The sequence below is a fragment of the Nylanderia fulva genome, unplaced genomic scaffold (genome assembly GCF_048542155.1).
Source record: "Nylanderia fulva isolate GAGA-0341 unplaced genomic scaffold, ASM4854215v1 Scaffold592, whole genome shotgun sequence".
NCBI classification, from domain to species: Eukaryota; Metazoa; Arthropoda; class Insecta; order Hymenoptera; family Formicidae; genus Nylanderia; species Nylanderia fulva.
Window position 1 is genome coordinate 7,501 of NW_028190690.1, and position 54,902 is coordinate 62,402.

The following is a 54,902-nucleotide window of genomic DNA, read 5'->3' on the forward strand; positions in this document are numbered from 1 at the left end:
GCGTTATTATTGACGCATATTTCAAACGTTTATTTACCATTCCTAATGTTTCGTCTAACGATCTGTACGGGTTAAAACAATTACGCTCCAATTCATCGGAATCGATAAATGCTCTGCGTGCCTTGAAATGTTCTGTAGATGAATGGGATATGATTTTAGTCTACATTCTTGTACAAAAACTAGACAAATTGACGAGAAAAGATTGGGAAGTCAGTTTAGGTTCAGAGAGGAGATATCCTACGATGGAAAAACTATACGCGTTTCTAGATACACAAATTCGTTCGCTTGAGGCTGTATCCAAGGACGGAGATAACTCGAAGTCCGCCAACGGAAACTCATCCGAAAAGAGTTCCGGTGCTCGCTCGATTCCAAATGCGGCACGAAAAAATAATATAGTGCGTTCTCACCATACAAACACCGCGAGTACGTGCGCTCTTTGTTCCGAAACACATCGTTTAATGCATTGCGAGAAATTTCAAGCGTTAAGCATTTCGCATCGACTAGAGTTTGTTCAAAAAAATAATATATGCAAAAATTGTTTGACCAAAGGTCATTACGTTTCGAATTGTCCTTTACTTGCTTGAAATGTAAAAGACAACATCATACTTTGTTACACGAGAATTCAAGGTCAAGTTTAACGACAACAACAGACTCTGGACAATGCGATAACGCGTCCAACGTACATTCACACGTGAACGCGGGAGTTAAACCCGTGCTCCTGGCTACCGCACGTGTTTGTATAGGATCAGAAAACGGTCGACATGTTTACACGCGAGCACTAATCGATCAAGGTTCCGATGCCACATTCGTTTCGTCACGAGTCGCTCAAATGTTGAGAGCTCGCTTAATTTCAACACGCGTAAAGGTATCTGGCATCGATGACACTACGTCTAATTGCGTTCAACATGCCGTCTCTATTTCTATCAGCGCGACTAATAAAAATGATACGATTCTTCATACCAAAGCATTGGTCGTTCCAAAAATTACAGCGTACATTCCACCTCATTTCCAATTACAAGAGATTCCGTTTCTTTCCAAATTGAATCTAGCCGATCCAAATCCAAGCTCAAATGATGCAATCGAAGTACTTCTCGGGGCCGAATTATACGGTTCAATTATGATGGGTGGCTTAATGAAAGCTTCTAACGATGCTACACTTGCGCAAGAAACGATATTCGGGTGGATCATTTCGGGTCCTATTTCAAACCAAAAAAATAGCCAAAGAATTCACGTTCACCAAGCAACTTCTGGCAATCTCGATTTCGAACTCCGACGTTTTTGGGAGCTGGAAGAAATTCCAACGACACACGCTCTCTCAGAGGAAAATCTTCGTTGCAACTTACATTTTCAAGAGACACATATGCGCGATTCTTCAGGGCGCTATGTTGTCCGCTTACCCTTCAAGTCTGGTCCTCCGATAAAAATCGGCGAGTCAAGGTCAGTAGCTACGCGTTCACTCGCGCAACTAGAGCGACGTTTAGCCAATTCTCGGGAAATTTCAGGGCAATACGTCGACTTTCTTAACGAGTACGAAGAGCTCGGGCATATGCAAAAAATCGAAAACGTGCAACGCTTCTTTCAACCGACGTTTCTACCTCATCATCCAGTTATTCGCGAGGACAATACTACAACCAAACTTCGTGTAGTGTTTAATGCCTCGGCAAATACCTCGAATAACACTTCTTTGAATGACCATCTTATGATTGGTCCCAAGTTGCAAGCCGATCTTCCGGCGAATATTCTTCAATGGCGTTTGTACAAATACGTTTTTTCCGCTGATATTCAGCAAATGTTTCGACAAATACAGATTCATTCAGACGATCGCCAATATCAATTAATATTGTGGCGTACGATTCCGAACGAGCCAGTCCATACTTATTCATTAAATACCGTTACTTATAGTACTGCCTGCGCGCCTTATCTCGCCCAACGCGTGCTCAAACAACTTTCAATCGACGAGAGTTCGCGTTTTCCACTAGCTCAAGCAATTTTGCAAAATGAAATATACGTTGACGATGTCCTATCCGGAGGCGATGATAAACCATCCACGATTAAAAAACGCGACCAACTAATCGGCTGTTTACTAAGCGCAGGCATTCATCTCAGAAAATGGGCCAGCAACGATTTTAAAATTCTACAAGATATAAATCCTGCGAATCACGGTCTAGCAAGTTCCAAGCCTTTCCAAGAAGGTGAACAATTAAAAATACTCGGTATTCATTGGACACCTTGCGATGATAATTTTTCCTTTGAAATAAAATTCCGTCCACCATCTACCGACATTTCGAAACGACAAATCCTTTCGACGATAGCGAAAATATTCGATCCCCTCGGATGGGTGTCTCCGATCACGATATCTCTCAAAATTCTACTGCAAAAACTGTGGAAATTTTCCTACGGATGGGATGATATTCTTCCTGCGGAAATAACAACCGAATGGAATGCTTTTTGCGAAAAGATGTTACACTTGACGACTCTGCAAGTTCCTCGTTGGTTAGGCTTCGAGCGTAACATTCAGTGCTTGCATTTACACGGCTTTTGCGACGCTTCATCTAAAGCCTATGCAGCGGTAGTCTATTCAAAAATTGTCACGAATTCTGGCGATAGTCATGTTCGACTTCTTCTATCAAAAACCAAGGTTGCTCCGATTAAAACGATTTCGATTCCACGACTCGAGCTCTGTGCGGCTCAGCTGCTAGCACGCTGTATTTCGTTTACTATTGACGCGATGAAATTGCAAAACATTCCTGTGTTTTGCTGGAGTGACTCGACAATCGTATTAGCATGGTTGCAAAAGGCTCCATCAGATTTAAAAGTATTTGTAGCTAACAGAGTGTCTTCTATTCAAACGAAGCTTCCTACGGCGACATGGCTGCATGTGCCAACAGAAGATAATCCCGCAGATTGCGCATCGCGCGGCATAAATCCAGGTCAGCTAACGCCTTCCAGTTCCTGGTGGAACGGCCCGGCATGGCTGAAATTTAACGAGAATAATTGGCCAGTTCAATCTACGATAAGTTGCACCGAAGATGATTCCAAATTGAAAGCGTCAAATGCAGTCCACTCGCATCATTCAAATCGAGCGGAACTTTTTGAATCCTTCAATCATATCTCCACGTGGCCACGCTTACTACGGGTCACCGCATACGTCCTTCGGTTCAAGTTTCGAACGAGAGTCCCAGATGTTGCTCAAGGTCTCTCTATTTTGCAAGTCGATGAAATAAAAACCGCGCACAGATTCTGGATTAAACAGATGCAAACGGAATACTTTTCAAAAGAAATCGTCGCTTTCAAAGCCAAGTCAAGGTTACCAGTTCGATGCTCCATCCATTCTCTCGATCCGTTCCTGGATCCCTCCGGTATCCTACGCGTGGGTGGTCGACTTCAACTGTCTGACCTTTCATATGATCGTAAATTTCCGATTCTACTTCCAAAGCATTACCTTTCTAAGCTCATTATTGATCAAATTCATAAGGATACACTTCACGGCGGTGTACAGTTAATGCTTCGCACGTTGCGAGAACAATATTGGATTCTGGGGGCGCGAAGCATGGTAAAAGGTTGTATCCGCAATTGCGTGACATGTACTCGGCATCGCGCCATAACCGGCGTACAATTTATGGCCGACCTTCCTACATTTAGAGTAATTCCGTCCCGTCCATTTTGCCATACGGGACTTGATTACGCCGGCCCCTTCGCAATTCGAGACGCTTCCGGCCGCGGACGTAAGTCGCACAAAACATACATCTCGCTATTTGTTTGTCTCGCTACACGAGCTATACACTTAGAGCTTGTTCATGATTATTCCACGGCTGCGTTTCTCGCATCTTTCGAACGGTTCGTAGCGCGTCGTGGCATTCCATCCGATCTTTATTCCGACAACGCGACTACCTATCAAGGCGCGGATCGCGAACTTGTTACAGCGATCCGACAGACTCAAGCCGACGTAGATCTGCAGGCGAAGTTCGCGTCAAAGCCAGTTCAATGGCATTTCATTCCGCCTTCTGCCCCTCATTTTGGGGGCATGTGGGAGGCAGGTGTTAAGAGTGTTAAGCACCATTTGCGACGTATACTTGGTTCCTGCACACCTACGGTCGAAGAGTTCACCACGCTTTTATGTAACATCGAAGCATGTTTGAATTCGCGCCCGATCGCCGCACTTCATGACGATGTAAATTCTTGCAATGCGCTCACACCAGGGCATTTTTTAATTGGTAGCGCCATTAAATCGATTCCGAGTCCGAGCGTCTAACATATCTCCGAGTCACGACTCGATCGATGGCAATTAATGCGTGCGAAATACGAGCAATTTTGGAAATTGTGGAGTCTTGACTACTTGAACACCTTGCAGCAGCGTTTTAAATGGCAGAATCGATCTGATGAATTTCGCATAAACGATATTGTTCTAATAAAAAATCCTAATTTACCTCCCTGCAGATGGGAACTTGCGAGAATCATCGAATGTAAGCCTGACAAGGATGGCCTGGTGCGAGTTGCTCAGGTCAAGACCGCGTCTTCTACTTTTGTAAGACCTATTGTTAAACTCTGTAAATTGCCGGTAAGTCCGGACGGTTCAGCGTAATCTAAATTCTGCAGGTTGTCTCCAATGATTGCAGTTCAATGTGTAAGGATTTACCCCTGACTGTCATTTGAATCCCTTGGCGATTCAACCCGAGGGGTATATTTGGGAAAAAAAAAATTTCCGTGATCCCCGCGCGCCTTTGATATACGCTCCTGAGAGCTCTCTGTAATTGTGTACATCGACAGTTTGTTATTGCGTCCACAAGGGCGAAGCGCCGAATTAGGAGAGAGTTTCCGCGTCTTTAAAAAGGAGCGATGCGGCACGGAAGGCGAGTCTGGTACGACGAGCCGTCCGGTAAACCCGAGAAGAACATTTGTGATCCAAAGAATAAAAATTACGTATTCTTACTTAGAATAAAGAGACTAGTTCCTGCTATCTATCCTTGCCTATCGACGCAGTCCACAAGAGAGAACTAGGCGATAGCTCCGATAAAACCCAAAGGAGAAAATATAAAAAACACGTCGCTAGCTCTTTTTCGCGCGCGCGCGCGTTCGATGCCGAAACACCGACGCGCGCGCGACACGCTCGTATGTGCCATTTTATTTGCCGCCGGTCTTGCTCAGCCGGTCGGCGACACTCTGCTGTGTTTAACGCTATTATGTAAAGCGTACGAGAGAACGACGGAGGCGAGAGTAAACCCCCGACGCCGCCGCCTCTCCTTTTCTTCCTCCTCCTCTCCGTTCAAAAATCCACAAGATCAAAATACTCGTGTTCTTATTCTCCCAAATGTTATGATGCGCGGTCTCGAGAGACCGCGCGATTCACCCTGACGCTAGATCGACGATGGCGATGCTTAGACGTCGAGGACTGTTCTGTCTGGTTCGTACGCGTTTAACCGCACACGACCAGCAATAAGATTTCGCTACGGCGTACAAAGCGAGCGGGAAGAAGCAACTCTTCCCGCAAACTCGTATCCGTGGAGTAGATGCTCGGTAAGCGCGACGATTCCGCTGCTGCGTACGAAACGAGAGGGAACCGCGCGGCCAACACACTAGAGGCGTGCGCGCCACATAAGAGCCATTCGGTCTTGCGACACCGACTCGTGGCAATGCTGTGCTCGTAATAAATAAGTATGCGTTAATTTTGCGCGCGTTCGGCGACGAACGAGAAGAGCCGCACCGTAATCCCCGGCGAAGAGGAATACGAGACGACGCGAGAGTCGAACGTACGTTCTCGCGAGACACGCAACCTCCAAGCATGAGAAGACTTGGCGGCGGCGCGTTCTGCGACGATCGTATATTATTTTATATATTCGTGGTTTCCAAATCAAATATTTTATATAAATGTTCTCTCAGTGTCAGAGTCGCGACTCGACAAAATCCGTTCTCGACCCGTTCGGGCGATTCTTCGTTTGTCAACGTCGAGAGCGCGACACGTACAATATTAATCTCTCCTACCTCTTATAGTACCCAACCGACCGGCCAAGCGGTCGGCGACGGTACGGAGAGCGGTCGAAACACGCCGGAGTGGCGAGAGACTCGAGAAAGTACGTTTACGACTCGTCCGGACTCGCTCGACTCGTTCGACGCGCCGAGTGCGACGTAGTAGTAGTAGTAGTAGATTGGTAGTGAGTGGTTCCATGACTTGGCCCCCGACGGCACCTAGATCCAGCGAGATCCATTGTGTCTCCTCACTCTTGTCTTTAAACTGAGTGATGTGTACTCAGCCCAGAGTTCTCCACTAGGCTTATGAGTTCCACCACCCTTGTTTTGTCTAATTCTTGGGATTTAAGAAAACTTTGTCCCCAGATCCTGAATCTCTTTCTAGCCAGAGCCGGACATTGGCACAGAATATGTATGCTGTCCTCTTTTTCCTCCCCGCATAGTCGACACTCCTTCCTGTCTGCGAGTCTGATATTGAATAGGTGGGCTTTGAGTATTGGTGAATGTCCTGTCAGCAGTCCTATCCCCATCCTCAATTTCTGCCTATTCAACGTGAGCAGTTCCTTGGTTCTGTTACCATTTATGTCTTTCATCAGGAATTTGGCCTGTCGGCAGGATTTCAGATTATCCCACTTGGCCTTATGTTGTTTGTCTATACTTTCCCTGATGAAGTTCTTACCCATCGTAAAGGGCACTCCCATCTCCCGACTATCTGGTGCTTTGCTAGCCCCTTCTCTAGCCAGTGAGTCTGCTATTTCGTTTCCCGGTATGCCCTGATGCCCGGGCACCCAGACTAACGTTACTTTATTTGTTCCACACAGCTCCTCCAGCGCCAGCATGCAGTCCCATACCAAGCAAGACTCGGTGGTCGCACCCGCCAACGCCAGAAGGGCCGCCCTACTGTCTGTGCAGATATATATTTTCCTGCAATTTGTTCCTTTGGTTAGGTTCAGTTCGGCACATCTGAGGATGGCGAGCATCTCTGCCATAAAGACCGTGCAGTCGCCTCCCATTGGAATACTCTCCCTATAGTTTTCCCCAGGTCCATATACTCCTGCTCCAAAGCAGTTGTTTATCCCTGATCCGTCCGTGAACCACATGTCCACCTTTGTGTCCATGATTCCGCCCGGTTTCAGCCACTCATTTCTATCAGGTATTCATATCTTAAAGTGTTTTACCAGTTGATACTTTCTTGTAGTTCTGTCTTGTATTCCCTCTATAGGGTACTTTTGGAGAAGACCAAGCCTGGTGTGTCCCAGTCCTGTGTTTCTCCATTCACCCTGACATTTCAGACGGTATGCCGTAGTATTGGCTGATTTTATCACGGCCAAGCCTATTGGCGTAACACTGAGTGCTATTTCAAGCGCCTCTGTGGGTGTGGTTCTCATGGCCCCTACTGCAGCCCTTAGGTAGTTACCTTGCAGGCTTCTAAGTAGTTTCTCTACCTCCCCTTTATTTATTCTCGTCCACCAGACGACTGACGCGTATAGCAGCCGCGGTAGCAGGACCGCCCTGTACAGCCACAAAGCTGCACCAGCGCTGATGCCCCACGACTTGCTCATTGCCCTTCTGCACATCCACATGGATGCATAGAACTTTTTCCTTTGCTCTATGAGATGTTTTCCCCAGCTAAGCTTAGGATCTAGAAACAGTCCCAAGTATTTCACCGAGTCTGTAAACGGTATTTCCTTTCCCCAGAGTTTTAACGTCTCTATGGGTTCAGGTTTATATTTTCTGGTGAAGACCATAATATTTGTCTTGCTCGGATTAACCGTTAGACATCTGTTCTCACACCAGTTTTGCACAATCCTTAAGGTATCCTTTGCTTGGTCCTTTAGTGTGTTGAGAAATGGTCCTCTAACCACTATGGCCACGTCATCAGCATAGCCAAAGGTCGAGACACCTTTCCTCTATAGCTCCTTTAGCAGGTCGTCTATCACTAGACACCACAACAGAGGAGATAAAACTCCCCTCTGTGGGCAGCCTCTCATTGGTTTTCCTCTGATGGAGATGTCTTGGCACTCCACCGTTAAGCGTCTGTCCACTAGCATATTTCCTATCCAGTCCACCAGTGGTTCTTGAACTCCATGTTTGATCAGTGCCTCCCCTACCACCTCGTGTGAAGTGCTATCGAAAGCGCCCTCGATGTCCAGGAAGATTCCGATCGCATAGCCCTTTGCCTCCAGCTGACTCTCAACTTTGCCTATCAGGTGATGTAGGGCGGTTTCGGTAGACCTGCCCTCCCTGTAGGCATACTGAGAGTCGGCTAGAGGTTGTTGTATTAGAGAGTTGGACTTGAGAAATCTGTCCACCAGTCTCTCTAAGGTCTTCAATACAAAGGACATAAGGCTAATTGGTCTATAGTCCTTTGCCCTGACGTGACCGTTCTTGCCAGGTTTAGGTATGAAAACCACCTTGGTTTCTCTCCACTTCTGGGGGACATGTCTAAGGGCAATACTTGCCCTGTAGATTTTTGTCATTGGGCCTAGCAAGATGCTCAGCCCTTTCTGCAGCAGGATCGGGTATATTCCATCAGGTCCTGGAGCCTTTAGAGGCTCGAAGGAACCGACCGCCCATTCCACTGCTTGTGGATAGACCACCTTAGCTGCCAGTCCCCATGCCCTTGATTTGTGCACGGTCATGGGTCTCTGCCTGTTGTTGTTGTCTGCTGAGTCCTCCCTAAAGCCTGGGAAATGAATTTCCATAAGGTGCCGTAAGGTCTCCTCCGCAGTTTCTGTGTACCCTCCATTGGGACGCTTAAGGCAGCCCCATTGTGTTTGGTTTTCCTTGCAGAGTATTCTACTCAGTCTAGATGCTTCAGGAGCACTCTCTATACTTGAGCAAAAACTTCTCCATCCTTTCCTTTTAGCTTTTACTATGGCCTTTTTGTAAATTCTCTGAGATTTCCTGTACTCCTCCCAGGATCTCGGTGTATTTACATTTCTAGCCCTATTAAAGAGTCTTCTCCCTTCAGCCCTTAGCTTAGCTAGCTCTTTATTCCACCATGGTGTTTTGGCTGAAGGGTTCTTTGACTCTAATGGGCAGTTCATCTCGTATGAGTATTTAATGGCATCATTCAAGTAGTCTGCCGCTGTTTCCAAATTTTCTTTGGTGTGGAATCTAGTGGGTGCTTCCTTGAGTCGACTCCTAAGGTCTTCCTCGTACCCTCTCCAATTTGTTTTCCTAGGATTTCTCTTCCATAACCCTTGGCTCTGTACTTGCTCCATGGTGAAACGGACCTGCCTGTGGTCTGATCCTGAGGGCTCATCAGAGACCCTCCATCCCCTCAACAGGTCCAGTATTCCGCCTGAGCATATGGTTATATCTATCACTTCCTGTCTTCTAGAGTCCAGGAAGGTAGGTTCTGTTCCTCTATTCAGGATGTGTAGCTCCATACCTACCACAAAGTTGAATAGGCTCTCACCCCTGGGATTTATGTCGGTGCTCCCCCACACCAGATGGTGCGAGTTGGCATCGCATCCCAGGAGTATTTCTAGCCCTTTCTGCCTTGCATAAGTCGTGAGTTTCATCATGTTTTCGTGTGGGGGCAGGTTTTCCAAATCGTAGGGCATGTACACTGACCCTATAATTAGATCCCTGGCTATTCCACCGGTCGTCTTTATCTTCAGTCTGATGGCAACAAAGTCACCATCGCTAAATTGTGGCAGTAGACAGGCGTCTATTCCTTTCGCTATAATGCACGCTCTCGGTCGGTCCGTGTTTCCGGCCCAGAATAGTTTTCCACAGCTGCCAAGTCCTCTTATGTGTCCCTTGATGATCCATGGTTCCTGTATTAAAAATATATATTTACTTGTGTGCATCACAGCTGCGCACCTGGCTAGTACAGCCGAGGCGCTTTTGCTGTGATGCAAGTTAATCTGCGTAAAGTGAATCCGGTCCGCCATATTTATGCTGACGGGTCCGGTGATTTCTCCTTTGCGCCTTCCTTACTGCTTTCTCCAGCAGGCAACCTGATCGTTGCCTGCCCAAGTCCACAGTAGGGTTTAAAATTGAGAGCTCTTAGCGCCCTCAAAGCCCCATCCCCAACAAGGGCAGCGAAGTGGGTGCTCGTGGCGTCCCTGCTTTCGCTACCCTTCGCGATCACCCAGTCCGGTGACTGGATGCCTACGTTTTGCCTGTCAAGTAGCTCCAACGCTTCCTTGACAGGTATTGTGGGATCCTCAACATGCACTACGATTCGATGTCTCTTAGGGAGCTCATCGACTCGCAGTGCACGCAGTTCGATCCCATTGATCTTGATTTCTGAGGTTAGGCTTCTAAGCCACTCCTCAGTTTCCCTGTTCGTGCAGTTAAAAACAACTGCCCCGTCCCTATCCGAGGTGCCTCTGAAAGTAGGCGCTTTGGTACCCCTTGCTAAGCAAAGGATACGCCTTCTGACCGTTTCTTTCAGAAGCGATGCCTCGTCTTTTTCCAGTCTTTTGTCAGGGTAAGCCAAGGGAACCAGGGCAACCCTCACAAGACCGGAGGTCAATTGGGCAAAAGTCCTTTGATCAGTTATGACTTTCGGCCTTTTGCCCAACTGAGTGTTACTGGCAGGACTGGGTGTGCTATGCTCCGATCTGAGTCGCTTAACCGCCCCAGAAGGAGCTCGCTCCCCCGTCCTGGGAGTAACTGTCGAAACAGATGTCAGTTCCGAGGTGGGCTTTTCAGCTTCCCCCTTCGCCTCCATCTGCTTCTGTTTTTTATAGCGTCGCCTTGCCGCTCCGCTATAACGAAACCTAGCGATTGGTGGCTGGGCCTTATTTGGCTCCGCCCCCGAATTGCTCGGGCTTTCTCCTCCAGGTCGTTCGTCACCTAAGGTGGCCACGCCCTGTAGGACTTCCGAAAAGTTTTCATTTTGATTTTGGCTTGTACTCATATTTGATCCCACGAGTACCGCGGCCGCGCGGTATCACCTGGGCAGAGCCGCGAATGCCCAGGGCTTGGCTCGATACTCTCGAAGGTCGCCCGGTATCCGAGAGGCACCGTTTGTGACGTAACTCCCCTTACGCCATGCAGCCCTCAGCACGGTTGCACACACTTTAGCTTGGGGAGGTTCCTCTTTGTCCGGCGCACACGGTTGCCATCTCCTGAGCGAGCGGCCCCCGCGCGCCCCCTCAAGCCCCTCCACCCGCCCCAGCAGCCGGACGAGCCAAGGGGGCCCAGACCAGTCGGTCACACCCCTGAACGGGTGATATCCTTCCACCCCGGACCCCCCCCCCCCCCATCAGCCGCGGGACTTCGTCAAGGTGGGAACCCATCGGGGGGTTTATTTGAGTTGATTTATTTATTGATTTATTTGAGTTATTTATTGAGGGGAGTGCGACGTATCTCTTATAGTACCCAACCGGCCGGCCAGGCGGTCGGCGACGCACGGTCCTACGCACGGCCGTATGCGAGCGCGAGCGCCGAAAGGCGCGTTCAATCGAGACATTGTCGCGGAGAGCAAACGATCGAAAAGTCCTATTGTACGATAAAATATTATCACGATAGCCGTATGGCGAATGTCAAACAACGATAATTAGCATTAATTAAGAAGGAAACAAACGAAATGCCGGGACAATAAGGTATAAGCACCGACGGTACCTCCGGGCCGGGCGGCAACTCCGGGTCGGGCGGCACCTCCGGGCCAGGCGACACCTCCGGGAACCACGGCCGACCGGCGGCACCTCCGGGCCGGGCGACACCTCCGGGAACCACGGCCGACCGGCGACACCTCCGGGCCGGGCGACACCTCCGGGAACCACGGCCGACCGGCGACACCTCTGGGCCGGGCGACACCTCCGGGCCGGGCGACACCTCCGGGAACCACGGCCGACCGGCGACACCTTCGGGACGAGCGGCACCTCCGGACGACCGAATGATCTCTCGAAGTCAGACGACCGCCGGCGGTACCTCCGGAACACTTAACGACGATTTACGGCGCCGCAACGAGGAGAGCTACGTAAAAACGTTTCGGACGAAAGTTACTTACTATTCGGCGCTCGCTCGACATAAGGGCGCTGTCCGATTACTAACTCGAAACGTGTCTCTCAAACCCACGTGTCGGAGACATATATTTCGAATTATTACGGATGATACGCAACACGCAAGCTGCGGTGACCGCGATTACGGTACGGAACACTCGCCCGATGCGAAATCACGCGCGCGGCAACCGAGACGGCTCGTTACGGGCGTGATTATACGTGCGGCACCACATAACGGCCGGCGTCAACTTGGGGACGGACGGCACCTCCGGGACGGGCGACACCTCCGGACGACCGAATGATTTCACCAAGTCCGTCGCCCGCCGGCGGTACCTCCGGGGCACTTGACGGCGAGTAGCGCCGCTACGAGGAGATAATGCTACGATACGGAAATACGTTTCGGACAAAGGTTTCGTACTTTTCGACGCTCCGCACGACCGCGCGACACGATTATTACGATATCTGCTAATTCCCGGCTTACACTCGTCGGATGCACAATCTTCGAGATTCTACGACCGATACGTGGACGAATGCAGGCAGGATGCCGATAAGCAAAGCCGGAGTGTTTGCACGAATAAACTTTCCGATGCGTCCTCATTTAATTAATCTCATTTAGCTCGCTCGTTAGCGGTACAAGCGAGAACTCGGGAACAGGCGCATAATTAAACGTCATTAAATGAATAAATATTTTTTCAGAAAATATTTATTTAGTCAAATCGGAAATATTTTAATTTTTTATTCAAAAATAATACGTAGATTACTTGTATTTAAGAAATTGCAAAAAATAAGTAGAATACCTAATTTTTATTATTTCAACACATAAAACTTAAAGTTAAGTTACGTTGTGAGAATTTTATAAAAAAAGAAGTTAGAGAAATTGCACTGCGCAAAGTCATTTATTTTGATTTCTTCATATATTTATATTATATGTAGAGTAGCAATACTGTGTAGTTATTACAATTCTTTTATTGATAATATATATTCATGATTACAAGTGCAATATGTGAAATTAATTATATGACACATTAAGCTAAAAGTTAAGTTACATTGCGAGAATTTTATAAAAAAGAAAGTTGGAAAAGCTGCACTACGCAAAGCTATTTATTTTGATTTTTTCATATATTTTCAGTTTTTATAAATTTATCAAATCAGAGTGAATTCTCTCTTTAATATTATTTAGTATTATATTTAGTATAATATTTTAGTATTATATTTAGTATTATATTTTAGTATTATATTTAGTATTATATTTTACTATTATATTTGTCACTATGTCAAAGTATATTAATATATTAATCTTTGTGATCAGATCTCTCAGAACAATGCGTGGATTATTTCTATTTAAACTATTAACAATTGCCAAAAAATCGTCTTTACTTTCTATAAAAATAAAGTAATTTTAATTATTTAGATATAAGTAATCAGAAATTAACGCATTGATGCAAGAATTTAACTGACAAGAAAATTAAAAAGCGCTGTGTAATAACTTTAGATTTTTTACGATTTATATTAATATTAACCTGTCAAAAATCAAATTAATATGTTATGTGCTGTTGTATGCATTTAATACGTACAATATTATTGCAATAAAAACATTTTATATTACTTTAAATAAATATATAATAATGATACTATTCTGTACAATTATATATATAATACATGTTTTTCTTAAAATTCTTATTAACTGAACAATTAATGTGTATCGTCTTGTGTTTTATATTTATCACATGATAATTACAAAAATTTTTAAAAATTTGAATACCTAAAAGATTATAACTTAACGACATTTCCCATTATATAAAAAAAATGCAAATTAAAAAAAATTATTTAAATTAATTTTGAAATATTTATCTTCAGAAGAAATGCAGAAAATGTTTACACTCTTAGTTCTAGTTTCTTAATAATAATTGTTAGAATCCATGAGGGGTTACATAGAACCCATAATTAAACATTGGATTTACGAAGATAATTTTTCAATTTGAGGTACTTAAAAATTTTTTATTCAAAAGCAAAGCAAATGAGAAAATAAGAAAAAGAGACTAATTTCACAGAGATAAATAAATATCAAGTTATTAATACACGAACAATTGCTTTCTCGAATATTACAGATAAGAAGTACCTTCGCATTGTGTAGCACAGCTCTGACTAAGCAGAACAATTGTCTCTGCCCAGTGCTGAGATTACTACCACCTTCATCCAAGACTGCATCCAAACCATCCAATCGATGAAAAAAAGAATGCACTTTACATTTCTCAAAGGTTTTGTATATATGTGCATATAGATATACTGATCCAACGGATCCACATTCTCTCGATTAGTACCCAAGATAAGAAACGGATTCTGAGGTATAATTGCTAAATGGGATCTGGAATGTTTTTCTTTTCTTTACAACTGTTAACATACAATGATTATTTTTTGCAAGTTTATGAATACCTTAATGTGTTCAGTTGTAACGTTTGAATATTCACGTTGTCGATTAATATACTCCCAGAACTGATCTCTGTCAGTCTAAACAACGAAGATAGGAACAAACTTTTTCCAGCACCGGTGCAACCAACGACGCCTATTTTTTCCGCTGGTCGAGTAACGAATGTTATCTCTTTCAACGATGGCACTAAATGGTTCCTGCGAATATAATTACAAAAATTTCTTTTACCAAATGTTACAATCGTGCATTATCTTTATCAAAAAATTTGAAAATATTACTTGTACATAAAAACAACTTCTTTAAATTCCACAACACTTTGACTAGGCCACGCGTAAGGTTGATTAGTGCCCATTGTATTTTCAGTCGGCACATGATCTAAATACTGTTTAACTCGTTCCACCGCAATCTCTCTCTCTGTCTCAGTAACACCAGCGCGATGACGCGACACGCGATCTGCGACGAATCGCAAGAATAGGATTTTCTATCTATTCATATAAACGCGATGCGCGATTACGAAACCTAACCTAATTTATTGCATATTTACCATTTATTGCAATTCTATAATTTAATGACAATATCACTCTCGGATCAATGTCGTTGCACGTTTATTTATGACCAAAGAGATCCTCTTTGTTTATAACGACATCGCATCTATAGATAGGATCGCAGTAAATCGCTCGTCGCGCGCTACAAATCTTCAAACTTGGTCAACTTTTTTGCGATGTCGCACTCTATAATGCGACGGATATAACGTGCAAAAAAGCTGTACGCTCATTGGATATCGCGCATCGCGTGTCGCGTCATCGCGCTGGTGTGCAGGAGCCATAAAGGTGCCTTTACATGGTAGCATCAAGCGTCAAGCATCTACGTTTGCGCAGATGTCACATAAGAAAGAAAATAGCTTCTTGTGGCTAATAATATTAATAAATATAATAAATATAATGATTATAATAAATATTATATTAAGTTTCAGTACTAATATGTGCTAATATTCATTTGATCTCGACTTATTCATTGTATGATCTCGTATGATTCATCTTATTATTAGCAGCAAGAAGCTGAAATCTATTTTATTTAACATTTGCGCAATGAGTTTTTGCGCCAACACGTTTAATGCTATCATATAAAAGCATCTTTATATCCAAATAATCCAATAGGATCGCATTGGAGCGAGAAGTATGTTGGGGGGGAGCCTGCTATGCGAACAAACTTATAATTTGGCGGGACCGGCACCTTCCATATTTATTAGCAATATTGCATAAGAAATTGCGTAATATATATAAGATTCCGGTTTACATTTAATGAAAATCGTTTTGTTTCGTTTGTACGCGATTGCATCACATTAAGTGAAAAATGTCACGATATATATTATTTTTTTGTAATTATCATAAATATCATGTAAATATAAAACACAAGAGAAGACGCGTAAAATGTCCAGTTAGGAATCGTAAAAAAACATGTATTATACGTACAATTGCACAGAATAGTAAGTATCACCATTCTATATTTATTTAAAATAATATAAAATGTTTTCATTGCAATAATATTGTTAATATTGAGCACAACAGCACGTAACCTTTTTATTCGATTTTTAACAGGTTAATATTAACTTAAGTCGTAAAAATCTAAAGTTTTTACTTAGCACTGCTTTTTAATTTTCTTTTCAGTTAAATTCTTGCATCAACGCGTTAATTTCTGGTTATTTATATATAAATAATTGAAATTACTATATTTATTGTTACAGAAAATAAAAATGATCTTCTTGCAATTGCTAAAAGTTTAAATACAAATAATCCACGTATTGCTCTGAAAAACATAAAATTAATTGTCAATAATAATAATAGTAAGTATTACAGTATTATAATTCTAAAACTACATGCAATATATTGCATTTTTATTTTTTACAGTAATTATACTTTTTTTGTAGAAACTACAGAAATACCACAAGATGCTTGCATTATCAATATGAATTATACTAAAAAGAATACTAATACTAACAATTTATATAATGCTATTGATTTTGACAATAATGTAGTATCATTTCTTTATAATGGACAAGGCCACAATGCAAATGATCAAAGTAACATCAATTATCTTATAAAACACGTTGATTCTAATAACGGATTTAAAACGAAAATTATTGGTAATACTGATAATTTTACAAATAATAATGCCGATAATAATAAAAATGATAGCATTGTAGATAATATTAATGACAATAATTCTGCGAATAGTACTGATTTTGATAACAACGGGACATTTTCTAATGAACATGATCACACTGCAATAAATGATGAAAATTGTGTAACTAATAATTCTAACAAAATTGTTGGTTGTGATAATGCTATGATAATTTCTAGTGAGTCTAATAATGAGCAGAATAGAGTAAAGGCTACTAAACTTAACATTACATTTTCCTGTAATGACAGAAATCATAATGTAGTAGATAGCACTATTAATGCTAACAGTTCTGCAAATGATACTGATTATGATAATGTGATACTTTCTTATGAGAACAATAATGGTTGCAAAACAGTACATAGTGATATCAATAATTCTACGAATGATAATGATCCTAATATTGATACATCATGTTCTAATGAACATGATCACAATGCAATAAATGATGAAGGTTGCATCACTAATAATTCTAACAAAATTGTTGGTTGTGATAATGCTATGATAATTTCTAATGAGTCTAATAATGAGCAGAATAGAGTAAAGGCTACTAAACTTAACATTACATTTTCCTGTAATAATAGAAATCATAATGTAGTAGATAGTACTATTAATGCTAACAATTCTGCAAATGATATTGATTTTAATAATGTGATATCTTTTTGTGATAATAGTAATGGTTGTAAAACGGTAGATAGTAATATCAGTATCAATAATTCTACGAATGATAATGATTCTAATATTGATATATCACTTTTGTGCAATAATAATAACATTAATGCTAATAATTCTAAGAATAACTGTGAGTTTGATAATAATGTGATATTTTCTTGTGATGATGACAATAACTGTCATGTAAATACTGATATTGATATTAATTTTATGAACAGTAATAATTATCATAATAATAATCTGACATTTTCCAGTGATAATGACAATTTCAATGTGTCTGAAACGGGTATTGTTCTCAAAGATGTCATGATATTTCCTTTTAACGATGATTATAATTCTAGTATCTTAAATGATCTCACTAACGCTAAAGCTTCTATAAATTATAATAATAGTGATAACAATATGATTTCCTGTGATGATGAAAATATTAACGACAACATTGCTTGTGCAAACACATTAAGTAATGATAGTTATAATGATATGATTTCCCGTGATGATATTAATGACAATATTGCTTCTGCAAACACATCAAGTACTTCGGAATATCTACCTTCAGCATCGGAAATTACAATTGAAAAAGAAATTACGGAACATGAAAGCTTCCGCAATAATGTTTCTGCAACTAATGATAAAAATTCTTCAGAATCACTGATAGATCTTTCTTCTATCAATACATTTGGTTGTAGAGAAGACAATTAATATGTTCCATTTTCTCAACCTAAGGGACATCAAAAAAAAAATTTTTTCTACTATTGCAAAAAGTTTCAGAATAAAATTGCACGTCATTTAGAAAACGTGCATAAATTGGAACCTGAAGTAAAGAAATTTGTATTATTACCAAAAGGTGATCATATTTTTCAATTCTGTATAATTATTTAAGTTTATAGTATATTTTTTTATAAATATTGATTATTTGTTAAATATAATATATTAATATGTTATAATTTTTATTAATATATTTACATTATATATACATTATTTACATTATATATACATTATTTACATTATATATACATTACTTAATATTCTCATTGCAGGTAATTTAGAAAGAAAACAAATTATAGAGTCTATTAGAAAAAAAAGGAATTTCATACATAATACGGATCCTTTCTTAAATACGGGAGAATTAATTGTTTGTCGAAGGCCTGCCAAAAATAGTTGCAAAACAGTACAAGATTTTATAAGTTGCGCAAAGTGTAAAGGATGGTTCACTAAAAATAATATCAGGCATCATTTTAAAGAATGTGTAGGAAAATCGAAAGGCAGAAATGTACAAGTTTTAGGACGTGCTTTGATGGGCAGAATTCATGAATGTGCAATTGAGACAGTAAGAAAATTTTTATTCCCAGTTTTGAGGAAAGATGATGTTACACAAAGTATTAAATATGATAAATTTATTTATAAATATTATGTATAAATATTATTTGTTTACAAATATTATAATTAAATTACACACAATATGGTATATGATGCAAAATAATAATCCATATATAACTTTTGTATATAGGTTGCTGATAAATACGTAAGATTCTTAATTCGTGGAAAATTGGGACGTACAGTGCCTGTGATTTTAGACATGGTATTAGTTTAATGTGTTGAACTAATTTTGAACCAGCGAAAGGATGCAAATGTTCCTGAGAAAAATCCGTATGTGTTTGGCATACCTAGTAGTACCAAACGTCATTTCAAATATTTAAGAGCGTGTATCCTTATGCGATATTTTTCTAAAAAATGTGATGCACAAATACCACATTCTTTAAGAGGTACTGAATTACGTAAACATATTGCTACAACATGCATTACGTTAAATTTATCTGACAATGAAGTGGATGATTTGGCGAACTTTATGGGACATCACGAGAAAATTCATAAACGCCATTATCGACAGTCAATAGCAGCTGTAGAGATAGTTCGTATGACGAAATTTCTTGAAGCAGCATTAGGTGAAAATGAGCAACAGCTATCTAATAATAGTGATTCAGGTATATACACTATTTATCTTATTATATATATGCCACAAGTACTTTTTATATATTAATTTTTGTATAAAATATATTAATTATTGTATTCCTTTTTTAAACTTTTCTGCATTCTTAATATATCTATTTAATTAGAAGAAAAAATCAGACAAAAGTCCGTATAAACCAAAACTTATGAAATTAAGGCTAATGTGTGCCACGATCATGGATGTCTGTGTAGAAATAAAAGTAGTAATAATGAATGCAACAATGAAACGTTACGTTTGGAACCTATTAAATCAAAGTATGAATATGATATATTCATTGAAATGGATTCAAATTGAGAATACGTTTCATTATTGTGTTCATTCTGCTTTACTCAATTTTTATGCATCGACGTCCGCGGTTGTAGCATATATTAGCCCTTAGTTTCAAGAATTGGTTACATATATATATACATATATAATAATTATCATAATATTGTGTTATTATTAACAGAAGAGGAAGAGATGCAAGAAACAAACAAAGATACTTCGAGTGCAGAATCGGAAAACGATGCCGAAACATGTATGATAAGTTCACGTAAGCCTTCTTTATTACGAACAGAAAGGAAATTACCGAAATTTCTTAGCGTAACAGATGAACAACAAAAATCTGTAAAAAAGAAAATCGTGCATCAAAACCATACTATAGTGAATAATGACAATGATTCTGACGAAACTTATTCCCCAAAGATAAAGAAACGTGGCAGTAGTAAGTTTATTTTCTCATTTTCACATATTGTATTCAGTTTTTATAAACTTATCAAGTCAGAGTGGATTTTCTTTTAAATATTATTTAGTATTATATTTTCATGTGACTATGTCAAAGTATATTAATATATTAAGCTTTTATTTATAATGCATTTTTTGATAGAATTTTAATGTACATAATAACAATATTTAATTAAAAAATAATAATGATAAATGATAAAGGTTCCACACACATTAGCTTAATTTAGTTATATATTTATTTATATTATTTGTATTTTTTATATTATTTTATATTATTTTATATTATTTTATATTATTTTATTTTTGCATTTCTATTTCTTTTTATTCTTATAATTATGACGTTATAATTTTAATATTTTCTTATTAATGAAAGTTTGTCAGTACTCTGAAGAGAATTTTAAAGTAATTTTATTCTACTAGTAATTTAAATAAAAATACATTTAAATAAAATTTAGGTAAATTATTGCTTTTTATATAGAAATATTTATTCTGATTCATAGATAATTAATTTATTTTGTAGCATCTCCATTTGGTATAACAAAACGAAGACGTTGGACGGAAGAAGAACGTAATACAATATTGAAAGAATTTCAAAAAGAAATTACCACTTCACAGCTGCCATCTAACAAAAAAATTTCCTGTATAAAAGAAAAAAATAAGTGCTTATTTAATCGATCCGTTGCTCAAATTAAAACGTGGATCCATAACTATATATCTGGCAAATTTAAGCGTCACTAAATGAATAAATATTTTTTCAGAAAATATTTATTTAGTCAAATCGGAAATATTTTAATTTTTTATTCAAAAATAATACGTAGATTACTTGTATTTAAGCAAATGCAAAAAATAAGTAGAATACCTAATTTTTATTATTTCAACACATAAAACTTAAAGTTAAGTTATGTATATGTAGAGTAGCAGTACTGTGTAGTTATTTATTATAATTTTTATTGATAATATGTATTCATGATTACAAGTGCAATATGTGAAATTAATTATATAACACGTTAAGCTAAAAGTTAAGTTACATTGCGAGAATTTTATAAAAAAGAAAGCAAAAGCTACACAAGTTTTTTATTTTGATTTCTTCATATATTTATATTATATGTATAGAAGCAATACTTGTAAAGTTATTTATTTTAATTCTTTTATTGATAATATGTATTCATGATTACAAGTGCAACATACTATTATACATATATGTATTAGGTTTGTGTTTTTATATATATAATATACATGTATATGCTCATACGTTCATTGTTCAATTATTATTTTACTAAATATATTTCAAATTGCTTTAAACAAATATATAAGAATACTTTTTTGAGACTATACATAGAAATATATTTTTACAATTCCTACTATCTACATATTTAATGTTTTATCCTTCTACTTTTTACATAACATTTATATTCATCAAATTGTAAAGAAAAAATAAATCAGTAAAATTAATTTTGATACTAATTATTTAAATAATTGTCCTAAAACGGACAATTATGCTTTTTTTGATTAACTTTTAAAACAATATTTTATACAATTACAACTTCTGTAACATTATTATTTTGCATTGATCTAATAATATATATAAAACTGAGTCTGTTGCATTGAAATTTTCGTAATTTTTCAAGATTAATTTCTTGGAATATTACAAAAAGAGGGCCCTCCCGTTTCCTTAAGAGCTCCACAATATTTTTGTATCTCAAAATGTCTCAAATGTTTACTTATATTCCTGTCTTTTTAATTGAAAAAAATATTAAAATTAATTCTATATAGCAATGACAGATAGTTTGTAAGTAAAATATAGTGATTTTAAATAATTTATATAATTTTTTTATAAAAGGATTACATATATTATACTTGACAACTAGTAATATCTTGTGAATACACATTTCATAAATAACACAAGCGCAGAGAAGTAAATTGCATTAGATGTATCGTTTTCATCTAATATCTCTTCTATCAGAAATCTTTATCTTAACTACGATTTTATTTTAAATATCATAATTATATTTTCTCTCTCTCTCTCTCTCTCTCTCTCTTTCTTTCTTTTCAGGAGACGCGGTAGTGTCTCCGGCCATGTTCAAACCCTAAAAGACCTTAAAAAAGACACTACAAGTCTCTTATCCTGCACCATCAAAGTCCATCTTTTGGGGGTGTAGAACTACTAAAATATAAAAAATTTTAAATTGCACGTAATATAACCTGAAAGGCGGCATCGCCAAGAGTAATTTGAGCCAAGAAGAAATAAAATCGGTCAAGCCGTTCTGGAGATACAAGCGGTCAAAAAGTGACGTTTTTTATGAAGAATGAAGTAACGTCGTCTTCTTCTTCTCTGTCCGCGTCCGCTGACGTCATCAGGATTATATATATATATAATATGTCTTTCACCCTCTTCCACCCTGTTTCGTCTTCTTTCACCCTCTTTCATTCTCTCTCACCCTCTTTCGTTCCTCTTTCACTCTCTTTCGTCCTCTCTAACCCTCTTTCATTCTTTCTCACCCTCTTTCACTCTCTTTTGTCCTCTTTCACCCTCTTTCGTCCTCTTTCACCTTCTTAATGATGAATTCCTAATTGCTTACACAAATTGCTTACATTGTATGTATGTATGTACCATCTCACATAATGCATATCTTAAAATATGATGTTAAAATAATGTAGATTAAAATATATTTTTATAATATTGCATATCGATGTTTCTTGTATGCTGCCTGTAAACAATTAAGAATATATATAAACAATGTTGTACTGTACTATTTTGAAAATTAAATCTCACATATGTCAGAGCATTGTGAAATAAGTGAAATATTTGCTAGAAAGAATTGATGGTGTTTCTCTGCAATAGCAATTCTGCAATAACTATCGTGTAACTACCATATGAATAAATGTTTGCAAGCATTATTTCTTGACTGTTTATGAAACTGTTCAGAGAAACCTGAATTATTATATCTTGATTGTTTGCATATTCGATGAATGATAATGGCTATTTAAAAGAAGAATTTCTTTATTTACTTTTGGAGTGTCATAATAATCGTTTTTTGAACATATGGTGTCGTCAAAATAGCTAGGGTATAAATGTACTATACTTAATTTTGTACTGTCGCTGTACTAACCGATCTACACTTAATTGCTTATACATATGTACCAGTGCATTTTACCACAAATCACAAGTAATGTATACATCAGAGTGTCAATGTACTCTTATGTATACAATAAAATTTTTATTCTTTTTTGCTGTCGTCAAAATAGTAGACTGACATATATATATATATATATATATAACTTGTATTTATCAGAATTGTTAATAGAAATTCTTTCTTGAAAATATATATTGTGATATTCACGATATATATACGCATCGATAACGAATTAATTTCATAATTTTGTTAACATGTCCTGAAAAGAACCATTACACAAATATAAATTTTTGTACTTTTATATTAAATAAAAAATTAATTGTAAAGCTTATAAATTTACTACATCGTTACTAGAGATCCTTTCTTGAAAATATATATTGTGATTCATGATATATATGCATCGATACAACATATTAATTTCGTAAATTTGTTAACATGTCCTGAAAAGAACCATTATACAAATTAATTTATGTATTTTTAAAGTATATTAAATAAGAAATAATATATAAAGCTTAAATTTATTAGAATCTTTATTAGAAATCATTCTTTGAAATATATATATTGTATTTTATATATATATACATTAGTACATATTAATTTCTATATTTTCTTAATATGTCCTGAAAAGAACCAGTATACAAATTAATTTATGTATTTTTAAAGTATATTAAATAGGAATCAATATATAAAGCTTATATTAACTAGAATCTTTATTAGAAATCATTCTTTGAAATATATATATTGTATTTTATATATATATTCATTAGTACATATTAATTTCTATATTTTCTTAATATGTCCTGAAATGTACCATTATACAAATAAATTCATATATATAAACAATATATATTAAAAGGTACATTTGAGCACAGTTCCTTTATATGTCCAAAGACAGTTTTCGGGACGCCCTGAAAACTGCCATTAGATACATAATTTTTTTCAGGACAGTCCTGAAAAGCAACAAAAGTCCTGGAAACTGCCATTGTGTCGCACACAATGTCCCGAAAACTACCTCTGCACATATATATATATATATATATATATATATATAACAATGTGTATATATATGTGTATATATATAACAATGTGTATATATAATTATTTTTTATAAAATTACAAGTTATATAAAATGGGACATCCTATTTAAATATCCTATATATATATATATATCCTATATATATATATATATCCTATATATATATATATATATATATATGTATATATAGGATATATATTTAAATAGAATGTCCCATTTTATATAACTTGTAATTTTATAAAAAATAATTATATATACACATTGTTACACATCATCTTATACGCATATATTTGCGTATAATGTCGATGATAAGAATATAAATATAAATGTGTTTTTTTTTACTTTATTTGAACACAATTTATTGTTCACTTTGACATACATAATATGTATATGTGTTTCTATATTTATATTTATATGATGAAAAGGTACAAGTGTCTGTACAATTTCTTTTAGACACTAAAAAACATGATATAAAATTTACTTCTAATTTAATTTTTTGTTGCTCTCTTATTTACACCTTTTAGTATAAAGCTTTTTCACCACGACAAGGTAGGTGTAAATCGAGAAAGAATTTTTGTTTCATTTTACAGGGAGAAGAGACAAGTGCTGATATTTATAGCAATATTGACATTTATGTATTATTTGCAAAATCGATATATATATAATTTCGATACCCATACAGCACCGATAGATTGCAAAAACATTACAATAATCTTTCATCGCAATATTGCAATATTGCAAATTTACTGCAAAATGTTGCTACATCATTGCTGTTGAATTGCAGCAATGTTAAAATGTCCGCTTTTTGGAAGATTGCAACAAAATATTACAACAATATTGCAATGTTATGAGTTTGCAATAATGCATTGTTATTGCAACCATAAACTAATGTTGCATATACAGGTATACAAATGTAAATAAATCTACGTCTACGTAGCGAAGCCGGCGCCTGCTATACACGCACACATGTATTGCGCAGAGCGTTTGGCGCAGAAATTTAAGCCAATGATTTAATAAAATTATTGATTATCGTTAACATCTTTTATTGTACAATATTGCAAAAAATTATTTTATTACAGTATTATACCCAGCAAATACCAAGTTACAGTTATATAATTGTTAGTTGTAATTTTCCACTCAACAATATAATTGTTATAATACACGTATTATATTTTTGAGTGGGAAATTACAACTAACAATTATATAGCTGTAACTTGGTGTTTGCTGGGTATATGTATATTACAATATATAAATTATAGAATTTGGATTACATGCAATATTTCCGAAATATTAATGTCATGTTGCTACAAGTGTGCTGGAATTTTGTACACCTATATCTCTGCAATGTCTTTATAATGTTGCATTGCAACTTGCAACATTGCAACGTTGCTGCAATATAATTGCAATAATCTGTGCTGTATGGGTATATACAAAAACATGCACCTCTTTATGTATATATCGTTAGATATAAATACATAAAATTTGTAAAAAACCACTCCTCAATGTTTAAAGTCGACCAGACTGGCAATAATTTATTATAAATAATTATTTGAAATACAACAACGTTTCGGCTGTCATTGCAGCCCTTTTCAAGTACATCTATAAAAAGTTCAATCAAAATAATTATAATTTAATACACTTATTCGCAACAATTAATTACACATTTAAAAACAAAAATGTGTTACATACCAAATTTAAAACAGTAAATCAACTTCTATGCAAACTACCGACAATGTTAACGCTTGTTTTGATGAACAATGCAAGACTGACAGAAGTAAGCACATATTAAATAGATGTTAACTGTTCACAAGAATCTTAGTCACTAAGCGTTAAGAAGATAGAGACGAAACTAAATGTGTCTTTCGTAATTTAAATCGTCATAATAAAGTCAAATAAATAAAAATAAATAAATAGGTGGATATAAAAATAAAAATAAAATTAAAAGTAAAAATAAATATAAAACGACTTAAATAACGTCAAGAACACGATCATAAATCCCACTGAAATTCTCCGTATCTTTCTGTAAATTAATACTTTTTACTTGTTTTTTTATGTAAAACATTTCTGCAATTTCTCTTTTTCTTGTCTGTTTTTCCTCATGCAGAATCACCGGAGAATCCCAACGGAACTCATGATCGTTGCAAGTTCGATGTAAACTAACAACAGAATGCAATGTCTTGTCTTTTTTTATGTTATTTCTATGTTCTTTAATGCGCGTTTCTAAATGTCTCTTTGTCTGTCCTATATAAGCCGAATCGCAATTCGCACAATCAATTTTATAAACAACATCAGTTCTTTTTAAGTTTTCGATCCCATCTTTACCTCTTTTTATCAACGTGTCCAATTTTTTTGGGACAGTATACAAAGCATCAATTCCACTTTTATTGATGCAACGCGTAATATTCTCGCTAAGATCTTTAATGTAAGGTAACACAATGCAATTTCGCGTATCAAATTTATTTCGATTGGGCGAGTTAAGATTACCGCCAAATTTAATCGCTCGAAGTCTTTTATTGATGTTTTTGTTAATAATTGTTAACGGGTAACAATTATTAATAAGGATTCTTTTGATTAAATTAATATTTTCTTCATGAAAAATAGGGTCAGCGAGTAAAATAGCCCTATCAACTAGGCTTGTAATCACGCTAATTTTATATCTCATAGGATGATTTGACAGAAAATTAATATAGCGGCCTGAAAACGTAGGCTTTCGGTACCAATTAGTCGTCAATCTACCACCGATACGTATAACGTTCGTATCCAAAAAACTCAGAGAACAATTTTTCTCTAGTTCGAACGTAAACTTAAGTCGAGTGTGGAAACCATTGAACACACGAAGCATATCCTCAATTTTTCCTTTCGGAATAATTGAAAAAATATCATCGACGTACCTAAAATAACAATAGGGTTCGAAATCCAATTGACGCAAACAGTATGATTCCAAATCGTCCATAACAATGTCAGAAAGAATCGGAGACAATGGAGACCCCATCGGAGAACCGAAAACCTGTTCGTAAAATTTTCCGTCAAAAACGAAGCTCGTTGAGCGCATAACCGTGTCAATGGCGTGTAAAAACTGCGCAAGGCTAAACGAAGTAAGATGTCATCCCATCGGTTTTCTATTGCTATTTTAGTTAATTCCCAAGGGGTGTTAGTAAAAAGTGAAGTCACGTCCAACGAAATCATAACATGGCTGTCGTCGATGTTTCTGTCTTTAATAATCTCCACAAAGGACCAACTATCCTTGACATGAGATCGAGGTTTATTGACTGCATTTTGTAGTATCTCACTCAAAAAGGATGCTATGTTATAAATAGGACTTCCTACAGTTGAAATTATGACGCGGAGAGGGTAACCTACCTTATGAATCTTTGGTAAACCATACGCACGAGGCAAATTACCATTCGTACACCTCAATTGTCTGTATGTGTTATCGTCTATTAATTTATTATCTAACCAAGATTTTAATAAATTAGCAACCCTCGTGCTCAGTGACTTCAGCGGAGTCCTATTAAGTGATCTATACGTAGAATCGTCTTTCAATAAAAAATTCATTTTCTCAACGTAGTCTGTCCGGTCCATCAGTACAGTAACCTGACCTTTATCAGCTTTAGTTGCAAAAATATTTTTGTTAGATTTCAAAAATTTTGAGCAGTCGGAGTATCTATTACAAGAATAAAGACAGAAACATCGACGACAGCCATGTTATGATTTCGTTGGACGTGACTTCACTTTTTACTAACGAACGTTATACGTATCGGTGGTAGATTGACGACTAATTGGTACCGAAAGCCTACGTTTTCAGGCCGCTATATTAATTTTCTGTCAAATCATCCTATGAGATATAAAATTAGCGTGATTACAAGCCTAGTTGATAGGGCTATTTTACTCGCTGACCCTATTTTTCATGAAGAAAATATTAATTTAATCAAAAGAATCCTTATTAATAATTGTTACCCGTTAACAATTATTAACAAAAACATCAATAAAAGAATATGCATAAACCGAATTGCCCTTTACGTGTCATCGTGTCATCTAGGAATACACCTCTTTATTACTTGGCAAAATTTTTACATAAGATAATATATAAGGCAATTCCGAAACCTGATTCGGCTATTTCTGATAGTTTCCAATTAGTGAACAAATTAAATGGTTTATGTGTGGATAGTGATGTGAAGCTAGTTTCACTAGATGTTACATCATTGTTCACCAACGTACCATTGGATATGGCTATTGATAGTTTAATTAACAGATGGGGGTATATTGAAAAAGAGTGTATTATTCCACGAGATGAATTTTTATTGGCAATTCGTTTTATTATGAACTCGACTTATTTTATGTTTAATAATGTATGTTATCAACAGACTTTTGGCACGCCTATGGGTTCCCCCCTCTCACCGATTATTGCGGATATCACGTTGCAAGATTTGGAGAGTAGAGCGATTGCTGCGATTCCATTGCCATTTCCATTTTATTTTAGATATGTTGACGATATCGCGTTGGCGGCCCCACCCTCCATGCTTAAAATAGTTTTAAACACTTTCAATTCTTTCCATCCTAGATTGCAGTTCACCATGGAGGAGGGGGTTGACAACCGATTGAATTTTTTAGATGTCACCATTATTATAAATAATGGGAGCATTGAGTTTGATTTGTTTCATAAGCCGACGTATTCAGGTAGATATTTAAATTTTGAATCGCAGCATCCTCTCTGTCATAAAAAAGGCACCATTATCAGCCTCATAGATAGAGTTTTTTGGCTATCTCATCCGAAATTCCATAAAGTTAACTTTGAGTCTATGATTGGAGTTCTTTTGTCTAATAATTATCCTCTCAATTTGATATTTCACACATTACAAGCGCGGTTAAAAAAGTTGTTCTTCCGCTATAATAATAAGTTGCATAACAATAGAGCAAATGTATGCAATGACAAGATTCTAACGCAGAAAAAAGTTTCGTACTTTAATATTCCGTATATTAATAATGTATCGAAGAGAATCGAGGACATTACACGTGATTTGGATGTCATTCCATCATATACAGCAATTAACAGTCTCCGTAAATTCATTAAAGTACACAAGGATAAGTTACCAAGAGAACTCCATAATAATGTAGTTTATAAAATTGATTGTATGGATTGTGATGCGTCGTACGTAGGGCAGACGGGTAGATTGTTGAAAACTAGGATGAAAGAACATCGCAACAACATAAAAAGAAACGCGTCACAATTATCAGTCATATCGGAACATAGATTATTGAACCATGAATTTAATTGGGAGGATGTAAAAGTCTTAGACGAGGAGCCTTTTTTAGGTAAACGTTTGATATCCGAAATGATCCACATAAAACGTCAGAGAAATAGTTTAAATTTACATAGCGACACTGATAAATTAAACGAGAATCTTGATCTGTTAATAGAAAAATTTACCAAAATCTAGCTTTGTGATTTTACATAGCCGGGTTTTTTTGTTAGACTTTTGATATAAGTGCCGATTAGTTTAGTTGTTTTTATTTTTATTTTTATTTTCATATTTTATTTTTATATTTGTTTTTTGCGTATATATGTATCGACTGTGTCGAGGTAGAATACCGCACAGTCGTTAGAGTGATGTGTCACGTGTAGCATCGTCTTCTCTCTGTTTTTGCTGTCGGGGTGAGTGTTCTTCCCGGTTCTTAATTTTTATATCTTGTGAATTGTTCTACGTTTAATTTATACCATGTTGATTAGTGTTGGTAAGGGAGTCACTGCTCCGCTTCCTTCCTGACGATGGTCACCGTTAGGGAGACACTCCGACGGCCGGACGGTTTGAATAGGGAGGAGAATGATATTTAATTTATTTGCGGATTGTATGTATACGAGTTTTATAATTTTCTGATTGTACCGATTATCTTCTATTTTTGTTTCTTTGTATTTTGCAGCTACTGAAGAAGACCCGAAGTGGGTCGAAACGTTTAGAATTTAATAAATGAGTTTGACTTGAGATCTCATTTTAATTTATTAATTTTGTGCATGTCATCCGCATAGGCTCCGATTGCCGTCGAGATTTTATTTTTATTGTAACACAATAATTCGAGCCGAGATTAATAGTTTTTTTTATATCAATAAAAGACTTCGAGCGATTAAATTTGGCGGTAATCTTAACTCGCCCAATCGAAATAAATTTGATACGCGAAATTGCATTGTGTTACCTTACATTAAAGATCTTAGCGAGAATATTACGCGTTGCATCAATAAAAGTGGAATTGATGCTTTGTATACTGTCCCAAAAAAATTGGACACGTTGATAAAAAGAGGTAAAGATGGGATCGAAAACTTAAAAAGAACTGATGTTGTTTATAAAATTGATTGTGCGAATTGCGATTCGGCTTATATAGGACAGACAAAGAGACATTTAGAAACGCGCATTAAAGAACATAGAAATAACATAAAAAAAGACAAGACATTGCATTCTGTTGTTAGTTTACATCGGACTTGCAACGATCATGAGTTCCGTTGGGATTCTCCGGTGATTCTGCATGAGGAAAAACAGACAAGAAAAAGAGAAATTGCAGAAATGTTTTACATAAAAAAACAAGTAAAAAGTATTAATTTACAGAAAGATACGGAGAATTTCAGTGGGATTTATGATCGTGTTCTTGACGTTATTTAAGTCGTTTTATATTTATTTTTACTTTTAATTTTATTTTTATTTTTATATCCACCTATTTATTTATTTTTATTTATTTGACTTAATTATGACGATTTAAATTACGAAAGACACATTTAGTTTCGTCTCTCTCTTCTTAACGCTTAGTGACTAAGATTCTTGTGAACAGTTAACATCTATTTAATATGTGCTTACTTCTGTCAGTCTTGCATTGTTCATCAAAACAAGCGTTAACATTGTCGGTAGTTTGCATAGAAGTTGATTTACTGTTTTAAATTTGGTATGTAACACATTTTTGTTTTTAAATGTATAATTAATTGTTGCGAATAAGTGTATTAAATTATAATTATTTTGATTGAACTTTTTATAGATGTACTTGAAAAGGGCTGCAATGACAGCCGAAACGTTGTTGTATTTCAAATAATTATTTATAATAAATTATTGCCAGTCTGGTCGACTTTAAACATTGAGGAGTGGTTTTTTATTAATTATTACTGGCAACCTTAAGGATTATTATTTATCATAAAATTTGTGTTATATTTATTTGAGGCATCTTTTCCTAAAGATTCTTTTTTTAGAATTTTGGAAAAGGCGACAGTTTATTTTCTTCGATAATGTAAATAAAATGTTGCCTCATATTATCAATACGATTCGAATATGTCATATTACAAGGATTTTCTCCTAAAGCTATAGTTGTAGCGAAAGCTGCAGCATAAATTCCACAACATGTGCCATCAGGTTGTTTTTGAACCTTTTCAAATATAATATCATTTGCACTTATTTGTGGATAACGACGATGAATGTAATTTTTTTCTTTAGACACCAATTTATTGTATGTACAATCGGGTAGACTGTCATACACTCGAAGCTTGGTGCCGTCAAAAAATATACATCGCCAATGATTACTGCAATTTCCTCCAATAATTTGTAAGCTTTTGTCGCTACGACTTGCTTCAATTAAATGAGAATATTCTAAATATAACACACTTTGTGTTTCAAAAGGACATGTATTTTTTACGACGCGCAAGAATTTGTCCAATGAATCGTCGTTTATTAGACTATCCACAGGTAATACATTTTTCTCTATTTCACTATCAGATCCCAGACAACAAATATACATCCAAAATACGTCTATGGGACATCATACAAGTTATCCCGCGATCGTAATGGGATTGTCTCATGGGACGCCTATGAGACCGTAAATGTCCGCCTTATTTACCGCAATGGGATAATCTTGCAGACGTCTTAAAAGGGTCCTCACGATATCCCAAAATTTTCATAAGATATCGAGAGGATATTAAAATATACATCCAAAATACGTCTATGGAACATCATATAAGTTATCCCGCGATCGTAATAGGATTGTCTTATGGGACGCCCATAGGGCCGTAAATGTACGCTTTATTTACCGCAATGGGATAATCTTGCAGACGTCTTAAAAGGGTCCTCACAATATCCCAAAATTTTCATAAGATATCGAGAGGATATTAAAATATACATCCAAAATACGTCTATGGGACATCATATAAGTTATCCCGCGATCGTAATAGGATTGTCTTATGGGACGCCCATAGGGCCGTAAATGTACGCTTTATTTACCGCAATGGGATAATCTTGCAGACGTCTTAAAAGGGTCCTTACAATGTCCCAAGATTTCTATAATAGGTATCGAGAAGAATGTACATCCAAAATACGTCTATGAGACATCATACAAGTTATCCCGCGATCGTAATAGGATTGTCTCATGAAATGCCCATAGGACGTAAATGTCCGCTTTTTTATCACAATGGGACAATCTTGTCAAATTCAATAAAAGACATTATGCGGTCTGTATGAAGGCACATCCATCATCCACATTGTATCAAGACTAATAGGACAATTTAGATTTTATGAAAACGTCAATAGACACATTATCGAAGAAACGCGGAAGACTCTCCATGTATGTTACCGACGAAACCCGATTTCAGAATAAACTAATTTTTCCTAGGTTGAACTAGTCCATACAAAATGCGTTAAAATTAACCAGTTCAACTTCTATGCAGTACTATTAACCTTGATAGTTTCCTCGCTTTCAAGTTGTTTTTTTTTATGTGAGAATGCACAGAGCGATGGCGTTTTACAAAGCCCCGTCCCCCCGTGCACTTCTATCTAAATATCATTCTTATATACAAATTAGTTTTTCTTAGGCTAAACAGGAAAAATTAGTTTATCCTAAAATCAGGGTTTGGCCGGTAACATATACACTCTTCACCTGCAAATTGTCACAAGTATTCACATCACCTATATAAACAATTTCAACTTTCCGTGTGCATCAACTGTACGTTGTCTCCACTGTATGTGTGCTCAATATTGGATATTTTACTATTCAAAATGAACAGCGTACTATTAAGGAGATATACAGATAGTGCACAAAGAAAGTTGCGTTTGCATACAAATAAGATTTCCAGTTAAAATAATAAAATTAAAAAATAGACAGGTAAGGGCTTTCTAAAAAAGTAATATTGTATGATAATTATAGTTAGAATATGAATATATTATTGAAAAATACATAAGTACATATTATATTATTGTATATTACGTATATTACGTATATTGTACATACATATCAGTTCTACGTAATTTATAAACGTAATTTATGTACGTAATTTATAAACATGGGCATGAAATTCTTCTTTGCTTAAAAATTATTAAAATAAAGCTGTGCTATGAAAGCACGTATTAAAATTTGAAACTTTATAAAAAAAAACTACTCAACTTTATAAAAAAAACTAATCAAAAAAGAGACCACAAAATAAGGAAACAATTTGTAATAAGAACATATATTATTATAATGTAATACTATCTCTTTTATAGATTTAATGGTCCATAAAAATGATAATTAGTTAGAATATGAATATATTATTGAAAAATATATAAGTACTTATTATATTATTGCACATTACGTATATTGCATATCAGTTCTACGTAATTTATAAACATAATTTATGTACGCAACTTATAAACATGGGCATGACATCCTTTGCTTAAAAATTATTAAAATAAAGCTGTGCTATTGCACGTATGAAAATTTGAAACTTTATAAAAAAAAACTACTCAACTTTATAAAAAAAACTAATCAAAAAAGAGACCACAAAATAAGGAAACAATTTGTAATAGAATATATATTAATATTATATATATATATATATAATGTAATACTATCTTTTTTATGGATCTGATGGTCCATAAAAATGATAGTAATTGCATAAAATCTAACTACCTTAGATTTTTTTCATCACTATTTAGAAGATTTTCATCAACTATTTTCTCATTAATATTTTTATCAGCTGCGTTATTAGCCACAGTATTAACTTGGTTTTCATTATCGACTTCATTGATTTCATCCTCGGCCACGATTTCCAAATCATTCGCAACATGTGTTATTTTCCTGAAAAACGTTTTGTATATGTAAATTATTATTTTCTCTAAAACTAATTTTTTTCTAGCTTACTTAACATGGTAATATTTCATATTATTCGGCTTTTACACATATAAAGTATTACGTCTTTTTATTTAGCTTTTTTGCAACAAATACTTTATAAAATCAAGCGTAGTAAATTACGAAATCGTTGTTTCGCAGAATTAAATAGATTGCTCTACAGCAATAAAACATAAAATTTTATGCAAAACAGAACTTCGTAATTTACTACGCTTGATTTCATTAAGCATTTGCTGCAAAAAAGCTAAATAAACGTCATTTTATATATATATATATATATATATATATATATATAAGAATAATATAAATCGTTATCATGTTAAGTAGGTTAAAAGAAAAATATAGTAAACTATATCTAAACATATGTTAAATAAAATTTACTTTTGTTCTCGTGAAAAGCGCGCAGGGGCATGACGCAGCCATGATTTAATTGGATCGCTTATATGTTTATTGGTAACAAGAGACTTTGTAAAACGGCAGCGGACAACACCTATATACAAATTAAAATTAATTTAATTTATAATTTATATAATTGCTATTTTAAATATGTCGTAATAGATAAAAAATAAGATACAAATAAAAGGTTACATAGTTAAACATCAGCATGAATTGGTTATATTTATTTTGATACGATTTGACTTACTTGATATGACATCAAGAAGCTTCAGTTTATCAAATGCTTTTTTTTGTGGGCTCCGTGGAAACTATAATTCGAAGCTAATGCATTGCTCATTATTTCCTGCATTAGTTTTAATACAGTACTTTTGACGTCCGCTTGTACAAAAATACCCAAGTCCTTAATCTACAAAAATATTTAAAAATATATGAGGTGCACAGTTAATATAATATAATTTTGAAAATAATTATATAGTTGTATAGAAGAGATCGCTTAAAAATTATTAAAATAAAACTGTGTAGACGTAAAATTCTTCTAATTTGCTAGAGCAGAGAAAAAATATGGGGTCAGACGGATTCGAAACCGGGACCTACACCACAACAAGGAACCACTATGCCTGTTCCACCACGAACTCCTTGCCATAAGTCCTCTCTGCTCTCTTATTTAAACTATTTTCCCTAATTTCCTACAACTGTGGTGCTATTGCACGTATAAAAACTTAAAACCTTATAAAAAAAAACTAATCAAAGAAAGCCGCAATAAGGAAACAATTTTATAATTGAAATATTTTTTTACAGTCCAATTTATCTGTGCAAAAATTATTTTATTTTCAACTTGTCATAAAATTCAGCTTGTACTGATAAACCAAATTGACTTTATAATCTCTATCTTTTGTAAAATGGTTCTTTTGGATCCGAGTGGAATTTTCAATTTGAAGTAATGTACACAAGATGTATTTTTGTTATAATTTTTTGTTTGGGTTCAAAGGGCACGAGCTCTTGCAAAGTCAGTTTGGTTCATTTGTGCATTTTAAACCGTATGACAAATTGAAAAATAATAAAAAAAACATTTGCATTAATAAATTTGTGTGTAAATGCAAATAATATATTTCAGTTATGAAACTGTATCATTATTTTGTTTTTTAGTTTTGTTTAAAAAGTTTCAAGATTTCCTGAATATTTTATACTTGCATCAGTTTTATTTTTATTATTTATACGTATATAGGGCTCAATAGGGGGTTGAGTAGTAACTAGTTAAATAATTAAAAGTTAAATTTAACAATTAAAAAGTGAATAATTTTTTACTTACAATTAGTTAATTTTAAATGCAAAAACTTTACACTTAGTTAATTTTAACGTTTTATTAAATTTGTTTATACTATATAGTTAATAAATAATTTATTAATATTAAAGTCATATAAAAATAGATGATTGTAATGCATAAAAAATATTTGTATGTCAATTTATATGTAATTAGATAAAGAATTATTAAAGTGCTTAAGAAAAAAAAATGACAAACTGCAACTTTGAAATTATACATTTATTATTTAATAAGTATTTATAAATTTTAATAAAAATATTTATTTGCGGTCTATCTTTCTCTTGTATTTTATATCTTCTTTTTCGTGTATTTCTTATATATTTTAATAATGTATTTATTTATAAATTATAAATATTTTAATTTTTTATATATATTTAATAATATATTTTAATATTAATAATATAATTTGCCAATTAATATAAAAAAATAAAGAAAAATTATTTCACAAATTAAATAAATAAATTCTTGGCTCGTCTATCAATTCATAGGGGGGTAAAGAGGGTTCCGCGTTCGTTTAATCGTGTTTATCTCACAAGTAATGAGATCACGAACCGCGTTTAAAAATCTTGGTATTAACCAAGTAATACTTGTGCCCCTTGTGTATATAATTTAAGTCTCGTAAAAATCTTAAATTTCTACAAGACTAACGCACCACTAACCGCGTATGGCTCGGAAACGCCTGTTTCATATTTGTAAAAATTATTTCTTTTTTTATAAATTATAAAAAACTATTTTTTATTATATTTTAAATAAAAGTACCAATTAAATACATAATTATGCAAAAAAGATAATTTTATATAATTAAGGGGTTAACTTTTTTAACTTTAATTTTTAATTTTTTAACTTAACTTTTAACTGAGTTAGTTCTTGTTTCGACTTTTAACGTTAACATATTTAATTTATGGTCTATTAATTTTCAACTTAACTTAGTTAACAAAATTAATTAACCTACCTAATCCTGAGCTCAACTAAATGATACAAGACTTTTGTGATGTTAACAAAATAAAGTATGCACAACACAAATATATATAAAAAAAAATAGGAGAGCTGACTGACAAATATTCTTATTAATGTTTGTTGCGTTTAGACCAGGTACGACGCCTTGGTGGGGGGTGGGGGGTTATAAACATTGAGAGAAATATTGATTTGTAAGTGTCTGAATAGCTCAGCTGGAAGAGCAGTCGCCCGGCAAGCGGAAGGTCTCGGGTTCGATTCCCGATTCAGCAGACTTTCGGACCAATATTTTTCTCGGCTTTTTCTTACAGGGGATGTTAAGAGAAGGAACAAGTGGAATTTCTGAGATCCCAACCATAGGATTCAAATTCCTCAGTTTCCAAAAATCTCTAAATATTAATTTGTCGCATTAACATCGCGTTTGGCTCTTAGTCGAGATGAAGATGGAGTTTTTTAAAACAAATATATATACTTACTAAGTTGTTTTTATGAAGTATGTCAGTCGATAAACGTCGTTCTTCTTTTATTAAATCATCTTCCGTTAATATAGGATAGGCCTTCAAAGTTTGACTTTCAGTATTTTCGATTTCTTTGTCCGTCGTTTTTGTCGTCATCAATTTTGTTACATTACGCATTTCAGCAATTAATGTGTCTATCTTCAAATCAATGTTAGCCATTGCTCGTAAAACTGTTCTGCTACAATTCTCATCTATAAAAACAATAAAAATATAGTTTAGAAAAAAGGATATAATTACAAATGTTTTGTTTTAGTAGATTTGTTTGTTTCTTACGATCATGCGTCAAACTTGACTGTCGAGTTAATGACAAATCGTCAGTAATAGGCTGGTCATTTACGGATAAATCTCGATTTTTTCTTTTTGCTTTTGTCTGAGCATTTGATGTATTTGAATCAGATTTTTCGGTCTCACTATTATTACCGCTGGAACCTGCGTCGTCAAAGTTAATCGGCGGAAAAGGATCAATAACTGCAGATGATTTTTTATTAAATTTATTTTTTTCAATGTCAGAATCAGTATTGATATCTGACATTATTAAAGCCTGTTTACACTTTTCTTGTCCACGTTTAAAAGTTTCTAAAAAAATAACAATAATTAAGATTAATATTTATAATTTTTTTGCAAATGCATTGACGTAGAATTTTGAAAAATATAAGAAATTATCGTACTTGTCGTAGTCAATATTTTTTTTATATTGTACAAACTCCAATTTTCGGTCGTATTTTCTTTGTCCTCAACAGCTCTTAATTGTCTTGATTTACTTTTATACGGAGGCCAATAACAATGAGTTTTGCGAGGTGTTAACCATTTTTCAGGAGCAAGACTGACGCCATCGTCAAATTCAATGACTGCATATCGATCAGATGTCATCTTGATAAGCTTAAAATTTGATAAACTTAAAATGAATATTAATTCTAAAATAAATATTAAGATGAACAATGTGGTTAATAACTGTGTATACGGTACATCATACCTAATCGCGCAATTAAAACTGCAATTTCCTTCGTTTACAATGCGTAACTACCCAGATAGCCACAGTAGTTATTATGATATCAAAATGATGTCATAATAATTACTGTGGCTATCTGGGTAAGAAACGTGACACTTCGTTTCATGAACGTCCGTATGTAAGAAGACATCTTCTTATCGCCGACTCAATATCGTGCGAGCGATGAGTAAGAAGCAAATAGGTGTAAATCACAAGATCTGGCCAAAATGTGCAAGTAAATCCCAGCACTGGCTTATAAGTCAGTATTTAAAATTTAATTATCAGTATGTAAAAATGGGAAAACGACAAATCCTGATTTGTGTGGGAGTTTTACATATTTGTTGACAACATTACTGAGTGGTCGTATAAATAATGTCTCGCTGCGTGTATATTGAACTTTATATATATCCAGCAATGATGATGAGCATGGAATCTTGAAAAAATCTTCCTTAGAAATAAGCTGTCGGCCTATTATCATCAATTCTTGGGTTTCACGACAGGAAGCTATATTTTAAATCTCAAATATGTCACCATTTTTCAGAATGCAGCAATTATCAGCATTTCCAGTAGTCTTGATAGTGAAATTTGATGATTTTATAACTTTATACTGTGGATTAATGCAATTCTCAGGCAGAGGACCTTTGACATGAAGAGAAGTTGTAACAAGTTCTAAATCATCGTTTGTGCTTTTATTGTAATTCAAACATGCACTTTTTATTTCTCCATAGCGCCGAGCTATTTGCTGCAGTGGTTTCTCTGGTTTACGTATCATATTTTTCAGTATCTGCATGAAATTCTCAAATTTAAATGCACTAAACTTCTCTATAGATCCATGTAACTTTGCATCTTCTACGAGGTGAATAATGCCATGAACGTTGTGCGTTACATGATGCACGCCGTATATTTTAGCGAATGACTTGATAAAATGTTTAGCAAGACTTTCTGCGTAGTTCAGTTTATTCTGATGCCGTTCCACGTCACATAATATTCTGATTAAAACATGAAGCGTCATAAAGTGATTGTACATTGCCTTTGGCAAGATCTTTCTTAAAACAATTGGCCCCGTATAAAGAAGGAATTGCCGAAATTCAGTAGCTTTCCATAGCTTTAAAAACTCCAAGCTTTGAGGTCTTCGACCGAATTCTTTTGAAACAAATGGTTTCATATCACTTTCAAGTCGTTTCGAGATTTTAAGAATTTGTAGACGACCGAGTCTATAGGTATTTTTGCCGTGAATCCATAATGTTATCATTTTTTTAACGACGCCTAACAGTATTAGATGCATGTAATCTAAAGTTACATTAGATACCAATCCCAGTCCTGGTATAGAATCGAGAATCGTTCTCTTTTCGTGATATTTCTTATCACGATAGTCTAAAAAATCCCGATCTGTTCGTCTTTCGGCATTTAATTTGGGAAAACACCTGCGATTTTTTTTTGTTTTTCCTTTTGTTATACATTTCGTACAACTATTAAATCCGGAAAAACCTTTTACGCATAAAATAAACGATTTTGCAGGAGCATCGCAAATGATAAATTGAATCGAAAATTTGTACAGTCTTTCTCCAATAATAATGCCATTTTTGCATAACTCATTAGCTTCTTGAACAAATTGGTCTAAATAAATGTTAGCATCTTGAGGTTTTTGGTGTCCGTAATATACTCCAATCATAAAAACTTCTTTGTAGGGTATAATATTTCACAAAATAGGCCAAAGCGCTGCCGTAGAAGAATTAAACAAGGGGACTCCATCAATGTTTATAGCAATAGCTATTTCGTCAATAGTGAAATTTTCAATTCTATTACAAGAGTCCCGAATACTCGAAGCAAGCCCAAAATGGTGATACTCTCCAGGAAAGACCTCTCGAATATCGGTCTGTTTTGCAGTCTGCAATAAAGTACGAGAGTCGCATGGTAATACTGTGGATAAGCTTGGGACTGATTTTAATACGGTAAGCAATTTTTTCAAGCTGTTATGCGAAATTTTTTCAGTAACAGCCCATTCTCCCAGTTTTGCTTTCATATAATCCATATTCTGAGAACTGTCCACCGATGCTTCATCTATCACAGGAACTTCAACAATGGAAGTTACGTTTCGATCAATATCAATATTGTCGTCGCTGCTTGGATAAGTGTCCATTGAAAAAAAATTATTTTTATCTTGCGTAAAAATATAGCCTTCATCGGACGAGGTTTTAGTATCAGGCGAATTATTTGCATTTATTTCAATGTTTTCTGGTAATGAGTTGAAAACCAAATTTTGCGTAAGAAGCAAATCTGTTGGTGTATTCGCAAGTTCAGTCGATAAATCAGTAGATTCAATCGATGGATTAATAGATGCATTAGTGGGTTCAATGGATTCATTAATGGATTCAAATTTATCTTCCCACTGTCGAAAGATTTCAACGGCACGCCGACGTCGTTGTCGGTTACAAATTTCAAAATTACTTTTTTGTTTACGTGATTCCATCTGTAGGAAATATTTTATTTTTTACAAATGTAACTAAGTCAAATTACACTGTTCGATAAAAAAAAGCATTTTCCTTTTCAAGAATTGTAACTGTTTGAAACGCATAATAGAAACTACATGTAATAAAATATTATATCTTAAATAGAATATTCTAGAATATTCGCTTCCGATCGCAAGTCAACAGGCATATCGTTTTTATATGTTTTTTTTTTTGAAAACATATCGCGACATAAATTATCCTGTCGTACAAAAACACGCTCGAAATATAAACAATTAACGGTGTCGCAACCGTTCTGCCGAATAATTATATTTTATTGAGCATGCGCGGCTTCTCACGGGCGCCTCGTTTCGCCAATAATCATCGTGATCGCCAGCTCGCGCATGCTTTCTAACAGCCGTGGTTCTGTCAATTTTGACAGCGGCCAATTACGCGTAATACACTCAGGTCACCTCGCGCAACTTTAAAAAGACGCAAAATTATTGGCGCTTCCCGAAAAGGTGGGTCTTTTGCGGAAACCCATAAAAGAGAGCTCGCACCCGAAATCACAGCTTTATCGCTTTTCCGTCGTGAAAACATATCGCAAACCGCTTATCAGATACACCGCAAAATTCGTTGACGACCGCCGCTATTCCGCACTTTGATTTTGATTCCGATTTCACTGTAAAATAATTAAAGTTTTGTAATAAGTTTGTTATAGTATTTTGTCAATACGTGTGTGATATTATTAAAGTCCTTGTTTTACAAAAAAGTGACTCATCCTTTCGTGCAGCGCGATCCTTTGCTCAAGCAGCGCGTTCGTGAACAGTAACATATTTTTAACCTTTTCGATACACACATGGGTATTTCGTGTTCGATCGATTTCTATTTATTGAAATTTCTTACTAATGTACGGATCGTGAATCGGCCGAGAGTGCAAAAGTTTGGCGCACGAGGCGAAGCCGAGTGTGACAATTCGCACGTATATATATATATATAAAAGTAAGAAAGGAAACGGCTCAAAATTTAGAAAAATCACAAAACACGTGTTCGATCATTTCAAAGGCTACTTTTTTAAGGAGATTGGAGAAGTCGCTCAAAGGGGCTCTCCAAGGAGTACAAAGGAGATTAGTTCCCTAACTTTAAAATTTTAAATGGGACCCTCTATTTTTTATTGCATATTTTTATAGCTTGTCTTAAAAGCTTTTGAAAATACTATAATAAATTATTTTTTTATTAAAAATATTTTGAATTATAAAGCTTGAAAGTTGCAGTATTTTGACATAAATATAAAATATCTTGTAAAATATTTATTTTTCGATAATCTTATCTTAATATTTTTTTCAGAATAATAAAAGAAATCAGTTAGTGTAAAGAAAACTCTTAAAAAATACTATTTTTTTCTAAAAAGTCAAAAAAGTAAAAAAGGTGTTAAATTTGCGTTAAAAACTATATCTTTAAAATCTTACAAAAAGTAATATCTAAAAATTGCACTAAGCAAAAATAAAAATTTATAAAAATATTTTAATTTAAAAATGTTGCACAAAATAGTTGTTTTAATTTCCTACAAAAATAATAATATTTAAAAAATTACAATATTAAAACTTAATGATATTAAAACTTGCGACAAAACAATTAAAAGATTTATTTAAAAAATTTAGCACTTGCTAAATTTCAATTAAAATTACAATTAAAACTTAAATTGTTGTTTAATTTAATACAACAATTACAATTGTTAAATTGTTGTTTAATTTATATTAATATATTTAAAAATTTTTATTTTTATGTAGCGCAATTTTTAGATATCATTATTTTTTGTAAGATTTTAAAAATATAGTTTTTAACACGAACTTAGCGACTTCTCCGACCTCCTTAAAAAAGTAGTCCCTTGAAACAATCGAACACATGTTTTGTAATTTTTCCAAATTTTGAGCCGTTTCCGAAATATAGAGGTAAGGCGAGACTTTATGGAAAATCTGTATACACACACACACACACACATATATATATATATATATATATATATATATACATATATATACATACATACATACATACATACATACTACATATACACACATCAATAAAAAAATTACAGACAAGCGTAAAAGATGATTATTAAAAGTTATGCTTATTTCAGATTTGACTCAAATATAAATATACAGAATATATAGACTTCAAAAATATTTATAGAAAACATGCGTAACAAATTTTATGTAAACAATTTTAATATCAAACAGCATGTATATACATCTGGAGATGTTCGGAAAACGTTTCGAGTCCTATCATCCCAAGAACTCTTCGAGATGTCTTCTAACCATCTTTTTGATGTGCATAATGCTTAATATGCGACACGTAGCAAAAATTAAAATTGTTATAACTTAAAAAAATAAGTTAACCAGTTTAGAAGTCAGAAGTTTATCGTATATATATATATATATACCTTCAGAATATCTTTTAGATACATATGTTGTATGAGAAAAAGATAATTTCCATTAATATTACAAGATTTTAACCTATTTTTACAAAAAGAAATAGCCTTGTTATACAGGGTGTCTTTTAATTGATGAAAAACCTGTTAATGGCAGATTCTTGAAATCATTCGGAAACGATTTTTCTTCAACGAAAATGTCGAGCGACATCATCATTTTTTATAAATTTCCAATTTTGTCATCAAATATGTTTGTAATTAAGCTTTAAATTATATAGTAAACTCTATTTAAAATTAATGAAAAAATATAGTTTTGATAATATTTTGAGTCCAAAAAGTTAACTTTGCGAAAAACACCTTTCTTCGCTTATAAATCTGAAATTAATATCTCGACATTTCTTTTCGCTGAGAAAAAGTTGTCTCCAAATGATCTCAAGAATTTATCAATAATAAGTTTTTCACAAATTACATTGTATATTAATAGTATATGATACATTATTTGACATTCTATGTCAAATTGGAATACAAAAATATACAAACATAAAAAAAATATATTTTTTAAATTATCTATAAACTCTATGTCATATTTGAGTCAAATAACTCTTTCATATATTTTTAATAAGCATTTTTTTTGACAAACGTGTACATAATTTAAAAATTTTTTCTTAATTAAACATACCTCGATTTTCTGTATAACAATCGTTGATATCGATGAGCAGAGACACTCTTATATATATCCTCTTTCTCACTAATCGTCGTATTAAACCGGGAAAACTTCAATATTCCGCGATCTGTTAAGGTCAAGGTTATGCACACACGGGGCACGAGAATATTTCCTATAAAGATCAATGTAATTAAACAAATAAAGTAATTGGATTTTTGTTAGTCGTACAAAAATTAATTATAATTCAATGATTAACTGGCCCATAAAAATGTATTTCTGTTATAATACCAACCCACACAACATGCATAAAAATGTGTGTGTGTGTTTCACTTGACATAGAATATTTCATATATACATGAAAAAAATTTCTTAGTAAAAACTGCTATGATATATGTAGCTGCAAAAATCATCAAAATTATTTTTTAAGGGCTATGTAAAGCTGTAAAAATTGCATAAATTAAGGTAATTTTTAGTTTTAAAAAGCACTTTACTTTAAAAATAGTCCTGATGGTCCCCAACTACTGCACACCATAATAATTTTTATTATAAAATATTTTCCGTGTTGTAATATATATTAACAAGATTTGTTTTGTTTTTAAAAATAGTTTAAAATTTTTGCAATTTTAATGAGTCTTTGTCATATAATGTGCGTATTTAAAAGACATTTAAAGGACCTTTCAAAGATTTTATGTGGCTCACATATATCTTTGGGATTTTCTGAACATCTTTTGGATATGCATACTGTGTGAATTTTCATAAAAATAAATAATATATACATATATTTGAAAGCAAAATAATATATACATATACGCATATTAGAAAACAGTCAATTATACAAAAATCATAATATAATACAGAGAACAATATTCAAATAAATATTACTTGTTTCAAATATATCATAAGTTTTTATATCCACAAGTATATCACAAATTCATCACAAGCATTAAAATTCATAATATATTCTGAATTCTATTAAGCGTAGTATTTTTATCAAAAATATTAAATTGAAACAAAAATATTTGGATGTCTTAGTACGTTAAGTAAATTTGATTTTTTTTATTATTTTTGAAAAGAAAATAAATTCTTTAAAGTGATAATAAAAATTTCTATTTGTAACAATTTTAAAGCTATTGTCAAGATTAAATTTTTGTTAACCCTCTGTTAAACGCAATATACAAATAAGTAATTATTTTAATATACTATTCCATATTACTAATACTTCTATTTTTTATTTATTATAATATTTATTAATTTGTTTTTTGCTATTTTTTATATACTTTTATGCTAAGGTTAGCTAATAACGTTAAGGAAAATAGGAAAAAATTGATAATAAAGGACAAATATTGCTAATAAAGAGTTAAAGAAAACTATTATTTAAAAGAATTATTTATAAGAATGATATTAAACTGAGTAATCACATTTCTTGGCAAATAGTGTAATTTTTCTCTGTATATAGTGTGAAGATAGAAAATAGATTTAAGTTTTCTTTAATTGTACATACCTCGATTTTCTATATAACTATCGCTGATATTGATGAGCAGAGACTTTTTGTATTTATCCTTTTTCTCACTAATCGTCGTATTAAACCGGGAAAAATCCAATATTCCGCGGTTAAAATAAAGGTTATGTAGACACGTGGTACGAGGATTATTCCTATAAAAGAATAATATAATTATATAAATAAAAAAACTGGATTTTCGTCAGCCGTACAAAAATTAATTAATTTAGCGATTGACTGGCCCATAAACTGAGTAATCACATTTCTTGGCAAATAGTGTAATTTTTCTCTGTATATAGTGTGAAGATAGAAAATAGTTTTAAGTTTTTGTTAATTGTACATACCTCGATTTTCTATATAACTATCGCTGATATTGATGAGCAGAGACTTTTTATATTTATCCTCTTTCTCACTAATCGTCGTATTAAACCGGGAAATATCCAATATTCCGCGGTTAAAATAAAGGTTATGTAGACACGTGGCACGAGGATTATTCCTATAAAAGAATAATATAATTAAATAAATAAAAAAACTGGATTTTCGTCGGCCGCACAAAAATTAATTAATTTAGCGATTGACTGATCCATAAAAACGCATTTCTTCCATAATATCAATCCACACAACATGCGTAACTCTAATCAAAAACCGTGAAAATATTTGCCACGTGTTATGCATGTCTTACAGACGTATTAGAGCCGTCTTTAATACGTCTTGAAGACATGCATAACACGTGGCATAAAATATTTCCACGGTTTTCGATTAGAGTTACGCATTTAATATACCACAAAAATATTTTTATACATGTATAATATAATAGATAATTATATGTATTATTTGGGGTTACGTTCCAAAACGTACTCTCCAAGATAATTTTTTTCAATGCAATGCAAGAGAGAGTAACGTATATTATTGCATAAAATTTTCTTTGTTGAGTTGTGGAACGTAAACATGGTAAGAGAAAGTACGTATTTTTTTCACAATGACTTACCTCAATTCAACGTGAATAAGCTATTATAATAATAGCCAAGTTTTTTCTTCACTCTCCACTATGCACAAATAATATCGTCGATCACTTACAAAATCTGTACGAACCGTCCACCATGTATTCGTAAAAACAAGTGAACACGAGATCGGAAGATGAACAACACACTGCTAGAAGAAATGGCGCGACCGCGCTGGCGCCGGCGCCTGCGTCAGCGTCAGCGCCAGCGCCGACGCCAGCGCATACTACGAATGCTTTCGGAGACGCTAAACAGCGTCGGTCTATCTTCATTTAATTTTTAGTGAGTGACAAAGATAAAATGATGCTATCAGCGCTAATAGCGTCTCCTCGAACGCAGCCTACGGCAAGCACCCGTGTCCGTGTTATCTCGGTGCTAGCCATAGACTTATATGAATAGAATTTTTTTTCTTAAATATATATATTCGTAATATTAGTCGTACCAATTTCATCCCATTCACTTCAAAATAATATAAATAATAACAAATAAAAATAGGTGAGAGGTGAGAGGACAAGGACTTAAATTCGATAACTGAGTCGAGTCAAAAAGATGATATTACTAAAAATGTTTCTTTTTTATAAAATATTATAAAATATTATATTTAATACTTATTATATGGTTTAGACGTCTTATGGCTGTCTACAAGATATATCAGTAAGACACCTTGATCTGCTCAAAAGTTAATACAGGATGATGAGTATCTTGTCATTGAGAATATCTTGTCAAAAATGCATAGGCGATCAAATCGCACTTTCTATAATAAGCCCATTTTACAATAACAATATAAGCAATACATGTAAGGAATATAAGAAATAATAAGATATATGATTCTTACTTATTTCTTACTTATTACTCTATACCGCTTACTGCCATTGTAAAAATAACTTAATATATTTTATAGATATATTAATGGACAAATTTGAAAGCAATATTATCTTTCATAAACGTCTCGTTAGGGTGCCGTCACATGCGGCGTAATTTGCGTAAGCGTAACTTGCGCCGACCAATTTAATCACATCGTCTCATTTAAATATTACTTTCCGCTTATATTAAAATGATACGATGCGATTGGTCAGCGCAAGTTATGCCGTATGTAATGATACTCTTACTTTTTCTTGTTCACATATTTCTTAGACGTCTTATGACTTCGTATGATCTAATTAGCATCAAGTTAAGTCGACGTCCATAATTAGGTTTCGCGGCTATTGCAACTGGCAACTGAACATTGGCAACGCATTGTAGAACCTCCTTAAAATATAATTTTCTTTTCAAACTTGTTCATTAATGTATCTATAAAATATCTTATAGAAAGCGATTTCATCGTCTATGCACTATTATGACAGAATATTCTTAAATCATAAGTCGTCTTATATTAACGTTGAATAGATCAAAGTCTTACTGGTATCTCTTATGGACAGCTATAAGACGTCTAAAAAATATGTGAAAGGGAAAAAGTAACGAGACGTCTAAGAGAGATGATTTTGCTTTTGAATTTGTCGATTGGTACATCTATGGGACGCTTTTTAAAGAATGCGCTTTACTCGTCTATGCATTGTTATGACAGAATATCCTCAAATCATTTTACATTAACCTTAGATAGATTAAAGTATTACTGGTATCTCTTATGGACAGCCATAAGACGTCAAAAAAAATATGTGAAAAAAAGGAGTAACGAGACGTCAATAAGATATGATTTTACTTCCGAAATTGTCGATGGAGATATCTATGGGATCTCTTATAGAGAGTGCGCTTTGCTCGTCTATGCACTGTTATGACAGGATATCCTCAAATCATCCTACATTAACCTTGGATAGATCAAAGTCTTATTGGTTTCTCTTATGGACAGCCATTAGACGTCAGAAAAATATGTGAAAAAAAGAAGTAACAAGACGTCTATAAGATATGATTTTACTTCCGAATTTGTCGATGGAGAGATCTATGGGATGTCTTATAGAGAGTGCGCTTTGCTCGTCTATGCACTGTTATGACAGGATATCCTCAAATCATCCTACATTAACCTTGGATAGATCGAAGTCTTACTGGTTTCTCTTATGGACAGCCATAAGACGTCTGAAAAATATGTGAAAAGAAAGGAGTAACAAGACGTCTAAAAGATATGGTTTTACTTCCGAAATTGTCGATGGAGATATCTATGGGATGTCTTATAGAGAGTGCGCTTTGCTCGTCTATGCACTGTTATGACAGGGTATCCTCAAACCATCCTACATTAACCTTGGATAGATCGAAGTCTTACTGGTTTCTCTTATGGACAGCCATAAGACGTCTGAAAAATATGTGAAAAGAAAGGAGTAACAAGACGTCTAAAAGATATGGTTTTACTTCCGAAATTGTCGATAGAGATATCTATAGGATGTCTTATAGAGAGTGCGCTTTGCTCGTCTATGCACTGTTATGACAGGATATCCTCAAATTATCCTACATTAACCTTGGATAGATCGAAGTCTTACTGGTTTCTCTTATGGACAGCCATAAGACGTCAGAAAAATATGTGAAAAAAAGGAGTAACAAGACGTCTATAAGATATGATTTTACTTCCGAATTTGTCGATGGAGATATCTATGGGATGTCTTATAGAGAGTGCGCTTTGCTCGTCTATGCACTGTTATGACAGGATATCCTCAAATCATCCTACATTAACCTTGGATAGATCGAAGTCTTACTGGTTTCTCTTATGGACAGCCATAAGACGTCTGAAAAATATGTGAAAAGAAAGGAGTAACAAGACGTCTAAAAGATATGATTTTACTTCCGAAATTGTCGATGGAGATATCTATAGGATGTCTTATAGAGAGTGCGCTTTGCTCGTCTATGCACTGTTATGACAGGATATCCTCAAATCATCCTACATTAACCTTGGATAGATCGAAGTCTTACTGGTTTCTCTTATGGACAGCCATAAGACGTCTGAAAAATATGTGAAAAGAAAGGAGTAACAAGACGTCTAAAAGATATGATTTTACTTCCGAAATTGTCGATGGAGATATCTATAGGATGTCTTATAGAGAGTGCGCTTTGCTCGTCTATGCACTGTTATGACAGGATATCCTCAAATCATCCTACATTAACCTTGGATAGATCGAAGTCTTACTGGTTTCTTTTATGGACAGCCATAAGACGTCTGAAAAATATGTGAAAAGAAAGGAGTAACAAGATGTCTAAAAGATATAATTTTACTTCCGAAATTGTCGATGGAGATATCTATAGGATGTCTTATAGAGACTGCACTTTGCTCGTCTATGCACTGTTATGACAGGATATCCTCAAATCATCCTACATTAACCTTGGATAGATCGAAGTCTTACTGGTTTCTCTTATGGTCAGCCATTAGACGTCTCTGAAAAATATGCGAAAAGAAAGAAGTAACAAGACGTCTATAAGATATGATTTTACTTCCGAATTTGTCGATGGAGTTATCTATGGGATGTCTTATAGAGAGTGCGCTTTGCTCGTCTATGCACTGTAATAACAGGACATCCTCAAATCATCCTATATTAATCTTGAGTAGATCAAAGTCTTACTGATAGCTCTTATGGACAGTCATAAGACGTCTTGTCCTGCCGAGACAGAAATTGGACAATATTAAGATGATCCCGGGATCAATTTTGCTGTGTGGGATATAGGACGATTATCGAGAAAATTTTTTTGTCGTGCCATATCGTTTTCAGTTAGTTCTTTTTTATTTTGTGAGTAACTATTTACAATAGCGCAATCGTCATCTTGTTCCGCACTTATAACAGTAACAGGAGTGACAGTTGCTTTCATAGATAAACTATTATATTCGCAACATTGACTTTCTTTGATAATATTTTTGTTTTCTGTATTACATTGTCGACAACTATTTAATTTTTTTACCCCTTTTTGAGCTTCTATTATATAATCTGGATTTCTAATAGGCATATGTCTATTATGCCGACTATCCAAGATTTCTGGCAGCATGCAATTATAATAGAAATTTGTTAAAAAGGGTAGCATTTTATTACTCCAAAAATCATTATCCTTTATAACACGTATTATTTTTAAGCTTTTTGGCGTCCACATAGTAAAAACACAATATTCTCGCCGCGTTATATTTAACTGGCCTTGAATTTGATAGAAATATTTATGATTTTTATTCATTTGTTCTGAATTTTTCTTATCAAAGATGTTCTTTAGTGGAGTCATCTTTATAGCTTCTTCAGCTGTTAAGTTCTTAGCTGAGTGCGGACATTTTATTTCTACCAGACCGTCTTCATCTATAAGTCCATCTGGAGAAGCACCCAAGTATGGATGTTCAATATCAATGAATAATCCACAAGGTTTAATCTCTTTTTTTTAGTATTTCGACTAATTCTTTTCTCGCAATTGGTTCTTTTTCGCGACCATATTTTATTGCCTCGGTTTCAATAGCAGAAGGATATAAAATATTTTTCACAGGCAATGCGCAAGACGTTTTCATTCTTTTACAACATACGGTTCCAAAATTAGATGCCGTTAACATTTTACGTCTCAATTGTAGCCATTGTTGTGATTCATTTTGTTTTGTAGTGTCGCGTTCAATTTTTTGCCAATTTTTTGCATTTTCGGACAATTTTTTAAAATGATTTTGTCGAAATTGCTCGATTACATCGGACGGTAGATCCGGTTTTTGCGAGTGTGGACCATAATAAGAGTCTGTTCCCGATTTTTGTTTGAATTTTTTTGATCTTCCTTCTATTTGTCGATACTCTTTATTTTTCTCTAATTTTTCTCTTCGGCGCTTCTCCAACTTCTCGACAATAGGCGGAACAGTCTTATTCATGCTTTTATGTACTTCTGTAATTACTTGTTGCGTATTAAATTGCAAAACTGCCCCCGCAACTCTAGCATTGTAACCACCTTTTTTATTAACAAGAATACGTTTGCCGCCAATTTGTGCGCAGATCGACGAATTAAATGACTCTGTAATGTTATTCGTATAATTTAACAATAAGCTGTCAGAGTAACCACTTATATACTCGACAGCTTCTTCTATTTCTAAATAGAGACCATGTGATTTTAAAGAATCTATATAATTTTCTTCTCCATCGCAAGTCTCTTTGCCACGTTCTTTGCATTGCTTGTGATCGCCAAAAACATGCCTAGGAATGTTTAAAATATCTGTTTGTAATTCCATAGCCTGACGATGTTGAGGTTGCCGTTCTTGTCTTCGTAGAGCGGCTGCCTCAGTTATTTCCTTTCGTATTTCTAAAATTTTGTTTTTTATTACATTTCGCACTTGTATTAAGCCAGGCCGTCTGGATGTTTTTGGCCGAGTTTTCTCTGCTACAGTTTTAATTTTTTTACATAAATTACGTAGCAGATGATTCGTGCATTCTATTTTGGTAACTGTTATCATATGTTCTCCGTATGGATTATTATTTTTAATACTTTGGTATACGCTACTGTCACCGTCAGCAACAAGCGTTTTAAAAATTAGACCATGCATTTCGAGGCTACAATTAAAACCTTCTGCAATGGCATCGCTCTCCATTTTTGTGGAGCTTACGTTGCGATCAAAATTTTTATAGCAATTGTGAGTTTTCGGCTCGATACCTCTTCGCTCTGCCATATCGCATATTATGCAATATTTATTTTTAACACCGACGTAGAGAACCTTTCTCGTGCGGTAACCAATTATGGCTCCAATACCGGCAGGAGAGTCGTACGTGGTACCATACGATCTTTTCATCCAACTACCATCCGCTACAACTGTTATATACGGAATACCGTTTATAACTTCGTTGTTATCAAGAGCAATTTTTTTTCAATTTCACCAGCCGTTTTCATATTTTCTATAGATGTGTTTACAAACTCGTCGACTAATTTGTCTCTACTCTTGATGTACATTGGCTCGGACATGCTAGGAACATTCATGACTGCAAGCTGCTTTTCCAGCTGGGCATAACCAGTTCCCACAGTAAGTGTTCCTGCTACAGCAGCCGTATTAATGTCCATTATTTCCGGTTTTGTGGGTTCTGACCAAATGCTGGCTTTTGTTTTGCACATTTTACATTGGAAGAACAGCTGGGTTTTCAACCCACATTTTTCAGACTTTATAAGTAACAAATTTTCAATTGACGAGCAGTCCAGTGCTTTATTATGTCTGTCAAAGATTCTGTGCAGCTCAGTCCATATAAAAGAGAAGTCCATAATGCGACGGCCTGCAGGCAAATTTTCTTTGATATCATCTTTATCAATAGAGCTCTTTTTAATTTTTTCTATAACATAATATTTGTCATCTTCGACACCATTTTCTACATTGCATATATCTGTATTTGACTCTAGACATCGCATTACTTGAATATTAGAATCCATTGTATCGGTAAATGATTCTACCGATTTTTCAAAATCAATGGATTTATCATAATGCATGCTTTTGGAGTCATTGGAATCATTAATATACATGCTTTCGAAACATTTATCTATGCCAAGTTTAACATTTTGCTTTACAGAATACATAGCTGTATTTGACTTCTGATACAGCATTGATTGGATTTTCGAATCCGTCGTATCGGGAAATAATTCTTCCGATTCGACGGATTCGCTAGTATCCTCAACGCTTCTCGAGTCAATTAACTTTTCGTTATCGTCGAAAAGACGAATATCTTGTTCGACATACATGCATGTATTTGACTCGAGACACTGCATTGTTTTGATATTTGAATTCGTCGTATCGGGAAATAATTCTTCCGATTTGTTTAAATCGACGGATTCGCTAGTATCCTCAACGCTTCTCAAGTCGATTAACTTTTCGTTATCGTCCAAAAGACGAATATCTTGTTCGACATACATGCATGTATTTGACTCGAGACACTGCATTGTTTTGATATTTGAATACGTCATATCGGGAAATAATTCATCCGATGTTTTAAAGTCGACGGATTCCATACTAACATCTTCAATGCTTCTCGAGTCTAATTTATTAGCTAATCGAACATCTTGTTCGACATTATACATACCTGTATCACTTACAATTTGACACATCTCCGACAAGTTTTTTACGTCTTGCTTTGTCTTCTCACTGATAAGTAACTGTCGCCTGCAAGAAAACATTTATTGATAAGTATTTTGTTAAATATTATTATAAAAATTATAAAAAAATATTTATAAATATTTTTGAAAACAAAATCTTTTAAAAATAAATCTTTATTTTAATTAAAAATAAATGTGAGACGACCCAACTGGCTTAAATTAATTCTTATTATTATTAGTTTGATGCCATGTACAAGAAAAGACAACGTTTCGACCTTAGGTTTAGGTCCTTATCAAGTCTAAAATTAATATTAAAAAATACAATAGATGTACATACAAGAATTTTGATTTTTAAGAAAGTAAAGCGCAAACCAAGATTATAATAACAATTTAAACGTACCTTACAAATTCTTTAGTGCAATATATAATTAATTTTTTTCATTTTACATATTTCAATATAAATACTGTGTCACGTAAACGTTCAGTATGGATGGTAAAGACGAACTAAATTAAACAGCTTTGATTATTCTATCATAGATCGGATTCAAATTCTCTGTGTCTTTCTGTAGGTTGATCGTGTTATTAAATTTTTTTATAAAAAACATTTCAGCAATCTCTCTTTTCCTAGTGTTTGTTTCTCGATGTAAAATATTTAAGTTTGTCCATTTAAAGTCATGCGAAAAATCATTTCTATGTTTGCTTATAACATTTTGATTGCTGACATGCATTTTTATATTATTCATATGTTCTTTAATCCGAGTATTAAGGTGTCTTTTAGTTTGTCCGATGTATGTGGCGTCACAGTCATTGCGGTCAACTTTATAAACTATCTCGGTCATATCGGCTTTAGGTAATTTGTCTTTTCGGGGTTTGTAACGGTTCACCTTTCCCGACGCCGCGGATCGGCTCGCCGGTTCCAGGATTCGGGAGGAAGGGGGAGATTCAGACTCGCTTATTCCTTATTAACAATACTTTGGTTTATTCAAAAAGAAACAAGTAAACAAAATGATTGTTGGCATAAAGCTTAAATAGAGAAACTTATTGACTACCCGGTATAAACGAAATGTTTGTTGGCATAAAGCCCTAAATAGAGAAACTTATTGACTACTCAGTATAAACAAAATAAGGAGGCGTATAGCCTGTAGCGGTGTCCGGAAAAGATTTACAAATTACCCGGTATAACTTAGAGATACGGTGTATAGCAGGAAGAGACCGGAAACCGGGAAACCCGGCGTAACAACGAGAAACCCGTTGCCCGGCGTGTAGCAGGAAGAGACCGGAAACCGGGAAACCCGGCGTAACAACGAGAAACCCGTTGCCCGGCGTGTAACAGGAAGAGACCGGAAACCGGGAAACCCAGCGTAACAACGAGAAACCCGTTGCCCGGCGTGTAGCAGGAAGAGACCGGAAACCGGGAAACCCGGCGTAACAACGAGAAACCCGTTGCCCGGCGTGTAGCA

The 54,902-nt window shown here is 34.5% G+C and overlaps 4 protein-coding genes and 1 long non-coding RNA gene across 6 annotated transcripts; 2 read left to right on the plus strand and 3 right to left on the minus strand.

The window, feature by feature from the left end:
- Positions 1 to 829: 829 nt before the first annotated feature.
- Positions 830 to 4,252, plus strand: LOC146720885 (uncharacterized). The gene has a single exon (XM_085487669.1). The coding sequence runs from the start codon at positions 830 to 832 to the stop codon at positions 4,250 to 4,252; it is 3,423 nt and encodes a 1,140-aa protein (XP_085343795.1).
- Positions 4,253 to 6,224: 1,972 nt separating this feature from the next.
- Positions 6,225 to 7,082, minus strand: LOC146720886 (uncharacterized). Its single transcript, XM_085487667.1, has one exon. It carries the CDS (start codon positions 7,080 to 7,082, stop codon positions 6,225 to 6,227), a length of 858 nt encoding a protein of 285 aa, XP_085343793.1.
- Positions 7,083 to 13,907: 6,825 nt separating this feature from the next.
- Positions 13,908 to 14,766, minus strand: LOC146720887 (uncharacterized). Its single transcript, XR_014925881.1, has 2 exons — positions 14,364 to 14,766; positions 13,908 to 14,295 (listed from the first exon to the last, which is right to left on the minus strand). It is a non-coding gene; the product is annotated as an uncharacterized LOC146720887 (long non-coding RNA).
- Positions 14,767 to 15,453: 687 nt separating this feature from the next.
- Positions 15,454 to 21,135, plus strand: LOC114939347 (uncharacterized). Of its 2 annotated transcripts, none has more exons than XR_014925880.1 (5): positions 15,454 to 15,844; positions 16,103 to 16,201; positions 16,286 to 18,052; positions 18,246 to 18,535; positions 18,716 to 18,979. XR_014925880.1 is itself a non-coding variant. In XM_085487668.1 (5 exons), exons 3-5 carry the CDS (start codon positions 18,920 to 18,922, stop codon positions 20,675 to 20,677), a joined length of 744 nt encoding a protein of 247 aa, XP_085343794.1. In that variant the 5' UTR covers positions 17,912 to 18,052; positions 18,246 to 18,535; positions 18,716 to 18,919; the 3' UTR covers positions 20,678 to 21,135. The 2 variants fall into 2 exon arrangements, 1 of the variants encoding a protein (XP_085343794.1); XM_085487668.1 differs by lacking the exons at positions 15,454 to 15,844; positions 16,103 to 16,201 and adding exons at positions 19,665 to 19,919; positions 20,460 to 21,135 and having other exon boundaries at positions 17,912 to 18,052; positions 18,716 to 19,190.
- Positions 21,136 to 34,021: 12,886 nt separating this feature from the next.
- On the minus strand, positions 34,022 to 38,293 carry LOC114930932 (uncharacterized). Its single transcript, XM_085487666.1, has 6 exons — positions 38,092 to 38,293; positions 37,697 to 37,999; positions 37,382 to 37,614; positions 34,878 to 35,036; positions 34,616 to 34,724; positions 34,022 to 34,183 (listed from the first exon to the last, which is right to left on the minus strand). Exons 1-4 carry the CDS (start codon positions 38,291 to 38,293, stop codon positions 34,899 to 34,901), a joined length of 876 nt encoding a protein of 291 aa, XP_085343792.1. The 3' UTR covers positions 34,022 to 34,183; positions 34,616 to 34,724; positions 34,878 to 34,898.
- Positions 38,294 to 54,902: the final 16,609 nt, after the last annotated feature.

Coding starts and splice junctions, on each gene's coding strand:
- LOC146720886 (XM_085487667.1), bottom strand. CDS start 7,082: ATGGACACAAAGGTGGACATGTGGTTCACGGACGGATCAGGGATAAAC.
- LOC114930932 (XM_085487666.1), bottom strand. CDS start 38,293: ATGACATCTGATCGATATGCAGTCATTGAATTTGACGATGGCGTCAGT. Junction 37,615..37,696: donor GTCAAGTTTGACGCATGATC/GTAAGAAACAAA, acceptor TTGTTTTTATAG/ATGAGAATTGTAGCAGAACA. Junction 35,037..37,381: donor TACTTCATAAAAACAACTTA/GTAAGTATATAT, acceptor ATATTTTTGTAG/ATTAAGGACTTGGGTATTTT.
- LOC114939347 (XM_085487668.1), top strand. CDS start 18,920: ATGCGATATTTTTCTAAAAAATGTGATGCACAAATACCACATTCTTTA. Junction 19,191..19,664: donor ATCTAATAATAGTGATTCAG/GTATATACACTA, acceptor TATTATTAACAG/AAGAGGAAGAGATGCAAGAA. Junction 19,920..20,459: donor GATAAAGAAACGTGGCAGTA/GTAAGTTTATTT, acceptor TTTATTTTGTAG/CATCTCCATTTGGTATAACA.
- LOC146720885 (XM_085487669.1), top strand. CDS start 830: ATGTTGAGAGCTCGCTTAATTTCAACACGCGTAAAGGTATCTGGCATC.